We start from the raw sequence: 72089 nt of genomic DNA on the forward strand, positions 1-72089 counted from the left end.
AAATCTGTTGTGGCATTCTGGAAATGTAGACAAAAAAAATGTTATGCTAATGAGGTGCTCCAGTGCACTGGGGGAGGTCCAGAGACCCTAAATGCCCCATTTATTACATAGGGCAGGTCAGGAAATAATGGCCCCTTTACAATATCCTTAATCTCCCACCTAGAAAGTCTGACTTGCTTTTCTGGCTCCCGGCACTCTAACGTCCCACTCAGCCAATCAGTGGGTATGGCAGGAAAGTGCACTGATCGGCTGAGCGGGACACCAGGAAACCGGGAGCCAGAGAAGCAAGATGTGGTGTCCCACCATGGGTGTTCTTTCTCTGATACACCTGTCGCAAAAGCTTCTTACTTCAGGTTAAGTGGTGATGAAAGTATTTTAGAGTTTCACCACAAGATGTCAGTGTTTTACATGTATGCTCTTATGTATTTCACAGCTGAAGCCAATAAAGGGTTACTGTTTTATGTGTGCCATGTGCTTTTCTTTCTAGTCTATCACTCTTCTTCTTTTCTTTGCACACATTCCTGTCCACCACTCAAAGAATCCCTTACATAGCCTGTGTAGGAAGTTACTTGGTGGGAAGAGGTGTAGCATCAGTCTTAAAAAGATTCTCATGGGAGAAGGACACACAGAGCAGACATCCCTGCTGTGGCCAAGCCAGGGCCTGGCTCTGCCAGGACCCTTTTTTCCAGGACAAGTGTAGTTCAGTTCAGACAGTGTGTTGTGTGAGTTGGTTAAGACACGTGTATGCAGAAACAACCAGAGACACTCTATTCTTTCAATATTCCTACTATATCTATTATGCAGTGGGAGAAAAGGAGAAGAGTCGGTGATCATCTTAGCCCACAGCGAGAACCAGTCTAAAAGGTGCTGGGCAGTATCCTGAATACAAGAGGAACTAGCCTGGATAGGACAAAACTACCAGAGCTTAGCTTCACCCAGATAACCACTGCTCAGACTTGTATCACCCTATTAGGATGGGAAGCTCGACACTGTAGGGCAGAAGGTGGTCAGACTATAGTCTATACACGGGTACAAGTATCTCTCACTCTTAAGTATTCTGTCAAGTTCTGGCAGAGCACAGTACTACATTGGGTTGGGACTCCTTTAACAAACTCCTCTCCTCTACGCTGCTCTACTCTACTCTAAGCTTTACCAAAGGCTGGAAATAATGTTCATGAATAGTAACGCTATATAATCTTCACTATGATAGCAACTCTATACAGTCTCCAGTATAATAGTAACTCTATACAGTCTCCACTATAATAGCAACTCTATACAATCGCCACTATAATACCAACTCCATACAATCGCCACTATAATAGCAACTCTATACACTCTCCACTATAAGGCCATGTTTACATGGCGTATTGGACCGGCCGGGTCACGGAGCAGCCGGTCCCTACAAAGATCATCTCGGCCGGTACTGCAGTATTGGCCGAATGATCTTTCGGGCCGCAGTGTTCTGATGCGGGCCCATCAGCGTGCGCCCGCATCAGAACCCTCATAGCACACAATGAAGCAAGCGGCCGGAGCTTTCTGCGGCCTCAATTCACTGAATTGCGGCCCCAGAAAACTGACATATCAGTTTTTTGCGGCGCCGTATAGGATCCCAGCCGGAGATTAAATGATGGGATCCCACAAAGAACCTGCAGCGTGCCTAGGCGTACAAAGTACAGAAGTACTTTTACATAGTGTGAACATAACCTAATAGTAACTCTACACACCCTCCACTATAATAGTAACTCTCTACACTCTCCACTATAATAATATATTTTTTTAATTATTTTATTGTCATACAGTCGTTTCCACTATAATAATAATTATATATAATCTCCACTATAATAGTAACTCTCAAAACACTCTCTACCATAAGAATAGCTCTCTACACTCTCCACGATAATAGTAACTTTATATAATCTTCACTATAAGGCTATGTTCACACAACGTATGTTTTGATTGTTATATGTTTGTAACACTATGCACTTTATTTACGTATATATAGAGAGAGAGATGCGTTATAGCTAGACCTTTTTATATATACCATTTGTACTTTTATGATTTCTCATTGTAGATCGTAAATTCCATTATATACCCCTTGCGCAGTGCGCTTCTATGTGATACGCACTGTGGAACGCACGATTACGCAATCTCTTTGAGTCTACGTTGCGTTCCAGGGTGACACGCACCGTGGAGCGCACAATGAGGTATCCCTTTGAGTCTGGCGACACTTCCGGTTTAGTTCCGGAATGGAAGCGCCACATGATGGATCCCGTGGACTGTAACACAGGTGTAAGTAAGAACTTATTTCACATTCCTATATATATAGTGTTGTTGTTACCTGTACTGTTAGGCTTGATAAAGGTGTTTACATCACTGAAACGCGTTGCCTGGAATAAAAACCATAACTGGATACCCCGCTTGTCTTGACTGTGGAATACCACTATCCTGGAGGGGGTTTGGTATTGGCATCTAACGACCCCCAAGTGGAGTAAGTGGATTGATATTCTTCACTTTTTTGTTATTCATTGCTATCTACACTACCGTTCAAAAGTTTGGGGTCACCCAAACTATTTAGTGTTTTCCATGAAAAGTCGCACTTATTCACCACCATATGTTATGAAGTGAATAGAAAATAGAGTCAAGACATTGACAAGGTTAGAAATAATGATTTGTATGTGAAATAACATTGTTCTTACATCACACTTTGCTTTCGTCATAGAATCCTCCTTTTGCAGCAATTCCAGCATTGCACACCTTTGGCATTCTAGCTATTAATCTGTTGGGGTAAGCTGGAGAAATTGCCCCCCACGCTTCTAGAAGCAGCTCCCACAAGTTGGATTGGTTGGATGGGCACTTCTGGCGTACCATACGGTCAAGCTGCTCCCACAACAGCTCAATGGGGTGGTGATCTGGTGACTGCGCTGGCCACTCCATTACCTATGATAGAATACCAGCTGCTGCTTCTGCTGTAAATAGTTCTTGCACAATTTGGAGGTGTTTAGGGTCATTGTCCTGTTGTAGGATGAAATTGGCTCCAACCAAGCGCTGTCCACTGGGTATGGCATGGCGGTGCAGAGTGATGGCCTTCCTTATTCACAATCCCTTTTACCCTGTACAAATCTCCCACCTTACCAGCACCAAAGCAACCCCAGACCATCACATTACCTCCACCATGCTTAACAGATGGCGTCAGGCATTCTTCCAGCATCTTTTCATTTCTTCTGCGTCTCACAAACGTTCTTCTTTGTGATCCAAACACCTCAAACTTGGATTTATCCGTCCACAACACTTTTTTATGGTGGGGTGGTTGATATACTGTTAGCCACGGTCAAAGGGTGAGTTACATTTAGTTGCTTTCCACTGAATGAGCGCTACTCTATACTCTGTTGTTTAACAATGTATGTTTTCGTAGAAGTACGGCCGTTGTTGCTATCCGCAACAACGGCCGTACTTTGTATGAAAACATATGTTGACTTGCCTTCTATGGGATCCCGGCCGGAGCGTATGCACATAGCATACACTCTGTCCGGGATCCCTTGCGGCGCCACAAAGAACTGACATGTCAGTGTTCTGTGGCCGCTATTCATTGCACATTGAAGCGAGCGGCTCCAGCCACTTGCTTCATAGTTTGTTGTGGAGGGTTCTGATGCCAGCGCACTCGGATGCGCCGGCATCAGAGCCCTGCAGACGAAGATATCATGGGATGATCTTTTCAGAGACCGGCTGCTCTGTGACCGAGCCGGGTCATGAAGCGGCCGGTCTCTTATGCCATGTGAACATGGCCTAATAGTAACTCTATACACTCTTCACTATAATAGTAACTCTATGCAATCTCCTCTATAATAGTAACTCTCTACACTCTCCGCTATAATAGTAACTCTATACAATCTCCACTATAATAGTAACTCTCTACACTCTCCAGTATAATAGTAACTCTCTCCAGTATAATAGTAACTCTCTCCAGTATAATAGTAACTCTATACACTCTCCAGTATAATAGTAACTCTCTATACTCTCCAGTATAATAGTAACTCTCTCCAGTATAATAGTAACTCTATACAATCTCCACTATAATAGTAACTCTATACAATCTCCACTATAATAGTAACTCTCTACACTCTCTGCTATAATAGTAACTCTCTACACTCTCCACTATAATAGTAACTCTATACACTCTCCACTATAATAGTAACTCTCTACACTCTCTGCTATAATAGTAACTCTATACACTCTCCGCTATAATAGTAACTGTATACAATCTCCACTATAATAGTAACTCTCTACACTCTCCACTATAATAGTAACTCTCTATACTCTCCAGTATAATAGTAACTCTATACACTCTCCGCTATAATAGTAACTCTATACACTCTCCGCTATAATAGTAACTCTCTACACTCTCCGCTATAATAGTAACTCTCTACACTCTCCGCTATAATAGTAACTCTCTACACTCTCCGTTATAATAGTAACTCTCTACACTCTCCACTATAATAGTAACTCTCTCCACTCTCCAGTATAATACTAACTCTATACACTATCCACTATAATAGTAACTCTATACACTCTCCACTCTAATAGTAACTCTCTCCACTCTCCACTATAATAGTAACTCTCTCCACTCTCCACTATAATAGTAACTCTCTACACTCTCCACTATAATAGTAACTCTCTACACTCTCCAGTATAATAGTAACTCTCTATACTCTCCAGTAAAATAGTAACTCTATACAATCTCCACTATAATAGTAACTCTCTACAATCTCCACTATAATAGTAACTCTCTACACTCTCCACTATAATAGTAACTCTCTACACTCTCCAGTATAATAGTAACTCTCTATACTCTCCAGTATAATAGTAACTCTCTACACTCTCCAGTATAATAGTAACTCTCTATACTCTCCACTATAATAGTAACTCTCTACACTCTCCAGTATAATAGTAACTCTCTATACTCTCCAGTATAATAGTAACTCTATACAGTCTCCGCTAATACCTCTTGCCTGAAGCCCACGTATGTTTTCCTATCGCAAACCTGGACAGGAGCCAGAAGCCTAACCTGATCCAGCCAGCGTAATAAAGGTGATATGACATGACTGGGGACCTCGGCGATGCTTCCAGGACCCATCACATCAGACACATCAAGACTTTATTATAGGAATGTATAGGAGCAGAAGAACCGCTGCAAGGACCTAACAGATAGACTTTATATTCCAGCATCTAGAACATTCCAATCACTTGTATTTATTATTATAACCTACCATAATCCCCTTGAGAGTATCAAGCATGGTTCACACTGAGGTTATTGGTTCATGAATAGAATCCTAGTATTACAGTGAGGACTGACACACTGTGGTGTAGCAATGTTATAGACTGTGAATAGCCGGGTCACTGAATAGAGCTGTAATATGGTATACACTGATATATAGGATTCATTATATGGTTACTCTCTAGCTGCTGTAGAACTACAAATCCCAGCATAGTGTCTTGTCACGTGGTATAGAGAGAAGCTGTGACTGCTGAGCGTGGGAGCCTGATGTGTCAGTAATCGGGCAGCCGGCAGTCAGGCGGAGTGACAGTAACCTCCTGTGATGGGACAGCGCTCAGGTGATCGCTGCGAGAGGCGCTCAGTGTGACTGCAGGCACCGACGGACATGACTGACGGCTTCCTCTGACCTACTTAGTGTCCTGGTACTTTGTCATTCTGTACAACAAATAATCCTGTCAGTCAAGGTGCTCGGCAGTAATACATGTACATGGGTCGGAGATACACATCCACTGTGTGCAGTGTGAGAGTATGGAAGGTGTATAGAGAGATAGATAGATAGATAGATAGATAGATAGATAGATAGATAGACAGACAGACAGACAGACAGACAGACAGACAGATAGATAGATAGATAGATAGATAGAAGATAGATATATAGATAGATAGGAGATAGATAGATAGATAGATAGATAGATAGATAGATAGAAGATAGATAGATAGATAGATAGATAGATAGATAGATAGGATATAGATAGGAGATAGATAGATAGATAGATAGATAGATAGATAGATAGATAGATAGATAGATAGGAGATAGATAGATAGAAGATAGATAGATAGGAGATAGATAGATAGGAGATAGATAGATAGATAGATAGATAGATGATAGATATATAGTAGATAGATAGATAGGAGAAAGATAGATAGATAGATAGATAGATAGATAGATAGATAGATAGATAGATAGAAGATACATAGATAGATAGATAGATAGATAGATAGATAGATATTGAACAGACAGTAGTATATGATATATTATATATGCGTCTTCTCCCTATAATAAGGCAGTCACATGCTTCCACATACATACCAGATTAGCGTTATGGGGTAAATGTCTGTTTTGGATAATGGGAATGTAGGTCAGGAGATTTGCTTCCCCCAGTAAGCACAGGAGCCGTCTCCTCAGGAGGGCCGCTGCCAGCTAGAAGGTAAGCTAGGTGATGCAGGGCATTAACTTCTTAAGATGCATTTAACATTCCTCGCAGTTCTCGGAGCTCTTGAGGTGTTTGTGGTGCTTGTTTTCGGCTTTTATATCCATTATTAGATTCCTGTGACCGCTGTTATTTTACCTATATTAGCCCCTTACCAATTCTTTACCTTACCATAATAACCTTTCAAGGTGCCATGAATACTTCAAGCCATAGTCATTCCATCACCACTACCACTGTGTTATACCACTGTACCAACCCTATCGCCGGAGCCGCATGCTCCATTGTGTGCACTGACATGTCTCCTGCGCCTGCTATTCAATGAATAGCGGCTGCAGAAAACTGACATGTCAGCTCTTTGCGGAGCCACTAGGGATACTGGCCGGAGTATACTATGTGTATACACTTCAGCCAGGATTCAATAGACGGCTGCACTACCTAAGTTCCATAGTTCCATTATGAAACTTTCGTAGTGTGAACATAGCCTTAGGGTGCCTTCACACCTACCGGATCCGCAGTGGATCTCACTTCTGCGGATTCGCAGCAAGATCAGCTGCGGATCCAGTACCATGATGCCTATGTTAGCACATTCCCGCAGCGGGATTGACATCCCGCTGTGAGTATGTGCTTTAACCCCCTGGCACCCACAGCCTCGCCGCTCGCATCAGCCCAGCATCCTGCAGGCCGCCGCTGAGAGCATACATTACCTGCTCGGCAGCGCGGCTTCAGTGAGGCTCCCGGCTCCGGTCCCGCTCAGCAGATCACAGCACGGCAACAATGATTAGCTGAGCGGGACTGGGAGCCTCACTGCAGCCGCGGCGAGGAGCAGGTAATGTATGCTCTTGGCTGCGGGATGCAGGATGCGGGCGGCGGTGCTTATGGGGGGCCGGGACAGAAGATGCTGCTGGCGGGGCTGATGCGAGCGGCGGGGCTATGGGCGCCAGGGGTTAAAGCACATACTCACAGCTGGATGTCAATCCCGCTGCGAGTATGTGCTAACATAGGCATCAATGGTACTGGATCCGCAGCTGATCTCGCTGCGAATCCGCAGAATTGAGATCCGCTGCGGATTCGGTAGGTGTGAAGGCACCCTTAGAAAGATTTCTCAGCCACATGACTCAGCCATCCCTGACTTTAAAGCAGATTTTCAGGGGTTCGCCTTATACGCCGGTAAATGTTAACCCCTGCCTGACTTTCCCGGCCTTAGCGTGCCTCCCGTACTGTTCCCGGCTCTGGCAGTGTGAGAATGAGCGAGGCTTTGGGAACTTCCGACACCTCTCTCATTCTTCTGAAGCTCTTCCAGCAGCCGAGCATCTCCGAGCTTCTCTGATGAGATGCTCGGCTGCCCGGGAGAGGTTTGGCGATCTCCGTCCCCAGCGCAGGTTGTGTACTTCACACTGCCTGTGCCGGGAACGGTACGAGAGGCGCACAGAGGCCGGGAACGGACCCTAGGTGAGTTAAAGGTTTGGTTTTTTTATAGTGGTCGCCCCATACGATGGGGATGGGGCCATTTTTGAGCCCCCCCACCGTATGGGGCGACCATACCCGGCGTATAAGATAACCCCCGATTTTAACCCCCGACTTTTCAGGGTTTAAATGTCGTCTTATACGCCGGAAAATACGGTAATGAATGTTGGGTCAGAGTATTTCATCTTATGCAAAAATTAAATTCACATCCTTTATCTGCCTTTTAAAATGGAACAATTTTTACTTTTCATGTTATTTTTGTTTTTCTTTTTTTATATGAACACATTCCAAAAGTAGGGATGGTCCGAACCTGCCAAGGTTCAGGTTCGTACGAACCCAGACTCTCGGCAATGATTCCCACTGTCTTAAACCTCCGTGGAGAGGGTGGATAAAGCGGGAGGACCGCCTGGAAAACTGGGATACAGCCTATGGCTGTGGCTGTATCCCGGTTTTCCAGGCGGTCCACCGGCTGTATCCACCCTCTCCACAGAGGTTTAAGACAGAGGCAATCATTGCCGAGAGTCCGGGTTCGTTCGAACCAGAACCTCAGCAGGTTCGGACTATCCCTATCCAAAAGCTTTACCATTTTTTTCATTCACATATGAGGGAGACCTATTTTTGAGTAATTATAAATCAATGATTAAATTGTATTCACAATTTTGGAGTGGAGGCGGCAGCATTGTTGTTCAATTTTTTTACATTGTTCATTGTAGGCATAAATAACATTTAATTATGTACTATGCCCTTTAAAGCGACTCTGTATCCACTAACCTACCCCACCAAACCGCTAGTACCTCCGTTTGATGAGAGTAAATCCTTACCGGTCGTGTCTTTTAAGATGTGCCCAATGCCTTGGTTAGCTACTATACAAAAGTGGGTGGGAGCTGGGAAATCAAATGGGATGCTGCTCATGTTCCAGCAACAGAACAATCACTTAAGAAACAGAGAAAAAACAAATAGCGCACCCACAAAGCATGAATTAGCAAAAATCAATCTGAATTTTATTGAAGTACATGTATCAAACAGCAAAGGACATACATTTAGAAACACTTAAAAACCCAATACGGGTAAACCAACATGGGAGGACATAAGGAAATATATATATATATATATATATATATATATATATATATGTATGCCCCCCCCCACTGTTGTCCCAATAGTGGATAAATAGACAGAGCCCTGTAAATTACATGATCACATGGCATATACCATCCAACCTGAGATCAGTGACCAAGAAAGTGCAAGTGCTTACATCAATAAATAAGTAATTAAATATCAAATTCATTAACAAACATTAAACACCCTATACGGACACCTCTCAGAATAACAATGTGCCAAACAATACCTAAGTACAAAAAAAGATATTGGGCACTGAATCATTACAATGGTAGATGAAAGATAACCTAACACATGTATAAATCACCCAGGGCTCTGACATGGGACTCCGGACTGCACACCCTACGTGTATCGTCACATCACGTGACTTCTTCAGTGCCTTGGTTAGAGCAAACAATGATCTTTTAATCTGCAGCGCTGTAACATACTGGCGTGGCTGTGAGTGTCTGTGCCCCAGGTCTGCAATGCCTCTACTTTCTTCCTCCTCCCAGCGTACACACGGCAAACACCTGCTCTGTAGATATTAAAAATGAAAACATAAAAAAAAAAATTATTAGAAAAGTGAGGATCTTAGCAAACGATTTCAGTGTACCAGAGTGTACCATGTCGCCACGTTAAGGCGTCCTCAGAGACACGGTCCCTACTGTAGCATTTTCACACTAGCAATGGCCTCCCCTGGACTGAATAAGCCTACAACTGGGCAGATAGGAGTCAAATGATCTCTTTTTATAGGAACCTTGGGACATGGGTGGAGTGCAGGCCAACAGGAGGTAGCCACCCCCCACACATTCAACAGAAAAAAAAGGAAATTTTAGCAGCACATCTATAACACATCTATGTTCACACTGCAGGTTGCACGCTGCTTGTGGCTTAAGTACAGAAGAAAAACAAAAGGTGCAACAGCAACCCACAGGTGCAAGGGCCTACCGTATATACTCCTCCCAGCGTACACACGGCAAACACCTGCTCTGTAGATATTAAAAATTAAAATATAAAAAATGTTTTTTAGAAAAGTGAGGATCTTAGCAATCAATTTGATCAAACAGAGTGTACCATGTCGCCACGTTAAGGCATTCTCAGAGACACGGTCCCTACTCTAGCAGGAGGCTTATGCAGCCCAGGAGAGGCCATTGCTAGTGTGAAAATGCTAGAGTAGGGACTGTGTCTCTGAGGATGCCTTAACATGGCGACATGGTACACTCTGTTTGATCAAATAGTTTGCTAAGATCCTCACTTTTCTAAAAAAAATAAAAATAAATTATATTTACATTTTTAATATCTACAGAGCAGGTGTTTGCCATGTGTACGCTGGGAGGAGTTTATCTTTATCTTTTATCTTTATTCTATAGGTCAGTCTGAATACAGCGATATGCAGTTTATATAGCTTTTTTAATGTTTTACTATTTTTATTAACAGTAAAACTTTTTTTGCAAATAGATGTGATTACAATGGCCCCTTTTTAACTTATATAGCACTTTTATTTTTTCACAAACGCGGCTGTATGGGGTGTCATTTTTTGCGCCATGATCTCTAATTTTAATTAGTACCATATTTGTCTAGATCGGATGTATTGATCCAGTTTTGTTAGTTTTATTTTAAATAAAATGTAGTAAAAATAATCACTCCTGGTGTTTTTTCTTTACCGTTTTTGTTTATGCCGTTCACCGTGCGGGAACATTATTGTTTTACTTTAATAGATTGGATGATTATGCACGCTATGGTATTAAGGCTATATTCACACAACGTTGAACAGCCAGCCACCGGCGGCACTGAGGCGTTCCTGCAGGCGATACCTCCGTATCGGCTGCAGGCATGTTATTTTTTGCAATTGATTTGCGGACACCGGCGCCTGTACCCGCAAATCAATTAGCCATTCACTCCAATGCAATGTGCGGCCGCTCTGCACATTGCGTTGTGTGAACAGCTGATGTTTGCGGACGCTTATCAGTGAACAGCGTCCGGAAATAATGGACAGACACATTAATCTAACGCCCGTTCTAAAGATCGGGCATTAGAATAACTATGTGAGAACACAGCGGGCGACTTCAATGGGTGACTTCAATGCAATGCCGCCCCTGCAGTAAAGAACGGACGCTGAGGCAATTGCAATCAGCGTCCGTTCTTTACTAAAAAAAAATGGTGTGTGAACATAGCCATAATATGTTTATTTATTTTTATATGTTTTATTTATAAAATGGAAAAGGGGAGGATTTAATTTTTTATTGGGTGAGGGGCTAAGGGGTGTTTTTTAAAACTTCTTTTTATTTATTTATTTTTTTATGCTTTTTATATCCCCTTAGGGGACTTTAACATTTTACATTGCTTTTCTAGTACTGATCATTGCTATGCCATAGCATAGCATTGATCAGTGTTATCTGCAATCATTGCGTAGAGCCTTCCTGTGCACACTTTATACATGGATCGCTAATCTGACTGCCAGAGGACCCTTATCTTTCTCCCAGCAGTCAGATCGGTGATAGAATGATCTGAACCCGATCCGTCAGTGACAGGAGCATAGCTCCTGTCATTGATGTAAGTGCTGCGATGGCAGCACTGCAGGAATTAATGGCGGGCGGGCGGCCACGCTATCGGGGTGGCCCATCATTAACAGTGAGGACCTGGCTGCATATAGCAAACGGTCCCCACATGCTTTAAAGTGAGCTCAGCTCTTGAGCTCGCTTCATAGGGTCGCCAGACTTCATGTATGTTGGATTCTATCGCATACGTGTACGTCATGGGTCCTTAAGAGGGTAACTGAAAGCTGGGCTGTGATTGGTTGCTTTGGACATTTATAAATCTGGGCCTATGCTGTATAAAGCAAAAATAAAGAAAAAATTTTTGAATTTAAAAATTCAAATATTTGACATTATGGGTGGCCAATTTGCGTATGCTATAGAGCGGGGATGGGGAGCCTTCGGCCCTCCAGCTGTTGCAAAACTACAATTCCCATCTTTGCTTTGGCTGTCCAGGCATGATGGGAATTGTAGTTTTGCAACAGCTGGAGGCCCGAAGGCTCAACATCCCTGCTATAGAGTCTACATAAAATAACAGCATAGCATGGGCCCAGCATTATTACAGGAGGTTTCATTACTCCTCAAACATTAGGGTCAATGACGTCAATTATAGGATTGTCCATCTCCCTACCCCCGGAGACCCCCAGCAACATCTACGTTGCGGCAGATCTCCGAAGTAATCAAACTCCGCAACGGCTCCTCTCCAGAGATTAGCGTCTAAGTTATTTACGCTCGGATCTCGAGACTTTATATCTTTACACGTTTCAAGAGTGGAGCGCTCGCCTTCTTGTAATATTTCAGCTTTTAAGCTGTTTTCTTGCCTCAGTGAGTTCATATAAGCTACATCTGAAAGCTTTAGTACAAATTTACCTCGAATAAAGTCTTCAATTCATTTTCATGGCACCAAAAAGACAGCTTTAATAACTGCAATGACAAATAAACTGGAAATCATTTCAGGCCTTTTCACTTAACTGACAAGTAGAACACTTTTATAATGAGTTGCAGGTTTTACGTTTTCTCTTTGACCATAATAGCTTCATTTAAGAGCGTCAGCCCCTGACATTTCATCATTTATCTACATTAGTTCTCATCTTCTTTCAAATAAATTATGGAATACTAGACTGAACACATAAAAACAAAGTGACTTGTTATCTGTAAACAGCAAGATAAATTGTCTCGAAGTTTCTCGTCTGTTTTAATTTTTTCCCCTTATTTTTTGCTTTTTTTTATATTACGTTATATTAATTTTAAAAAATTTATTTTTTTATTTTATTTATTTTGTATTTTATTTTGCCTTTTTTTTCTACTGCCAATTTTTTGCATTTTTTTTTTTTTACAGCTGTCTTATTCTGTTGCCAGTGGCTGCTGAGTATTGATGCATAAACTGATAAAAGAGAGAGAGAGAGGGGGGGAAAGGATAAGCTAATTCTATTATCGTAAGGTTTGGCAAACAAAAAAAAAAGAGGACAATAAAGGCAAATCAAGAAAATAAGTTATCCAGATATTTGCTTTTTTCCATCCGCTGTATTAGTGCGCTACAATCTGTCATTTCAGAACACGGACGGTGACACATTGAAAGTAATGAATGCTGGATCGGAGGATTCCATCTTCTGCGGGGGGGGGGGGGGGGGGGAATTCTGAGAGAAGTCAGGCATCCGGATAGTTTGTAATCACAATGATTTTGTTTGGGTTTGTTGATGATGCCATAAAATCATTTGTGAAATGTTTGTAGAGTTTCTGATCTCTGCATTAACTAAGTTGTCAAAAGAGATTATTTCTGGCTCTCGCATATCAAGTGTAATGAGTCACTGACTACCACCCCAAAATAAAAATAAAAAACTTATTCTTTTGCCTAACTTAAGGAATGAGGATGGACTCAGCCTTTGGATATTAGGATATTAAGGATCCTATGACTCCTCCATCAAGAACAGCACTCACTACACTTTATATGCAGGTTGGCTGTTAAAGGGGAAGTATCAGCAGATTAGACAAATAATTTGCTGATTGTCCCCTAATGTGCACGGGATGTCAATGAGGAAGATATGTCTCCCACCTTCCTCCTCAGTTCTATCCTTGGTCTGGAGCATCACTTGGAGCAATGACACCCCCCCCCCAAAGAGTGAGCCAACTCCTTCTAATAATAATCAATGAAGGGTCGGCTCCCTCGATGGGGGTGGGGCAGTGCTCCTAGCAGTGCTCCAGACTGAGGATTGAACTCCTAACATCACAGAAACCACACCAAGGAGGAAGGTAAGAGACATACCTTCCTCCTTGGCATCTCCTGCGCAATAGGGGGGCTATCAGCTATCAGATTCATCTAACCTGCTGATAGTTCCTCTTTATAATGTCAATGTCCTTTGCGTTCCGGATGTCCATACCACTCTCAGTCGAGAGGAATATGTTGTAAGGATTTTTTGATGCACACCTCAGACTTATGCCTCTGTATGGGTATACAGTGGTATATGTCACCTTTAGGTTCCTGTGCAGAGATATAACAATTATGTTCACAGGGATTATACTCCTGACCAGGCCTGACAGAGTGGCCTGGCAGGACGTAGACGCTGTTTGTACAAGTAAAGAAGAACAGCTGACACAGGTGACACAATGATATCACTGCATCAGGCCATATACGACTGAGAGAAAAGCTGTAGTGTCCCACAATCCTTCTTGTTACTGTTGCTGAACATATACACGTGCAGGGCGGCACAGTATAAACCTTTATTCAGGCCTCTCTCCACCAATGGCATCTCTGTCCCTGTAGTATAAAAAGGTGGTTGGAGCAGACCTGGGGAGCTTAGTTCTTGCCAGTCTCCTAGTCCAATTGTTCCTGGTTATGCTGTACCAGCTGTAGTTAGAGCCAGAGCATAGTCTTCCAGGGGCCTGGCCGCTGGCCAGTGCCTATGCCTGTGCTGCTGTACTGTCTGTTCCAGTTCCTGTGTTCCTGCCTGCTTAGCATGGATGGCTAAGTCACCATAGGTGCGACTACTGCCAGAGCGATCAAGCCTGTCCACACTGAGAGGGTAATTTGTCAAGTTTTCAGTCAAGTCTTGCATTCCGCAGTGTTCCTAGTCAAGTCAGAGGTTTAAAAAGTTGCATATTGCCGAAGTGCCCCTTTGCAAATTGCCGAGTCCTCTTGGCTAACGTCGATGGTTGGTTCCTACCAGTGTTCCTTTTGGTACCATGTACTCCCAGATGTGCCGCTATGGGTACTCATCACAGCATAGACGGATTCTCAACCATGAGTACTGGTTTTCCTCTCAGTCTTAAAGTCATCTCAAACAAGGCAAAATTGTCAGGACCCTCTCCAGCAGAGAACCACAAGATTTTGACAGTGCCCCTCTAGGAAGTCTGCCCTGTCCCCACTTTCTAAACTTCCTTTAAGTGATCAAAGTCAGATCTCACCTCTCTGTCTATTGCAAAGACAAAGCAAGCCTCAGTCAATCTGCTAGAGCAGAAATTTAGTCTCTTAAAGGCGGACTATTTACAGACCTATTCCCATGCTAACCTGCCTGGCAAGCAAGGACTGGTGTCCTTCACCAACACACCGTAGAAAGGAGAAATAGGAACACTTCTCATAGTGTGTCTCATTACCTAGGGAGAGCTAGCTACCACTCAGGCCTGTGACAAGTGCCACAGCGGTACCGCAACACCCCAAGCTCCTGTTTACACCATGTTGAAGATCCTGGGTTACCAAATAGATGTTTGGCATCAGTAAGTGTGGAGAGGCAAGTGGGGAAAGGTGTTTTTTTTTGTTGGTGCAATGGGGGGCACTATTAATAGGAGGTTTATTATAATGTGAGGCAGAAAGGGCACAATTATAGTGTGGGGGTGTAAGGGTGCTTCCCAGGGGCACAGGGTGGAGGTAGAGTACAATACTTTTCAGGAACATCAGTCGGAAAGTCCAACATATTCAAATATACAATAAGTACATAGGAGGGGGAAAGTCCATAATGTGCACTGGGCACATAGGACACTAGTTACACCCATGTTAAAAGAATTTATACCGGTGGAGAAATCTGGCAATAAGTGTTCAGCTTCCCTGTACACCACACAGTATCAAGTTTCTTTGTGGGATGCCTCTGTGACACAAATATAGTCAACTACACCATTTTATACAGCAAAACTGAAGCGCATCCTGGCCAACAGATACCAGAGGACGTTCTTATAGCGCCTATTGGGAGATTGAGCCCCCATGTATATGTATAGTATGTATACTGGGGCTGCTCCGGACACATACGTCAAACGTAGATGGGAGCTGAGCCTTGGAAACTTATTGCTGATTTTTGTTCTTTTTCCTGAAAATGTTTAACAGATTAAAGGGAACCTTTTAACCCAGTAATATCTTACCTTCAGCATTAGTGACAACTATTTTGTCCAACAAAAACACAACTTAAGTGCTTTCAGTATAAGAGGGCTGCAAAGAGCTCGCCTCATCCAAACTCATTGATTTCAGCAGAGTCGGCCAGCTATGTCCCAGAAGATAAGCCGCTTCCAGACGTTGCTGGCAGAGACGGATGCTAATCTCCCCAATGAAAACACCTGCATGCTCTGGCAAGCAGTGCACACATGTGTATGAAGGAATCAGGAGGAAACGCTGGTAGAACAAGCACCAATAGCTATCTACATTGTATCGTCACCCTTAGCCACTCAGCAGCACCAAGGTTGGTCACATGACTCTTTGTAAGGTATCAAGAGACAGAATAACATCTATGATCGCTGGTCATTTAGAAGGTAGACATCATTGAATCCACGTGTTAACCACTCCTGCAATGTTTTTCCCTATAATGCACACTCACCACCACTATTCCTGCAGTGTCATCTATTTCATCCCAGCTCTGCTGTAACCACGCATTTCCTTTCTGAATCTGGGTCATGTGACCTTCAATCAGCCCCATTCTGACATTCTGTCATATCGCAAACTGTGTCCTCTTCCTTTAAAATCTGCTATCCCATGGTGCATCATAAACTAGAAATATATAAGTATACAGTGGGGACGGCCAAACTGTCTTCACATCTATAATAACAGTTTGACAGGAGCTGTATAATCATAAGTAACGCTGATGGGAGTGCCCCCTCCTCCCCCAAGGACAGTTTGTATGGAACAGTCCATGCAGCTTGATCATATAGGAAGTTTTGTCCAAGCCGTTGGCCCCTTTAAGAGCACAGAAACACATGTAATTTTCAAAGGGGGTCTCAATGAGATCACATGACCCGACTCAAGGAAGCAATTCCAGACAATAATCACACATTATCTAAACTGGGTTACCCTTAAAAAAAAAAACTTCTCTAACTTTAAAGGATAAAAGTAATTTTTACTGCTTTTCATGGAACCTTGCCTCAGATCTTTCCCTTTTGGTATTCGACATGTCGTAATAGAGCACAGTAGGAAAAGTCTGAAGATAATCATTAAAATGTTCCAATACAATGAACAATATTTTTGTATGTATGGACGACCAACTTTCAGGAGTAAAGGGGTTAACAGCAGTATTTTTGATGGTCTATGATAATAAAGTCAAAGTTATTTTTCCTGGTGGGTTAATGGAAATTTCCCAGATAATCTAATACAGTAAAAGGATTAACTCTTTCACTTTTCTAAACCACCAGGTTTATTAAAGGTGTATTCCACCCATGACAGTAACAAAAAAACAATACAAAGCCACAATGGTCGCATTGGTTGTTACTAGAGATGAGTGAGCACTAAAGTACTCAAAACCTTGTTATTCATGTCAAGTATTTTTCAATACTGGAATGCTCGATTGAGTAACAAATCCCATTAAAGTCAATGGGAAATTACAGCATTTCTTCAGGAGCTACATACTTGACAAAGGGGAGGGTGTATGCGCCACCTGAAAACCTCAGAAAGTGATGGAAACGCCACAGACAGAAACAGCAGAAAAGGCATGTATGGATGCATCTAAGGGTACTATTACACGGGTCGATGGGGGCCCGATAATAACAGTAAATGAGCGCCGATCTGCTAGATCAGCGCTCGTTTACTAGGCCTATTACACAGCCCGATAATCATTTAACAAGGGCTGCATGGACATCGTTACCAATGTCCTTGTAGCCCTTGCTAAACTGGCATACTTTACCTATCCCAGGTCCAGGGCTCCTCTTGCTCCTCTTCTCCCTGGGTCCTGCATGCTGCAGCTTCATAGCGGCCTGTCTTAACGGACAGGCCGCTCAGCAAATCACCGGCCTCAGCGGTCCCGGCCTAAGATTGGCTGAGCAGCCTGTCAGCTAAGACAGGCCACTCTAAAGCTGCAGCGCGCGGGACCCGGGGAGAAGAGGAGGATAGGTAATGTATTTATTTTGCAAATCGTCAACCACTGGCCGCTATTACACGTAGCGATGCGCAGTCGGTGGCCGACAACTATAGGTCAGAACCTATATCAACGATCAACCGATGACAACAATCGTCGGCTGATCATTGTGTTTATTACACGGAATGATAATCGGCCGGATAGGGCCAATTCGGGTGATTATCGTTCCGTGTAATAGTACCCTAAGACTCCCAGGCCGCTGTATTGGCTGCATACTGGACCACTAACAGAGTAGACCATCTACTACTGGTATACTATACTGTATGTCAGATGCGTTTCTGTGTCACACAGGAATATTACTAGCCCTAAAAAGTACATTTGGGTAGTTGTGGATTAATGGTAATACTCCTACTGCGTACTCCAATAACACAAACTGTAGCACAGTATACAATTGCGTATACTAGCTACATACCAGTATGAGTATACTGTACCACTATCGGTATTAGTGTACTGTATAATACTGGTATATTGTATGCAATATCAGGGTTTTTTCCTGTGACTTTACACTACCTCTGTCCCAGCAACTTTCCCCCTTAGCTTACACAATGCAAGTGGATCGAGCATCAGATGACCTAGCTCTATATACACCCAGGTCACCTGATGCGGCTGGCCAATCATGACATCCAGCATAGCAGGATGTGCCAGCCCCTTCCCCTTATGTTTATTGGCTGATTTAAGTTGCCAAACATGAGGGCAGAACATTTGCTGTTGTACACAAGTACCACGCAGTATTGAGCACCACAAAAAGTCTACGTGAATGAGTATACTCGTTCATCTCTAGTTGTCATACAACTTTTTGTGTGTGTATACTTTTAATAAACAAAACTTTTCCCGGCAGTTAGCACTTACCCTGTCCATTTACTTATTCCAAACGGACAGTTCTACAAACACATACATACTGTTTTCAGCCTAAGCTTCATAAACAACAAATCATTAAGAAAACAGAAACAAAAAAAAAAAAACAACAAAAAAAAAACTACAAGATATTTGTGTACGTGCGCTGAGCTGCAGCAAGACATAAAAGAAGTTCTGGGGACCTGCTACATGAGCCGGGGAGGGGGGGAGTCTGCGGTGCCTGATACCACATGAACTTATAAATAACAAACAGTGGTGCAATAAGCAGACTTTCCCTCCGAACCTTTGAATCCCGCACAATTGTTATTTGCACACTAGCGGAGTCTCTGAACTCGGGCCCGCGGCTGCCTCATTTGAATATTTCCCACAACCTGAAGTCGTAACTGTTAATTTAATGCACTACTTCTAGAGACTCCATTTATTATGTTATTGTGTTCTATTGTAATTCTAAATGAATTTGTTTTTTTTCCAATCTAATTGTAATTTTTTTTTTTTTTTTTTTTTTTTTTTGCATTAAAGCTTTCAGGCTGCGGACTAATTTTCCAGCTTGTAGAGGGGAATTAGCATATTTTCTTTATTAGATTTTTGTTCCCTTTCCGTTTACAATCCAGACATCTTTTTCCCCAAGTTAAGATTCTTTATGCATGAATTTAGTTTGCTTTAGGTAAACTGTATTAGTGCCTTGCCGGTCCTTTGGGTGTGACATTAAGATATCTTGGCAAAAAGCTTAGCCGGCTTCTTAAGGACGCAGCATGTTCGGTAGTAGTTCTAAGGTCCATTGCCTAGTGATTAAGGCTATGTTCACACACAGTATTTTGGTCAGTCCTTTTTTTAACCAAAACCAGGCCACCACCACACAATGGCGGAGATTTATCCAACTGGTGTAAAGTTGAATTGTCTTAGTTTCCCCTAGCAACCAGATTCCACCTTTCATTTTTCACAGATTCTTTAAAAAATGAAAGGTGGAATCTGATTGGTTGCTAGGGGCAACTAAGACAATTCAACTTTAGACCAGTTTGATAAACCTCCCCCTATGTCTTTTTATTTTATTTTTATTTTTGATGGACTTTTTTGGATGGCCGTCATGTTGAGCCCAAATAATGGCCGTTATTTGGGCTCAACAAGCAGATTCCACTTTCCATTCCTCACAGACTTTATGGAAAATGAAAGGTGGAATCTGATTGGTTGCTAGGGGCAACTGAGCCAGTTTCACTTTACACCATGTTTGATGAATCTCCCCCTATATGTTTAGGCAGTGAACATATATCACATTCAACTTTTATCTTCCCCTACATCATCTGTTGGTGGCGAGTCAGAAGACGCCCTACGCATTATATTTTCAGCCAGCAGTGGGTTCAGCCAACATTAGTATAAAGTGTAAGAGCGCCTTAAAAGGGTACTCCAATGATTTTTTTTCTTTCAAATCAATTGGTGCCAGAAAGTGCCAAAAATTTGTCATTTACTTCTATTAAAAATTTTCCACTCTTCCAGTATTTATTAGCTGCTGTTTGTCCTGCAGGAAGGGGTGTATGCTTTCCAGTCTGGAAAGCAGGAGAGGTTTTCTATGGGGATTTGCTACTGCCATAGACAGAGGTGGCATCAGAGAGCACTGTGTCAGACTGGAAAGTATACACCACTTTCTGCAGGGCGTACAGCAGCTGATTAGTACTGGAAGAGTGGAGATTTTTAAATAGAAGTAAATTACAAATCTTTGGTACTTTTTGACCTCAATGAATTTAAAAGAAAAAAAATTGCTAGTGTACCCCTTTAAGAGGAGTCTAGCTGATGTTCATGCAACCATGTTTTTTCAAGTTTTGATGACCCCGTTAAGTCAAGTCACCAAAAAGTCCTGAACACTACACTGGCTAATACCACATTGACACTAAAGCCAGTAGCTCAATAGCTACAACCCTGGAGGTGTAATATTAGGGTGCACATGCCCATTAAACTTTACTGACTGTATAAAAGCAGCTAAAAAATGGCTAAAAGAAAAATAACATTGTTGCCGGCTTATAACACTTGAATAATACTTTAATGAATATTTTTTCATTACAATATTCTTGTGAGATTTATCTTCGAGGTCAGGCGGAATAACCTGTGGCTGGAGATTCTGGCACAAAATATGTGATTTGATGGGAACAAGTTGAGTGGGGGGAAAAAAAGGGTAATAAATTATTATTTTATGAAGCCTATTTATCCTGGAGAGATTTGTCTGACACTGATAAATAGCGTCACAATATAAATAGGATTCAGAGATTTTTCATCGTCTTCATCATTGCTACATAAATCTCGTCCGCGATGGTCACTTTCCCCTGTACTGATAACAGATTATTAACATTAACTTCTCTTTATTAGAGTTATTAATATTTTCCACAGATTAAAAAAAAAAAAAAAAGTTTCTTTCATTTTCACGGATGATTTTTTATTTTTTTTATTTTTTTTACTGGTAATAAAAGATTAAATCCTTTCCGTAAAAATACTAATATTTAATTAACATTAAAGGGGTTGTTGTTCAGTTTAGGAAACATAGTGTCAGTTAATAGAGGGGGAGACCCCCATCTAAGGACCCTCATTTATTAGATTGCTGGTGCGGAGGACCTAATATACCCATATATTACATAGACAGCTCCCTGATTTTAATCAGAATTGGGTAATGCTTCTTTCTTCCTCGGGTGGCGCTGTAGGAATATTCAATACTAAAATAAAAAATATATTATTGTGTATTCTTTCCAGTCTGACACAGTGCTCTCTGCTGCCTCCACTGGTCAAGTCAGGAACTTTCCAGAGCAGGAAAAAGCTGTTAGGTAGAATTGCTCCTACTCTGGAAGTTCCTGACATGGACAGAGGTGGCAGCAGAGAGCGCTGTGTCAGACTGGAAAGCAAACACCACTTCCTGCAGAACATACAGCAGCTGATTAGTACTGGAAGACTTGAGATTTTTAAACAGAAGTAATTTACAAATCTGTATAACTTTCTGACATTAGTGGATTTGAAAAAAAATTATTTCTTCTTTAAGTGGCAGCACTAAGGAGCGACACAGCCTCTCTGCTGCCCCTGATGGCTCTGTCGGAAACTGCAGGGCTGCTCATGCATGATGATACTGAGCCTCCCCTGATGCCTATATAATGCATAAGAACAGCAGCCTGCCATGAGTGGCAGCCTGTAGCTGAGGGAGCGATGATTGACCGAATACAGTAGGTTCCCCTTTAATTGCTTTATTGTATATTGGTTATTAGCATAAAATCATAGACCCCCCTTTATAATCCTTATCATGGTGTTATGGACCATATGCCTAACATGCATAGAGATCTTTCCGGTACCCATACACATTAGATTAAGGTTAAAAAACATGAAAGATTTTAACCAAAATGATAATGCAAAATGGGTAAAACGTAACAAAAAACTGTTGTTCTGGCCAATCGGAGATGAACTCTTACAATCTGGAAAATTGATGGGGTTGAGAGTGTTTTTTGCCCGATAGACAAAAGACCAGAAAGATTGTTCTTCACCAGATGTCATTGATCATGTATGACCAGTCTGAATAACTAATATGGACTAACGTTTGTATGGCCACGTCCTTCATCAGATGACCATTTACTTACCAGTTCTTCAACCACCAAACAACTGGCTTAAGTGGATGGTCACCGTTAAAGGGGCTGTCTGGCCTAGGAAACCCATATACCCTACTTGGATGTTCTAGAGTCACTACAGGGACTCTAGAACATTAGTGTCTATATACTTTCAATAATTGTCGCGATAACCGACAGTTATCTTTCCTGTCCTCCACATACACAGGATCATCGAACACCCATGTGTTCCTTATAGGGAGGCGAGGGGTAAGCCAGACTTGACTTGGGAGACTCCTAAGGCCCTATTACATGAAGCGATTATCGTCCGTATTTGGCCGACATGGTCAATAATCGCTTTTTGTAATAGATGAGAACCATCAGCTGACATGCACAATGTTGGCTGATCTTTGTCTTTCAACAGACAAAAAGAGCAACGATCAGCCTAGCAACGATCTGCCGCCATTGGTTTGTGTAACAGGAGCAGCGGCAGAAGACCGCTATCGCCTATTGGCTCCCCGGACAATTTTTTGAGACGATCTTTAAAGCTCCCAACTCCCTGCACCCCACCCCCATCCCACCACCGCGCTCCTACCTGCTCGTCAGCGGCAAGGAGAGAACGAGGAGCAAGAGAGTCCTGACCCGACAGGTCACCGCTCCCTTGCTTCAGCTGATCGCCCCTTGTAATATGGGCGTAGAAGCTGATGCTGATCCGAGAAAAGTTCACGTGACTAAAGTTTCTCATGTCCTTTACCTGTAGGTGGCAGTACAGAGAGCAATTTAACCCTTGCATGTCCAAATACATATGGCCCTTGTACTGACAAAATGGTAGGTTATACATATTCCAATCACAATACCCAGAGATTCCTCTGCCATACTACAACGTTAGACCACAGAAGCTGGGACACAGGTACCAGGACACTGCGCAAGACTGGCGCCATTCCATTAAGAAGTGGTGTTGCTTCTGGTCAAATCCATGTAGAGTCTCTTTCTCCCCCAAAACATTGCCATCCTCTGGCTGTGTCTGGTATTACAGCTGAGCCTCTTTCACGCAATACCAGACACAGCCAATAAACCATAGTGTCGCATTTTATAGAGAACTCTGACCCTTTGTTTTAATTCTATACAACCCCAGGATTGTAATTCTATACATAAAGCTTATTCACATAAGGAAACACTATCTAAAAATATTCTTGTGGCCCCTCCAAGTAGTCCAATCTGCCCAAGTGGCCCTAGGACCAAAGTATAAGTTGAGAATCCTTGTGCGTTTTCAGAGAAAGTCTACAAAAGTCTGTCTCCTGAAGTGATGGCTGCAAAAGAACTTGTCAAATCACCCCAGCATTATTAATTCAAGCATGGTGAAATTGTTCATTTTAACTATAATCATGTAATTCATCAAAATCTTGCTAGAGCATATCATTCTGTGTTATGGCACTGATATAGCACCTTATTCCACCTAATACAAGCACAAGTAATGTATCGGGAGATGCTTATCTACAGCCCAGTCATTTGTTTGGGGAATATTGGACATGTTGTTCTATGTTCAAAATAAATAATGTACAATCATATATTTTTTCTTCCACTTCTATTTCCCGGCCAGGAAATGGATATTTCATTTTGGCTTCCTAATAAAATGGCAGATAGAGATTACGCTTAGGGCTGATAAATAGAGCACCTTAACATTTGGTTAATTTCAGGATGTGATATTTTTTGATAAGGATTAGCTATAAATCTTAGATTAAAAAAAAATTATATATAATATATATATATATATATATATATATATATATATATATATACTGTGTGTGTGTATCTCTCTCTCTCTCTCTCTCTATATATATATATATATATATATATATATACATTCAGTGTATATACATTTACTCTATACTGAAAGTGTAAAAGAAAAAAAATTTAAGGACCATTTGGTTTCTATTATTTCTTTTTATATTAATGTGGATTCTAACTGATAAAATATTACATTTTAATTCTGTTAAAAAATAAACTCTAAATAATAATAATAATAATTATTATTATTATTATTATTATTATTATTATTATTATTATTATTTTTATTGTTGTTGTTGTTGTTGTTATTATTATTAACTATATCTTCATATGTTGCAGAAATTGTAATGACATTCCTATTTATCGTATAGGACTGCAAAAATTCATGCACTTGCTGCCAGGGATACTTAAAGGGGTACTCCGGGCTGGGGGGCTTTTTTGCGTATGGCCGGGGAGGAGGTGGATGAGGGCAATGACGTTCCCTTACCTCCCCGGTTCCAGCGCTGTGTCCCGGATCACGCTGCTCCGGTCCCCGGTCCCTTCCTGGTCACTAAAGCAGGCTTGAGACGTGACATTTCAAGTCCGCTCAGCCAGTCAAGGACAGAGGCGGGATCTGCAGCAACTAGGTACATACACTTACAACAGCGACATCTTGTGGTGAAACTTCATCACTACTACATCACCACTTACTTACAATAAGTACAGGCTTTCGTGAGGGGTGTAACCAATAGCAACACCCGTGGTGGGACACCACATGTAGACCTGCCACTAAGGTTAGAGATAAAAAGGCAGAATTCTGAATGGAGTCATGGGGTACAACCTATAAGATCAGCGTAACATATATGAAAACAATAAACAAGTAAACTCACCCCTCCTCGTCCCTTGTAGTGCCGCTCTGGGGTTCTGTTCACAGCAGCTGAGGTCCTGCAGCTCTGCTGGCTGGAAAGTCACGTCCCTGGCTAAGTCACTGGACGGGACACCACTGAACTGGCTGAACGGGCAATCACTCAGCCGGGCCGTGACCCTGTTGCTGGAAGAGCCAGGTACATGACGTACTCAGTTTCCAGCAGATGATGACAGCCGCACTAAATATACAAAAACCACAAAACAAGAAATATATGAAGATGAGAAATAAACAGAATTTGCACTGAATTTCCAAAAATTCAGATTAATCAGAATGCAATTTTTGGGGGGAATTAGTTTCAGGTGAATTCCAAGTGACAAGGCCCCAATACTCAATTTACATTCACTCTGCAGGGTACAGGAGACCTGGCCCAATGAATATAATGGACTGCCCAGAGGTGAGTGCCAATCATCTATGCATCGCCACTTACACTTACTTCATTGGTTTGGACGTCCTGTAATCCGGCCTAGTAGATGTTCACTGAGTGATGAGGCTTGTACAGGAGCAGGGACTCACGTTTCTGACAGGCGTTCTTGCTCCTGTATGTAGTTTCCATGGCGTCACAGCGATGCCCTACACTTACACGCACTACATTTATTGGGCTGAGCACTTTGCACCAGGCCCCATGACTGATAACTGAGCAGCGAGGCTCTCTACTCAATGTACAGGAACAGGGACTCTTGTCTTTTTACAGGATTCCCTGCTCCTTTATAAATCTGAATGAATTTGAGCAAATCTCAAAATGATCTTCAAAAGATTTGCATGCTTCTAATAAAACTATTCTAAAATAACTGGGGTCAGAAAGTTATATAGATTTGTAAATTACTTCAGTGCAGTTATTGGCTGAGTGGGACCGGAGCCGGGAGCCTGACATGCAGCTGCGTCGCCGAGCAGGTAATGTATGCTCTCTGCGGCAGGCTGCGGGCGGGATGAATGGGACTGGATCTGCAGCGGATCTCACTGCGAATTCGCTGCGGATCCGGTAGGTGTGAGGGCACCCGAAGTGTAAAAAAGGGAAGGAGAAATGGAATGTAACTGCAGATTCCCTCAGAGGAGGAGGAGCTAAAGTGAGGAGAGATCTGATTGGCCTACACTACAGAGTACTATTACCATAAAAGGAAAATCCCGCCCAATCAGCCATGGAGAGAGGACATATGCAGAAGGATATGAAAAAGAGGTTATACATACAATAGGAAATTCTTAGTCATGTCCAAATTAGGACTAATAGAGTTCCCAGTACATTCTGAGGGCTCAAGGATCCTTCCAAGGTTGCACTATTATATTAAACCAGGTTCCTCCCCTCATTGGTCCTAACAATTAGCTGGTTCCCTGCCTCTTTATCCTCGGCTGTAGAAACTGTCACCTGTTACCTCTCTGCTGAACTCAGGCGTAAACCGTAATCAAACTCCATCATTAATCATTTCATCCGGAGCCACCTCATTCCAGCCTCCATGTTGGAGGTCATTTGTCATCATAAACGTACCGCAGCTTAATCATGTGATCAAGTGAGATTACCGGACGCAAAAAAAAAATAAAAATTGACATTTCAATCGCGGAGGAGACATCGCAGGACAAGTCTGATGAAGGCGATGTATCATTTTTGACAAACTAGTTTGCTAAAGTGATCAGTCGCAGATGCTGAGATCACACTGGCGAAAGCCGTCGGATGATCACCTTTTACCGAATCCCTTCAAGACGCCATCTTCCCCCCCCCCCCCCCCCCCACCCAGGCCGTGACATGCGGCTTGGAGTTAGTTACCAAAGTAATTGCCTGGATAAAAGAAACCTGTAGTCCTTTAAATCAAACTAAGTAGCGTTTTATTAAAGTGCCGAGCAAATCAATCTAAATCCGAGGATATTAAAGCCTTAATCAGGTAGGAGCTAAAATAATAGGTTGTCATGCATGAGGAAAAATAGGCAATCACCGAATGTTTTCTTTAATTAGGTCATAGAAGAAGGGAGAACGGAGCGCAAACTGCCAAGACATTCATCATCCGCAAGGTGGGGGAATTATATGGAAAGGGCTTCAAACTCTGCCATTACTTCTCCTCACCGGCGGCGGACGCGGGATGAAAGGCGGCTGTTATTTGCTGACAACTGTTTCTGTTGATTTGCTGACAAGTACCACGCCAAGATATACAAATGAGTTAATTTATTTCCATACACCCTGCAATCTAAGGTTCTGTACTTGTCACGTTATACGCCAAAGAATTGCACTGAGCGAAGATTGCCGTCTGCCGGGTTCTCTATGGAGATAACGCTACCTGGATGATAGCGGTGATTTACACCGAGGCTGGTAATAAATCTAAATGCTGCAAACAATTATGGGCAATGATGACTGGATGTGGGTAATGATCGCCGGGACGTGTAGGAGGTCGGCATGGGAAATATCGACTTGTTGTAAATAAGAGAGTGACAACTATATAAACATATATACAGGAATTAAAAATAAATGATGCAATGATAAATAATATATAATAAAATAAGTATAACTATACATACAAGAATTAAAAATAAATAATACAATGATAAATACAATAATATGTAATAAAATAAATATATATATATAAGAATTAAAAATAAATAATAATTATGATAAATATATATATATATATATATATACAGAATATATATATATATATTTATCCTATCTGACTCAATTGAACTGGGTAAAATAAATGAAATAACTGTACAATGTGTGAGATATTACTATGCCATTTAAAACAATGTTATGATTTTTATTTTTTTTTTTTAATTTTTTTTTTTTTTTTTTTCGTTTTTTATTTTTTTGCAAGGTTTATATCAGATTTTGAAAAGTTTTTAGTGTAAGGCTGGGTTCACATGCAGCAGATTTGTTGCAGGAATTTTACAGACTATCCTATTCATCTAAATGGGGGTTGCTAGAAGGGCTGACTTAATAATAAGGCATCTATGGGCCAGTGCCTAGGGCGACAAGATTTAGGAGGAATCCCTTTGCTGATCAAGTTTTAGTATTCTAGGGTCAGTCTGAGGACAGAGAGGTGAAGATGGGGGCAGGTTTCCTAATTCGCTTATTAATAATTACTGGGTTAAGACATCCCTTGCTAGCTTGCAGAGCACCTATCTAGCTATATTTTATGTCAGAAGACCATAAAAAGTTCCTCCTTGTGGCATAAACTGTATTCCTCATTGCTCAGTTAAAGGGTTACTCCAGCAAAAAAAAAAAAAAAAATTCATATCAACTGGTGTCAGAAAGTTATATAAATTTGTCATTTACTTCTATTTAAAAACTCCAGTCTTCCAGTACTTATGAGCTGCTGGATGTCCTGCAGGAAGTGGTGTATTCTTTCCAGTCTGACACAGTGCTCTCTGCTGCCACCCATGTCAGGAACTGTCCAGAGCAGTAGCAATTACCCACAGAAAAACTCCTCTTCTCTGGACAGTTCCTGGCATGGACAGAGGTGGCAACAGAGAGCACTGGAAAGAACACATTACTTCCTGCAGGACATACAGCAGCTGATAAGTACTGGAAGATTGGAGGTTTTTTTTTTTTAAGTGGTACCTTGGTTAAAGAGTAACTTGGATTAAGAGCATTTTGCAAAAAAATTTCAAAATTGTAACTTGGTGTAAGAGCATTGCTTTGGTTTAAGAGCTCCCTGTACTGGGTGGGAGCTGAAGTGGGGGAGGGACATGGCCTGCACAGGGTGGTCTAACATCCAAATAATGGTAGATCCACTTCAGGCTGGGGCTTACATCAGGGGACAGGACTGTGGAGGTAATCTCTCCATAGCTGTAACCCCTCTCTTCATGGAGAGTGTGCTGCTATACTGTGCTCAGCCTATACCCTGCTAATTCCTTCATACTCCCTGCAGTCTCTGTCAGCCCTTTTGTTTCCCATCCTCTCCATTCCTGCTATAATGTGCCTGCACTTACGCTCAGCTATACACACTGCTGCTATAATGTGCCTGTACTCACACTCAGCTATACACACTGCTGCTATAATGTGCCTGGACTTACATTCAGCTATTCACACTGCTGCTATAATGTGCCTGCACTTACACTCAGCTATACACACTGCTGCTATAATGTGCCTGCACTAACACTCAGCTATACACACTGCTGCTATAATGTGCCTGCACTCACACTCAGCTGTACACACTGCTGTATAGAGAAGTTTCTGTCACTGTTCTCCTGCACATCTCTGTGATTCTCACTTTCTGATTGGTCCATGCTGAACACCCCCCTTTCCCATTGCTGTCATGTGACCACACAGAACTCTGACAGCAGCCCTGCTTCTCTATTCTAGCCTGTTGTACTACGCTACTGCATTATGGGGACCTGCAGTTCCATCTTGTATCTACAACCTGCTGCTGTGTTATCAGGTTTATGCAGTTACTATACATTATACACCACATGCCGATACTATACTGTACAGTAACTTATAATATCACATATTCAGCTGTTTCTCATTGTTTGTTTCATCTGTTCTACAATGTTATTCAGAATTTTAAAAAAAAACATTATTTTGGGGGTGTGGAACCAATTGTCTGCATTTCAATGATTTCTTATGGGAAAATTTGCTTTAAGAGTGGATTTGGATTATAAGAACGGTCCCAGAACGAATTATGCTCGTAATCCAAGGCACCACTGTAGAAGTAATTGATAAATCTGTATAACTTTTTCACACCAGGCGACTTGAAGTTTTTGTAAGAAAAAAGTTACCAGAATACTCTCTCAACATTTGCATAGTCAGGAGCAGAGAAATGCAGAAAACTTTGCCACTTACCTCTTGGAGACCTACCAGCTCTGTACATTTTTATGGTGTGGGGAAAAAACCCACACAAAGAGAACATACAAACTCTTTGCAGATGTTGTCCTTGGTGGGATTTGAACCCAGGACCACAGTGTTGCAAGACTACAGTGCTAATTACTGAGCCCCCATGCTTTTGGGCACATGGGTGTTGTTGAAGTCAGTATCTATATGATCTGCAAGGATGAGGCGCCACCACATGGAAGAGGCCATTAGAACATCCTTCAGACCATAAGGCTGCATTCACACGTTTCATGTTCCATGCACGGAACACGGACATGGAATGCCTGTAACACACTCTCCCCCCGCCCGGGCAGTATCTGTAATTAGATGCTGGGAGCGGGGGAACTGTACAGTTCCCCCGCTCCCAGCATCTAATTACAGATACTGTACAGTTCTAATTCCAGCATCTAATTACAGACGCTGCCCAGGCGGGGGGAGAGTCCGTTAAAGGCATTCCATGTCCGTGTTCCGTACCGAATGTGTGAATGCAGCCTTAGGGCCCTATTCCACGGGACGATTATCGTTCGCATAATCGTTAACAATAAACGATCCATGCGACCGCTATTACAAAAGACCTAAAAAACGTTCACCCAATTACATGGAAAGATAATCGTTACTTACGATCATTCTTGCAGTCGTCTTGTCGTCGATATTGCGTTCGTCACTACTGCGAACGTCCGAACGACTTCTTATTCAATACGAACGATTTGCAAACGAGCAACGGTAAAAATAGGTCCAGGTCTTATTAAACGATCAATGATTTCTCGTTCGGTCGTTAATCGTTAACTGCTATTCAACCGAACGATTATCGTTTACATTCGAACGATTTAACGATAATCTGAATGATAATCGTCTGGTGGAATAGGGCCCTTACTCTGCCCCCACCAGCCTGTGTTCTCCCAGCAAAGGCTGCAGGGTGTTTGTTCTCTCGTTTCCCATCTCACACCACACACCAACGTCCATCCATACAATGAAGCAGAAAACGGGACTCATCGGAGAATACCTTACCGCACACCTTATATACCCACCCAGCCAGACATATCATTACTTCCATAAGCTTCTGTACCTGCTGCTAATGTGTAAAGTAACAAGGGTCATAACAATGTGACTGGGACATTGTTTCCATTAGTTATATACATGAACCTATACATTTTTTTTTGAATCCCCCATGGTCGTCCCCTATTGATTCCCACTTATTTAGAACACATGTAACCCAGGCTGAGCCTCTCCGGAGATTACACGTCCAGTATGCAGCCGCGTCCTAGTCGCTATATGACATTTGTTTGATTTATTGGCTAAGAAAGCCCCGAAGACGCAGGGAACGCTACCTCTTTCTCACCTCCAGTCATGAAGAACCAAGCTACAAATCAATTGTCACCAGCTTTCATCCACCTTGTTTCAGGTGGTTTCCTTCCTGTCTATTATATCTGCTAAGAGACCCGTGAAAATTAAATACAGACCTCATTGATGCTTGAGCGCCCCAGTTCTCCATCATATCCGTGCTATTGGGTTATAAATCATTTCAACTTTAATCTATTGTTATTGATGAATGTACAATTATTTGTCATCTAATATGCCTGAAAATGGTGACCAGAGAAATAGATCAAGTAGCTGCCCCCCCCCCCAATCCCCCCCCCCCCACACACACACACACACACACACCCCACCCCGCACCCGCCGCCACCTTCATATCCTCATCCCGGCACGGCAGTGATTGATTGTGTCCTGCCGTTGTTATTACATTCACAATGCGCTCGTCAACACTGACACGGCTTCTTTTTCTCTCCAAAATCATATCACACCAGTCAAGTCGAAGCAGCGGAGAAAGAACTCATAACTCATGTTCTTTTCATTTTTTGGCAGTGATGTTAAATGAATTTGTTTTTCAAGACTTTTCAGATATTCCTCACCTGACCAAGCTTAAGACTGCTTCCAAATCATTAATAAATAGCGGCTTAGTGGAGTGGAAATGAAGAGTGACACTTTAAAAATGTATCTTTATTTCTGCCCAGGACAATGTCGCTAATTTATAAGTAATGGAAATATATAAATAGATTGGCTGAGAGCACCGGGAGGGTCTGGTTACAGCCACGTATGGAGACATTAGAGAGGGAGATAAAGAAGCATTTCCTATTGTTACTTTATGAGAAGAGATGCTCTGAGTGGGCGTGTCCCAGAAGTGTTCTGTAAGCGGGGGTGGAACTAAGGTGGGGCTATGGGGCTTGGGTCAACAGGTCTCTGACCAAGGGACATACGAATACTTTCATAGCAGTCATAGCGGCTCCTATGGGGCCCACTGCATCAGGCCCTCTCCTGCAGTACACTGGGCCCCCTAAGCCATCATGATTTGCAAATACCGGTGGTCAAGTAGGTCTCCTTGATACTACAAGTGTCCTTTTAACTGCAAGTGCTCCTGATGAGCACTTGCAGCTAAGTGTTAAAGGCTAGGACTACACTTGACGAGTTTGTGGTCAGTCGTAGGGGGGGGGGGGTGTATTCAAAAGTTTGCTATGGGACCCAGCTATTTCTAGTTATGCCCCTGGCCCAGGCAGAAAAGTTAAAAGTGAACTATCAGCTGGTTAGACGAATGTAACCTGCTAATAGCCCCCATTGTGCACCGAGCGCTGAGGTTGAAGGTATGTCTTTTACCTTTATTCTTGGCGCTGTTCCTCTGCAGTTAGTAGTTTAATCCTAAATTCAGTAAGGCCTTTCATAGTACTGCCCCTTTCGTAGTAGTGCCGATCTGTCCCCCATCTGGGCTGCCCCTACTAATCATTATCAGTGGAGCATTCCGGCCGGGGATCAGCACTCTCTGGGATGGGCAGTGCTCCAAACACACAGAGGATTAAACTACTAACTGCACTAACCTCAAGAGACTTACCTTTATCCTCCTTATGTGCAATAGGGAGCCGATAGGTCCCCTTAAATGGGAAATCCCGGCCAAATCAAAACGTTTGGTGCAGTCAGGGCATGGGGGAATATAATAAAAAAAAATTATACTTACCTGTTCCTGTGCCCCCACAGTCACCAGCTCTCTGACAGTTGCCAGCCTCCTGCTTCTCTCAGCTTCCTGAATTGACAGCAGGAAGTATCTGCTCAGCCAGTCAATGACTGCAGCAATGTCCCACGCAAGTCACTGACTGTCTGAGCAGGGACGTGACATAGCAGGAGCAGGAGCTGCAGGAGGAATGCCAGAGTCCGTGAGCTGTGATACTGGTAAGTATGAGTTCTTTATTATGTCTACCTCCCCCCTGTCTGCACCAGATTTTTAGATTAAAGTTACCCTTTAAAAAGCATTATCACCAAAGTTGTCAAATAAGAGTTATACTCACAGATCGGTGCCGCAGCGACAATTCCAATGGTACCAGTCTTTTGTTAATCTGCTGCCCTGTTCCCAAGATATGGCCTTTTTTTGGTCTATGTAAATTAGAAGGTCTGGTGCATTGGAGGCGGGCCCAGCAGCCCCCAGTGCACCGATATATATCTCCTCCCATCCCTGTTGAGCCTCACATAAATAGTAATGAGGTGCGACAGCAATGGGAGAAGATAACACTGGAAGATGTATGTCTGCCCCAAATGGAGAGAAGAAATAAAGTGAACAACAACGATCAGAGAAGACGTCACCTGTAACTCACAGGATGTAAATGTTCGTGAGTGCCCCAGACCCCAAGGGATTCTGACATTAAAGAAGAACTCTAGGGCTGCATGCAACTTTTCCAGACTGCGGGAGTCAAATGCAGAGTGTTTGGGTTTAGACAAAACCCAACTTAGGCTTGGTTCATACTACATTTTTGCTAATCCCTTTCTTTCATCCGTTTTTGCAAAAAAAACGGGTGCAATTGTGTGCATCCATTTTTCCATTGACTTCCATTTAAAAAAAAAGGGATCAAAAGCATCCTTTTTTTTAACGTACACAAAATCGTACTTGACCTTACTTTTGTGTATGTGGGAAAAAAAAGGATGCGTGTTGATCTGTGTTTTTATAATGGAAGTCAATGGAAAAATGGATCAAAACAGATGCACACAAACGCATCTGTTTTTCCATCCATTTTTTTTTTTCAAAAACAGATTATAAAAAAACAGATTGCAAAAACATGGTGTGAACCCAGCCTTACTCGGGTAAGTTACTGTAAGTACAATAGAAACTTTTTAAAAATATTTCCAAATTGATCATTTCTTTTTTTTTCCAATTTGGCAAAATTGTCAAAATTAAAATAAATAACTAATAATAATAATTAATATTTCAACTTTTAGGCCTCATCGGTGTATAATTACATTATAATAAATAGCGAATTTGCGCATCATTAGTTTGTTCAGCTTTGCATGAAGGATTTGATGCCTGTGACTGTTATTGTTCAAAAAAATATGGCAATAATAATAATAATATACGGAATACATAAGAAATCAATATAATGACAAATTGTATATTTGGAGGGAATGCAGCATGGATGGGTAAACAGCTCAGATTGTACAATTTAATTAAATATCATTAACATCATATTTCAAACAAAATATGCTGGAAAACCGTATGTACTGTTAATTAAAAGCTTTGCACGTATGTCAAACCCTACTAGTTTAAAAAATGTGTTATCCCGCATGTCATGCCATCCTTCTTCTTCTCTACTGCCTGGAATAAACTATGTGTTTGCAGGAAAAAAGGGGGAGAAAAATCCCTGTGCAAATGTCATCCCATCGCCTCATTCCTACAGCCCCCTTAAAGGGCGTGTGTGACCTAAATTTTATTTTACTAATTAGAGCCAAAAAGTTGTTTTAATCTGTTTCTATTTTCTGACTGTAACTATTTTTATTTCCCTTTTTGTACATTGTTATGGGGGCTGCCATTTCACCTGAGCTGTTCTTAACAGCATTTAGTGACATGCTTTATGGCAAGACTCATGGACATAGATGACAATAGAGGTCCTTCCAAAGGGAGCTGCTATTGTCTCCTCTATCTACTGGTGTCACATGACGCTGTAATGCTGTATGGAACAATTTATTGCAGCCTTCTCTTATCACTACGGACACAACGGGAAGTCTCAGCTTAGTTTTAGCACCAGGGGTGATTTCAGGATTATTTCATAATATAGATAGACAAATGGAAATTTAAAAAAAAAAGTTGCCAAAAAGTCTTAAACATGTTTAACATAAAAACATTATTTAAAAAATAGGTAATTATCTGATAACACATTCCCTTTAACGTACCCTAAAAAATGTTCAAGAATCAAGAGTCTTGGTATGATGATTTGATGCAATGTAAATCAGGGATAGATTGGCTATTTGGCCCTTGGAATAACAGCCCCTTAAAGTGACACTGTCACCTCCTTTGTGCATTCTGACATCTCTACACAGGTGTAAAGGGTAAATTTAGCGGTTTTCATACCTTATTTTATATCATACGTCATAGTACTTGTTCAAGTAAAAAGTCATCTTTTATCAACTGCAGATTGTGTTAAATGGGCGGGGCCTCACGGCATTAGCCACTTCACCACTTAGCCCCGCCCACATCGCCACAGTTGGCCGAAAGGTCTAGACCCCACCCCCTTTACGTCAGCCAACCAATGGCGTCAAGGGGGCGGGGTCAATGGTATGAAAACTGCTAAATTTACCCTTTACACCTGTATAGAGATGTCAAAATGCACAAAGGGGTGACACTGTAACTTTAAAGCAAATCTGTACCACCCCAACTGCCATTACCGTTTTCATGTCCTCATCAAGGCATGTCTGGTCCCGGGGTCTACCTGCCTCTTGGGGCCAGTATTTGGGGTAAAATTAACTTCAGGCGGTGCGGCAAGGTGTCAATGAGTTGGGGCCTAGAACGTTCATGCCCTAGGCTTGCTGCGCCTCTGCTTATTTCAGCACACCCATGGGCTTTATAAAGGCGAGGCACGGATGCTGTAGGCCCCGCCTCAATGACACCCGACCATGCCACACCCCCGAAGTCAAAGTTGTTTTTACCCTGAACACATACCGGCCCCAAGAGTAATACTTGGTCAACAAGTGATGGCAGCAAGGAGCCACACAACCAATCCAGCAATCATTCTTGCGGTACCCCAATGCTCGAGCCTTGTAATAGGCTGTGTGAATAAACGCCAATCTACAAGATCCTTGTTCATGTACAACAAAAATTGAGACATCAAATGGGCCCTTAGTCACTTAGCAATGATCTTATTTACCTTAACCCCAAGTGGGTGGTGGCTGTAGCAGGTATTAAAGGGGTACACCTATATGAGTTACCATAGATAAGCAAATGTTGGGCATGGGGCATTTGGTTAGCGGTGGCTGCAGAAGTTAAATGCAGTCCTAGTTGGATACAGCCTATGGCCTATGGCTGTATCCATGTTTTCCAGGCAGCCTTAGGGCGGCATTCAACTTCTTCAGCCACCAGTAATAAATTGCCCCATGCCTGAGATTCATTCTTTTCTAGTAATTATGCCGTATTCAAAGTGTGCACAGGATAGGGCATAACTAAGATATTGCAGGGAATACGACATCTCAAGAAAGGGGACCCCATAATCCATGCAGAATAGAGCTATAGGTAGCAAGTGGGCATCACAGCTCCATTACTTCTCTATAGAAACACTGAAAGGAGATCCGAATGTGGTTGGACCCCCCGCCATCTCTTAGTTATACTCTATGCTGTGCATACTCTGGGTCAGGCATAACCGTAGATGGCAATACCGCCTTAATGGACCTTAGGTAAATATGCTCTGATCTTGTACATCGGCGCCCAATTACTAAGCCTGTTAAACAGCTCCGTACAGCCAGGAACAACAGATTTTTTTTAATCAGCCATGTTAGCTATTACAAGGGAAAATGTAGGACGGAAGGCCGATCAAACGACCCAATTATCCAATAAATTAACATTTGCTTGTTTTTTGGCCCTATTACACAGGATGATATCGGTCAATACTCTTCCCATGACCCTTAAAGGGGTTATTCAGCGTTAAACATGGCCACTTTCTTCCGGAGACAGCACCACTGTCTCCAGTTTGGGTGGGGTTTGCAATTAAAGTGAATGGACCACCAGGTACATCACTTTGGGTTTTTACATTAACAGACTGGCACCGGTCGGGGGATGCCAGTGGCGTGGTCCTTTTTTTTAAACCGCCACCCAGTTCCAGCACATAGTGTTGGTCTATTTCTGAGCACAAGCGCACCTTGGAACACTGGAGGCAGGCCTGCCGGCCCCCGGTGTAACAAAGCCTCCTCCCCTCTATGATGTGGCTCCATTAGAATCAATGGAGCCGCATCACAGAGGGGAGATGGTCACATTGGGGGAGGGGGGCCCGCCTCCAGTGCTAGGGGGCAGGATGGTGCTTGGGAATAGACAGGCCCCATGAGCGGCAATTGGGTGGGGGTTCAAAAAAAGGACCAAGACACCAACATCCCGAATCGGCGCCGGTCTGTTAATGTAAAAAAAGTGATGTACCTGGTGGTTCATTCGCTTTATGCTCCATTGACTTCAATGGAACTGAGTTGCCAAACCTGCACCCAAACTGGAGACAAGAGCGGTGCTGTCTGTGGATTAAAGCAGCCATGTTTATCTATGGATAACCCCTTTAAATGTCCAGAATCTCAAATCCCTCGTATAGGATTGGACGATAGTTACAAACAACTAAAATGTTTTTGAAATAGAAAGCAAAAAAAAAATCCAAAACCCAATGATAATATAATAGACTTTATAATGATCGCACGGAGCATTATAATCGACTCGTCTATCCGTAACACTATAAGGCAGTCCTATACCCTTCGCCTCGCTATATCATGACCCGCGTGTTACTTCCAAAAACAGCAACATTAATTTTAATTTGTCACATTGTGGCATGTAAATTGACTAAATGCTAATGGCGTTCTTCTCAAGTAATCAGTTCTACACGATGAGCTTAAAAACGGCAGAAATGTTGTTTACTGTTCATTTATAACCGGAGATAAAAGGCTTTGATGAGTCAGATAGAGATAGGTTAATTTTCTTTCTCATTTGTATTGAAGCCGAAGCCATTCGCAATCGTTTACACTTAATATTTGCCCTGACAAAACATCTTTTTGTCACAGCAGATTACGCAAAAATAATATTGTGCCAAAGTTGATCAAATTAATCATTGTCAGCACTTTTTTTTTTTTTTTTTTTTTGCGCTTTCGACTGAATATATTTTACAGGTTAATATGTATATTGGCTAAGATAATAACGGTGTGTAGTTCGTGCTGTAAAACAAACAGCAGCAATGATCAGTCGCTGCTGCCATCTAGTGTTTACAGCCATGTATTGCGACCGGCATTTTTATTTATTTTTTTAATTTTTGGATGTTTTCCAGTATAAATGGCACCTTACTAGTCTGTTCAGAGAAACCAGATAAGGATCCAAAAATATTTTCTGTATTTTAGGGTATTGTAGTTAACACCCCCATTAAATATTAATGTTTCGTAAGTGATACGCCGTGGGAATATGTATCTCTTTTTGCTCTGTATTTTAAAAACGCTTTGCAATTAGATTTTTTTTTTTCTTTCTAAGGGAAGGAACAAGATTTTGCATATTCTCACATTCTCTGCTACATCTGACATCTCCAAGCCTGAGTGAATGCCTTATTAGGTTCTGGCTTGGCCTCTGCCAAGAAGAGTTAGCAGATGTCCCCAAGCTTCTGCTGTAGTTGTCGGAGCTGGAAATTATGCAAAAATCTCCAGATCTCCTGATATATTTTAATCCCCTATGTTTAACCCCTCACCCTACAAATTATTTTTTTTTTTTCATTGATTTACCTTATTTTTCTATGTATTCTTAGCAACACCTACACTGTATATACTGCTTTGTTCTATCTATACTTAGGTAATACGGTACAATCATCATCCAGCCATCTCTCTCATTGATATCTAAATTTACTAATACACCCACAAGTGGAATTATCCAGAATATCACTCTTATCTGTAAAATATAAGGCATTCTATGATTTAGTTAAAGGGGAACTCCACACTGTAGAGCACCCTAACCCCTTCAGATACTTCTCTGACATTTATCTACAGCAGTGTCCCCCAACCTGTGGCTCCCAACTGTTGCAAAACTACAACTCCCATGATGACCTGTCAGCCTTTGGCTGTAGTTTTGCAACAGCTGGAAAGCAACAGGTTAGAGATCACTGCTTTACAGCATGTATATGAAGCACATGGTTCATGGGCGCTCAACTGGAAGTTTCATTTGAGTAAAAAAAGGTTAGGGACAACTTCTAGTCAGGTGGTCATGCCTACTTCGCGATTGACAGCTATCTCTGTATAAGTGTAAATATATAGCTGTCAATCACTGACTAAGCCCGCCCACTTGACTACTTAACCAGGATGATTCACATCAATGAATGATAAGTAAGGGCCCTTTTACATGGGAAGATTATCACTAGAAATTCAGCTAAAAGTTGGCCCAAGTAAAAGTCTCAGTGATCAGCTGAAAAGTGGGAAAACGCCCTATAAATCATCATTTATCGGCCACACATCTCCCTGTGTAAACAGGGAATGTATATCCAATAGCAATATATTTAAAGGGAATCTGATATTGGGTTTATGCTGCCTTAAATGAGGGCAGTATAAACTAGTGATATAAATGCTAAACAGATCGGTGTATTACTTCCATCATTTTGTTCAGCCGTTCTCCTAATATGCAGGAGAATGGGATTTGTGCCATATCACTCCCTCTGGCCACCAGCTGTTGATTTACAGGTTACTGCCTATACACAGCATGGATAGATAACTGACATTCAGCAGCTGGTAAGCTGAGTTTGCTAGAGTTCATGAATATCCAGTACTTCTGAGCTTATGCACATAATGGACAGGACTACTTATTGTCCATGTTATTCAGGAGGATATAGATCAATTAGCAGCACAAAACAATGTAAGTGATACATCATTCTGTTTAGCTTCTCTGTCACTAGTTTATGCTACCCTGAGATAGGACAACACAAAAATACTGACAGAGGCTCTTTAAATGGCCGCACTAACGATACAGGGATCATTTATGCGGACGCCTGATTCATTTTGCCATGTAAAACACTGTAAACTAGCAGCCATAGGCTGCTGGAGATTTGTGAATGTATAAGGACCCTTAGCTACTGTATCCATTCATATCCAGACTGGCACAATGTTGAGGGTTTTTCTATAGGGCCATGACTGAGACAGTTTAATTTACCTGTATAATACATGTCTTTGTTGTCTTTCTGGGCAAAATTGCTTTTTATCATTGATGGACAGTGTCATCTGGGCATGGCTTCACTGCCGTTGTGCCTCTTTCTTTCCACTTAAGACCCCACCCCTCTATGATGTCATCTGAATGAGCCGCTCCTAATGCAGTGGAGAGCGGGACTCATCTTCTGTGGCACAGACGCAGTATAAGTAGATAAGGATACGGTGAAGTGACTGTCCGACCACGCCTGTGCCACAGAGGATGAATCCCAGCCTCCACTGCAGTAGGAGCGGCCCATTCAGATAACGTCACGGAGGGCGGGGTCATAACCTAGAATACAGAGGCACAACGGTAGTGAAGCCCCGCCCAGATGACACTGTCCACCAATGATAAAAAGCATTTTTGGCAGGAAAGACAACAAAGACATGTGTTATACAGGTAAATATATTCTGTGCAGCATGTAATCTCCTAAATAGTGCTAAGACCTGCGCATATTGACAAAGTAGGTAATAATATAATAATAATAATAATAATAATAATAACAATTTTTATTTATATAGCGCCAACAGATTCCGCAGCACTTTATAATTCTGGGGGTACATACATAGACAAAAATAGACATTACAGAGACATACATATAATTATCAGCCATACATGAGGGGTGAGGGCCCTGCTCGCATGCATGAGCTTACAGACTATTAGGAGGGGGTGCGAGACAAAATGGCAGAGGGGCAAAGTCCTTATTACTTTAAGCAGTGTGTGGAGGCCTCACAACTAGTGTTTAGCGGACTTGCCGCACTGATCAGGCTCGGCAACGTTCTCCCGAACACTTGGCTTTTAACTCCAGGTAGCTGGAGAAGTTGGTTGCCAACCTACATACAGCCTATTGTTATCAGCCATAGTCAGGGCCTGGCTCTAGACTAGAAAGTCCCACATTAAAGGGGTTGTCCAGTGTAAATTGATCATCTACAGTGCTGCCAAGAGGCCGAATGAGGCCAGGAAATAAGCTGATCTATTCTTTATGCCAGGGGTAGGGAACCTTGGCTCTCCAGCTGTTGCAAAACTACAACTCCCATCATGCCTGGACAAAGATAAAGCTTTGGCTATCCAGGCATGATGAGAGATTTAGTTTTGCAACAGCTGCACAACCAAGGTTGCCTAATCCCGCTTTATGCCATCCATATCCCTATGGACAGGCCCTAGGGGGAGATTTATCAAACATGGTGTAAAGTGAAACGGGCTCAGTTGCCCCTAGCAACCAATCAGATCACACCTTTCATTCCTCACAGACTGTTTTGAAAATGAAAGGTGGAATCTGATTGGTTGCTAGGGGCAATTGAGCCAGTCAGCATTAGTTAGCCAGCTTGCTTATGGTTTCCAGGGAGCATTAGTGACTTCAACACTAGTTAAAGGGGTTATCCAGCGCTACAAAAACATGGCCACTTACTTCCAGAGACAGCCCCACTCTTGTCTCCAGCTTGGGCGGGGTTTTGCTGCTCAGTTCCATTGAAGTGAATGGAGTTTAATTGCAAACCGCATCTGAACTGGAGACAAGAGTTGTGTTGTCTCTGAAAGAAAGTGGCCATGTTTTTCTAGCACTGGATAATCCCTTTAAATATGGCAATAACACTGACGCAGATCAGATACTATGTATTATTTAGGCATCTGTTATTACAAGGGAAACGTGACAGTATCCAGAGAGAATCAAGATGTAAGGAAGTTTCCTATAGAGAGTCACTGTGGGAAGACATCTTGTCTTGGCTCCTTGGCCCTATCTTCTACGCGTCTTTATTTTCTCGCTTGGTGCCAGGGTGTAACTGCCATGAAATGCCCTAATTCATTTCAAACAAAATGGGATTTTATTTCTGTTCCCAATGACTTGCTTAGGAGATTATTTGCTTTTTACAGCTTGGTTAAACAAGTTAAATTGCACAGTATATTCCCTCTCTATAATCCGCTCCTACAGAATCTCAAAGTTTTACCGGCACAAAATGCGAAGAAGAACTCTCTGCAAAGCGACCGTTGTCATCAGTTACAGAGAGAACTGAGTCTTCTCTATGTGATGGGTCCAGTGTCTGATACTCATAGCTGATGGTCTCGTCCATAGTGACACTTAAAGGGATTCTACTGAGGAATAAAAAAAATTTTAATCATCTGGTTTCATAAAGTTATATAGATTTGTCATTTACTTCTATTTAACCCCTTAAGGACAGAGCCAATTTCGATTTTTGCATTTTAGTTTTTTCCTCCTTGTGCTTAAAAGGCCATAGCACTTGCATTTTTCCACCTAGAAACCCACATGACCCCTTATTTTTTGCGTCACTAATTGTACTTTGCAATGACAGGCTGAATTTTTGCACAAAGTACACTGCGAAACCAGAAAAAAATTCAAAGTGTGGTGAATTTGAAAAAAAAAAGCATTTTGTTTATTTGGGGGAAATGTGTTTTTACGCCATTCGCCCTGGAGTAAAACTGACTCGTTTTATATTGGTTCTCAAGTCGTTACGATTAAAACGATATGTAACATGTATAACTTATATTGTATCGGATGGCCTGTAAAAAATTTAAACCATTGTCAACAAATATACGTCACTTAAAATCGCTCCATTCCCAGGCTTATAGCGCTTTTATCCTTTGGTCTATGGGGCTGTGTGAGGTGTCATTTTTTGCGCCATGATGTGTACTTTCTATCGGTACCTTGAATGCGCATATACGACTTTTTGATCGCTTTTTATTACAATTTTTCTGGATTTGATGCGACCAAAAATGTGCAATTTTGCACTTTGGGATTTTTTTGCGCTGACGCCATTTACCGTGCGAGATCAGGAATGTGATTAATTAATAGTTCGGGCGATTACGCACACAGCGATACCAAACATGTTTATTTATTTATTTATTTGTTTACTTTTATTAATAACCTGGGAAAAGGGGGGTGATTCAGACTTTTATTAGGGGAGGGGGCTTTTTACTATTAACAACACTTTTTTTTTTACTTTAACACTTATACTAGAAGCCCCCCTGGGGTTAGGGTCATCCCCCCCTGGGGTTAGGGTTATTCCCCCTGGGGTTAGGGTCATCCCCCCCTGGGGTTAGGGTTATTCCCCCCAAGGGGACTTCTAGTATAAGTGCTTTGATCTCTCATAGAGATCTCTGCAGCATAGATATGCTGCAGAGATCCAGCCGGAAGTAAACGAGTGCCGAGCCGGGGATGGCGCCATCTTGGACGCGTCCCTGGCCGGCTTCAGAAACGGAGATCGCTCCTCCGGGATAACATCCCGGGGGAGCGATCTCCGCCACTAGACACCAGGGAGATGCTGGATCCGGTAATCGGATGCAGCTGTCATGTTTGACAGCTGCATCTGATTACTGTATTAGCGGGCACGGCGATCGGACCGTGCCCGCTAATACCTACGGTCCCGGGCTACAAGCGGCACCCAGGACCGCCGCGGTTCAGAGCGGGGTCGCCGCGCGGCCCCGCTCTGAACGTCCTTACCGGCATCAGGGCGTAAATATACGCCCGATGTCGTTAAGGGGTTAAAATAAAAACTTAATCCTTCCAGTACTTAGCAGCTACTGTGTGTCCTGCAGGAAGTGGTGTATTCTTTCCAGTCTGACACAGTGCTCTCTGCTGCCACCTCTGTCCATGTCAGGAACTTTTACTAAAAAATCTCAAGTCTTGCCGGTAATTATCAGCTGCTTTATGTCCTGCAGGAAGTGGTTTTGCTATGGAGATTTCTTTCTGCTCTGGACACTTCCTGACATGGACAGAGGTGGCAGCAGAGAGCACTGTGTCAGAATGGAAAGAATACATAATTTCCTGCAGCACATACAGCAGCTGATAAGTACTGGAAGACTGGAGATTGTTTTAATAGAGGTAAATTATAAATCTCTGGCATTTTCTGGCATCAGTTGGTTTGAAAGAAAAAAAATGGTGAACAAAAATATATGTATGATGTTGTTAGATTGACCCTTCAGATTGGTGACAAGGTGATTTTAGGGCTCTCTCCTGGTGTTATTGAGAGTGTCCTCCATGGTGCACAGCTTTTTATAATTCACTTTTCAGCACTGGATTTGTAAGGAACTAGATCATCAATCAGAAAATAAAGCAACAGCAGCAGAACACCAATGAAGTGGTTACACTAAGCACCGAACTGTGATATTAGAGAAAAGCCTTGATTTTCCTTTAAGGGACAGTGGAGATCCTCTGGAGACAGGCTCACATACTGAAATTACACAGTCTAGGCTCTACAGTTCTTCTTTTTGCACATAGGAATTGCTAAGCCTAACCCGACTTCCCATGTTCTGTCCTGGTCTCTCTGTTACTAGAGACAGAATTCTCCTAAAAACAGGCAATGGACAGCAGATAAGTGAGACACCAAGTGGCTAAATAGACCTATTTTAGAGCTTAGATCATTTATGATAAATGTATTGATTTACAAATATATTGCAGATCACATAGACTATCACATGGAGGGAAGGTGACAGAAACAAAAGTGACCATTTAAAACTCTCATTAGGTCGAGGATAAGAGAAACATAATAAAACACAAAAATAGCAACAAAATATATGCCATGGCCTGGGGAGCTGGATGCAGATTTTGTGGCAGCTGGTTAGCTCTGGTGTTTTGAGGCAACTTTGTCATGGTGGCGAGAAGTGGTACTACCCACCCCCGGACACACAGGGGTGGGTACTGTGAGGGTGCAGGTGTAGGTGACAGAGTCCAGCATTTAACCAGAGGTTGTAATTATACTGGTGGTAACTTCAGTGCAATACAAAAACATACAACAGGACCGCTCACCAGGTGCAGTGCAAAGTAAGGTAACACTTAGGGGGACATTTACTAAGTCCGGCGTTTTCTGCAGCGGGCTTATAAATGTCCTTGCATCTGCCAGGTTAGGAAGCACAAGTCCAAGGTCTCTGTCTCTGGGCTTAGCTGACTCGTCAAGAGTCCCCAAGGTAATAAAGCATTGTCAGTAGGATACTTCGGCTCTTAGCAACTTTGTCCTACTGGGGATCAGTCCCTCTTCCTTTCCTTTAGGGGGTGACTGTCCTGACATTAAGAAGGACCCTAGGTGTAGGCAAGGGTTTACCCAGATTATGGTTAACCCACTTCTAAGGGTCTAGCACTGCATAGCTGTAGTCTTAGTCTCTCATAAAGAAAATCAATCTCAGTCCCTACCAAGGGCTCTGGCCGAAGCCAGGCCTGCTTACTCACTGCAGCAGGAACCTCCTGCTTGTCTGTCTCCCACAACAGAATAGGGAACTAGCTGCAAGACCCTCCTATCAGGAACAACATCAGGAACTTATATATGGGCAACCGGGTCTCACTCCCATTGGTGGGTCTGTGTCAGAGGAAGGAGGATTAAGTGTGTCAGGGTAGAAGCTCTTAACCTGTGATTGCTCAACAGTTAGCTACACCTTTACATACACTGCAGCTGTGCACAGGGAAAAGAGTGAGACACCTACTGGCTGAAGTAGAAATCACAGCTCCTAGCTCTTGGTGTGGCACCTGACAGAGGTACTTTCAAAGGCGGTAAGTAACTTAGTGGATTCAGTCGAACCTTAAAGTGACCCTGTACCCACAATCTGACCCCCCCCCCCCCCCCCAAACAGCTTGTACCTTCAGATAGCTGCTTTTAATCCAAGATCCGTCCTGGGGTCCGTTTGGCAGATGATGCAGTTATTGTCCTAAAAAACAACTTTTAAACTTGCAGCCCCATGCCCAATGGCCAGGGCTTGTAGTATCTGTGCCCTAACTTTGCACCACCCCTCTGTCCCTCCTCCCCACCCTTTTCATCATTTGGAATGCCACTGGAACATTTTCTCCTGTCTAAACATTGCACATGTGCCTTAACGATCCAGCCCATGTTAAGTATTCACACAGCTGATGAATAGTAGGCAATCTGCCTGGAGCATTCCTAATGATGAGGAGGGCGGGGAGGAGGGACGGAGAGGTTGTGCCAGCCTAATGCATACACAATCTAAGTCCCAGCCGATGGGCACAGGGCTGCCAGTTTAAAAGTTGTTTTTTAGGACAATAACTGCATCACCTGCCGAACGGACCCCAGGACAGATCTTGGATTAAAAGCAGCTATCCGAAGGTACAAGCGGTTTGGGGGGGGGGGGGGGTCAGATTGTGGGTACAGAGTCGCTTTAAAGAGTCTAGATCAGGGGTGCCAAACTTGCAGCCCTCCAGCTATTGCAAAATTACAATTCCCATCATGCCTGGACAGCCAAAGCTTTAGTTGTCCAGGTGTGATCAACAGCTGGAGAGCCACAGTTTAATACCTGTGGTCTAGGTGTTGGAGCCATAACCCCCACACACGTGCATGATTGGCCAAGCAAATACAGGACATCTTTTATGTAATAATATTTTAATAACTTATTTGATTGGAATAAGAATAAGTACTCCTGTTTCCAGTACTTATCAGCTGCTGTTTGTCCTGCAGGAAGTGGTTTTCTTTCCAGTCTGTAGAGCAGGTGTTTTTTTATGTGGATTTGCTACTGCTTGGGACAGTTCCTGTCACAGACAGAGGTGGCAGCAGAGAGCACTGTGTCAGACTGGAAAGAATACATCTCTTACTGGAGGACATATAGCAGCTGATAAGTACTGGAAGCAGGAGATTTTTTAATAGAAGTAAATTACAAATCTCTGGCACTTGCTGGGAACAGTTGATTTGAAAAGTTTTTGGTGAACTACTCCTTTAACTTTGAAAGCCTAAGGGTATGTTCACACTGAGGAATAAATGCGGAATTTCGAATGCATGCAGAATCTGCCTAAAAATCTGCCTGTAAAAAAAATCTTTTTTTTTATTGCTTTCAATGGGCTTTCCCCTCATTCCCTTATACAGCGGAATTTCCGTCAGGAAAATTCCATTGCGGATCCATGTTCCGCCCAAAGAACTGACATGGCAATTCTTTTTGGCGGATTCCACTAGAAGAATCCTATAGAAGTCAATGGGGCTTAAATACCACTCAAATTCTTCTCCTATTTTGCCAAAGATGAATAGGCAAAGAATTTTAAGCATAAAACTTTCCACTTCAATTCCTCGCTGAATACTCACCTATTCCTCAGTGTGAACATACGCTTAAAGGGGATATACAACATAACTACACAACCACCAAAAGCAGCAGAGATCAAAAATATGAAAATCAGTCATCTCCTTTATTTACCAAAATATTGCACAGAATAACTTCAAGGTACTGTACCAAAAAAAAAAATATATATATATATATATATATATATATATATATATATATAAAAGTGTAAAGACTTTTCATATACAACAGCAGCTGCACATCTATAAAATTAATATAGGGCCATGTGTATATTCTGTAATACATTAGAAAACCATGTGGCGTGCATTAAAGTTATTTCCAAAGCATAACAAATCAAAGTTTAAACAATAAAACCCATACATCACCTCAAGTAAATAAACTGTACAATATTAAAGAAACAATAGTCCCCTGAAATACTACCGCCTTCTGACTTGTAGAAGAAACGTAGAAAAAAACACATTGCCCCAGAACCCCAGTGCGTGTTTTGCACAGACTTGTGTAGTAGTTATTGTATCTGACACTTTACATATTCGGCATTGATTTATACATTTTGTATTTTATACAAGGACTAACAAAATGTTGCAGCTATTCCATCAGATACTGTGGAATGTTTTATGTGTGATCTGAATCTTTTAATTTTGAGAGTCAATGCCCACCCCTGGGTATACTAGAACTAGACTTTGTAAAGGTAGCACTGGGTGTGTGGTGCGGAATAAGGACAGAGTCCAGGATAACACTTTACTAAGGGCCCTATTCCACCGGACGATTATTGTTTGCATAATCGTTAACGATTAACAATCTCAAACGACCGCTTTTGCGAAAGACCTGAAAACGTTCACTCATTTCCATGGAACGATAATCGTTATTTATGATTGTAATTGCAATCGTTTTTCTTTGCTATTTATTCGCTATTGTGTTCGTATCTATTGCAGACGACCGAACGATGTCTTATTCAATTGGAACAATTTGCGAACGTTTTGCAAACGAGCAACAATAAAAATAGGTCCAGGTCTTATAAAGCGATCAACGATTTCTCGTTTGGTCGTTAATCGTTAACTGCATTTCAACTGAACGATTATCGTTTAGATTCGAATGATTTATCTATAATCTGAACGATAATCGTCCGGTGGAATAGGGCCCTTAGGGCCCTATTGCACCGGACGATTATCGTTTGCATAATCGTTAACGATTAATGATCTCAAACGACCGCTATTGCGAAAGACCTGAAAACGTTCACTCATTTCCATGGAACGATAATCGTTACTTATGATCGTAATTGCGATTGTTTTTTCAATACAAGTTAACACTTGGAAAAGGTGAAGGTGCACAAAAGATAATAAAAGAAAACCCAATGTCCTTTCTCCTGCTGGACAACACAGAGGACTTGACTTGGGTGCTTTAATTGTAGATAAAGACGTGTAGCTTGAGTTGAGTAGGTTATGGGACTGTCTTGGGGCCTTACCTAATAATTGCAGAACTCTGCCGGGATAACTTGTGAAGTGATTTGTGCTGAAGAAGAAGAAACCCGTACTCATGGTTAAGATTGAGAAAGAAGAAGAAGGGCCAGAAGGGCCCATAGAGTCATTTAGTATAAATCCCTGGTTTGAACAACTGGGTATAACCTTTCAAGGTTTCCCGAGTAGGTTGAGCAGGTTCCAGTGGAGTACTTCAGCTTATGCTCTTTGCTCCACTGCAGACTAATCCCTGTTTCTGGATAGTGCTTACTAGATCTGAGTTGGTTATGTCTGGCGTAGGCAAAGTATATCCCAGATTACAGCTACCCTGCCTCTGGGTCTAGCACTGCAAACTTGCTACTGGTAGTCTCTCATAAAATCTGATATATTTGTTCTGAACAAAGGCTCTGGCCTTCAGGTCAGGCCTGGGTATAGACTTCCACAGGAACTCTAAGGGGGGCATTTATTAAGTCCGGCGTTTTTTACGCCGGACTTAAAAATGCCCCCGCAGCTTCCGGCTGCTACGGAGATTTATGTAGAGGCGGACTGCCTCTACATAAATCCCGTGCGTGCCGGTGCGCACCGCCGAAAACCTACGCCAGCTGAGGACTGGAGTAGGTTTTTCGGCGTACATTTGGGCGGAACGGATGGTAAATCGCACGGACTCTGAGTCCGCGCCCTCCGTTCCGCCCACTACATGCCCCCTTTCCGCCCCCCTGCCGTACTCGGCGGAAAGTGCCGATTTGCGAATATTTTATTCGCAAATCGGCCATTTGCGTATATAAAAATACGCAAATCGGCACTTTCCGCCGAAAATCATCCGTTCGCAGGATGATACATGTGGCCCTAAGTCTTATTCTGTCTCTTTCCACTATCCACTAGAGACTGAATTGAACCAAGACCTTCTCACCAGGAACTAACTATCATATAATGGGGTGACCAGGACTTAGCTCCTATTGGTGGAGAAAGTGTTGGAAGGAAAGTGGTGTGAGCAAGTGATAGAGTGAAAGAGTGTGAGGCACCTAAAGCAGTGATTGGACCACAATATAAGAGTAAACAACCAAGTTAGCCCTTTACATTCCTTCAGCTGTGCACTAAGAATGGGAAGAGTGAGACACCAAGGAGGTACGTACAGTATTTAAAATCCCCAGCTGAAGGAGCTCTCACAAGGCCCTTATTCTCACAGTCAGGTCAGACTGACTCTAAACGTGAGCACTAGAATCACTTACAGTATCTACTTCTATATATACAGTATATATATACACACTACAGTTCTGGCAGAGTACAGGTTCTACCTTGGGCAGGGCTCCTCTGGCAACTCCTCTCCTCTTCTCTCTACCTCTACAAAGCACTTCTACCAAGCGCCTATTCCTAAAAAGCACTACTATATTGTACTATACTATATTGTACTATACTATATTGTTAGCAACCAAGTTGTGGCAACATTTGCACTGAGTGCATTCAGTGTACTGTGCTCTGGCAATTACGTTCAGTAAACTGTTATAATTTTGTACAAAACGTACAGGACTCTGTCTTCCTCTGTATGCACCCATACACACACCACTGTCTACCTTGGGTAATTTTTCCCCTCTCTGTGGGTGGCGGTACCGACATCCCGGGTCGGTCAACTACCACTCCAGGTTGCCGTGAAAAGAGCCCAAGGGACCCACGACAAGCCCAGAGGTTAACGACCATTTGGCGTTATAAACCGGAAGTACAAAACAGGAACCATCAACATCACTGGCTGAGTACCACACCAGTATTATGGCTAGAAACAACTTTTATTCCAGTAGCAAGGCGGGGCCTAGAGCATCTATGTCCTAGGCTTGTCGCTCCTATGCTCGGACGCACAAATGCTCTAGGCCCCGCCTAAATGACTCCCCACTTCGCTGCGCCACTTGAATAAAACTTTTTAACCATAATACCAGTCCCAGGAGGGAGGCTTATGCCTGAACCGGACATGGCATGAACCGGCAATTCGGGGTGGGGGGCAGGCAGTACATATGCACTCTAACACAAAAGGCCAAAGAGAAAACAGATCTTGAGTGCATCACTCTGAGTGGAAGAGATACTGATGTCTCTATCTGGTTTGGTGAAAGATAAAAGTAAGCCATAAAGCATAGCATAACTCCAGGCCCCGCATCAAAAGAAGAAAAACATTCCAACAAAATTAGCACATAGATGGAGCAAGACAAAGAGAAGAGAATCCAGGCAAAGGCAAGCAATTGTTCACTTGGCCCATGCTAAGAGAGGCATGAGCCAGGAAAGGAGGCACTTAGACTATGGAGAGGTGGTAGCTGGCTATCAACCAAACCATACTTCAGATGAGGCTTAGACACCGAGTGCCAAGCAAGCAAGCTCCCAAAATAAAGTTTCAACAAACTATGGTGGAACCAATCTAGCAAACAATTGAGGACCGCTGCCTCATGGTGCAGCCTAACATCTGGTAGCTCTACCCCTCTGTGGGATTTTAGTTTTAACAAAGGCCATACACTCAAACAGAACTGGCCCGTGTGCCATGTAATGGGGAAAAGTCCATGGTCCACATGAGTCCAATCCATATACAGGATTGGACCCAAAGGGCTAGTCCTTAATCCTCACACACATGAAGGAGCATTTGTGTTGATGACCAAGTTTTGGGGTCACCAAAAGTCCTTCTATGGTGGATACTAACCAGTACATACTGGGATCAACCTCCAAGACCAGCTGTTTTGGAGACACATTGACCCACGCACATCGATGGTCTGTTACCGAGCACCGGCCCGGGCTGAAGGCCAGAAGGTGGGATGGCCTGCCCTCAGTGGGAGGAAATCCCCTCCCCTCTGTGATGCAGCTCCATTAAAATCAGAGGTGCAGGGTTTCCTCCCACTGAGTGCGGCCATCCCACCGCCAGTGCTTCAGCCCAGGCCGGTGCTCAGTAATAGACCGGGTTCAAAAAAAGGACTGCGGCACCGGCTTCCCTGCGTTGGCGCCGTTCTGGTGATGTGCAACACTTCAAGCAAATGTACCTATGGTACATTTGGTTTAACCATCACTATTTGGCCCTCCTTGCAAGAACTGACTGGTCACTTGAAGCCCAATATACTCCGGCTCTTGGTGATTTTAATATAAAGGTTGATTGGTTTATATTTCACACTTCAAATATAGAGAGAAGAGGTGAAATTGTTTATTTACAGTATATTATACAATTCCAAATGAAACCATGGCTAGTTTCCTATTCTAAAAAAATTGTTAATATGTAGAACCAGTATAAAAAAAAAACTAGTAGTAGTAATACGCACACTCAAACAGTTAAATAAAATTGTAATATAAAAGTTTAATTTTCATACAAGACTGAAGAGTGGCTTTCAGTGTCACCCATGGGCTCAGCTAGAATACTGTAAATCATGTGCATATATCAAGGTTTGGATAAGCAAAAGGTAAAACACAGCCGGGCTCAGCTTAGAAGACCACCCAGCCATACACAGATTTCTCCTGGAGGGACTTTGGTCGTGCACCTAATTAGGCAGTACGTAAGGGTAAAAGTTACGTTCTTTATGACTCATTGACTTGGTTGAATGACTGAAAATTTCCACCGGGTAAAGTTCAATTTACTTCTGTGCCCCAATTAACAATGCTAATTGGGGCACAAAATTTGTGTGATAGAAATTGCAATTTTTTTTTCGCCATCGCTGAAGAAATGGCAGCGAGCCAATACAGCACTCAGGAAAAACACATTTGACCCTCCCGCTATCCATCTATAGCTTGAACAGCTGATAAACATGACAGTGTGACTTTGAAAAGTAAACTAAGTAAATGAAGGTTCTGGTCAAAGTTATACTTTAATTTTCTCATTGAGTTGTTGAAAACCGGATCCATATTATTATTATTATTATTATTATTATTATTATTATTATTATTATTATTATTGTTGTTGTTGTTTATATAATTTGTATACACCGTTTATATTAGTTTATTTACCATATTAAGATTTTAGTATTTTAAGGGGGTTGTTTGGTCCCATCTGGAACCAGTGTAAAAGAAAGATATACAGTAGTGGAGCTGGAGAGGGTTTAAAGGAGAAGTCCGGACTAGGGTGATTTTTGGCCGGGGAGTAGTAACATGATCTCACCTCCCCCACTCCAGCACTTATGTCAGTATCCTGTACCTCAGTCCCCGCCACTTCTGGGTCTGAGAGGGAACCTGGGACATGACGTGTCAGGCCCGCTCAGCCAGTCAGCTACTAAGACGGGAAGCCGCTACTGGTTGAGCAGGCCTGGCACGTCACGTCCCAGGTCCCGTCTCTCCTCGGTGGACTGGAGCTGCGGGATACCGGCATCAGTGCTGGAGCTGGGGAGGCGAGAGCATGTTCCCATTTTCATCTTGGCACTCTGCCAAAAATCACCCCAGCCCGGAATTCTCCTCTAACCAAAGTAATACATGGAATGGGAGGACTACAGTACCCATAAAGTCTATGTCAATTAAGGTTATTTAGTTTAGAAAACAAAAGGCTTATATCAGGGGTCAGTACAGAGATCTCTTCCATGGCTTATTTATACCTAAGACTGGATCTGTAACAAGGAGATTTCCTTAAAGGAAAGAAGGGGAAGGGATTCTTTACCCTAAGAGCAGTGAAACTATAGAGCTCTTTGCCAGAGGAAGTGGTACTTGGTCTTACGAGACAGGAGATAAAAAGAGGCAGCGGGAAGCCTTTCTCATAAGGTATAGTTGGATGAGGCAGAGAGTGGGGGAAATGGGCGCTCGGAAGCCTACTCAGTCACCAAATTCAAAATACATAGGCATTAGAAAAATGGCCCAGTTATTTTTCACAAGTCATCCGCACCACTGGAGGAACACCTGTGCCTGTGCTCCTGTCATAAGGCAGCAGTGTGGTCTGTGCCCATTGGCCAGGAAAGGCCAAGAATATGCAGTATGGCCAGGAATATGAGGGAACCAAAGAGTTGGTGAGGAGCTATAAGGGGAAAGGCAGTTATCCAGGATATTTAAAGCAAGAAGAGACAACCCTACAAGAGCGCCAGAGGATATGCTCTTGGGCCCTAGCTGTGACAAAGTCTATATGGCTCCAAAAAGTCTAAAAAAAAAAAAAAAAAGAGAGAGAGAGAGAGAAACTTCATTGAAGTTGACTTTAAGACCCTGGGTGAGCAACGATAAAAAGTAAGCTGGGCCCTAAAAATAATTTCCTCTGGTAAGTCAAAAGAACCTATAGTGGACCTGTCAGCAGCTGATTTTGTTTATTAGTGAACAATAGGGCTTCTTACACTGCATCAGAAGATATAACTCTTGTTGTAATCCATTACTCCAGCACTGAGATATAAGCTCTAGGAGGACATTTATCAAGATTGGAGTATGTGTACACCAGTCTTAAATAAAGCCCCACCTCCAGTTTCCCAGACTGATATACTAAGAGGCGCACAACTCTTAGTAAATCTGTCCGCCCCTGTGACTTCTGCAGGCATTGTGAAACAAATCTACCCCTGCTCCATGCCTTGCCGTGCCCCTTTCCCACCCATCAGGCAGGCGGGGTATAGCATATGCCAGGGAAAAGGTGTCAATATACCCCTCTTCCATGGCGTACACTAGGAGCGCATTTTGATAAATGTCTCCTTTTCTCGCAAATCCGAGCTTGCATCCCAGCGATGGAGTGATAGATTGGAATAAGAGTTATATCACCTAATTTTATACTATATTTCTACTTCAGTCAGCAAAAAGCTGATGACAGGTCCTGCCTGATGGGCTGTAACTCAATCTGACAACAAAGATTTGGAGTTTGTAAATAGTTTAACCTTCAAACTTGAGAGCATTGAACAACCATCTTTGTATTCCTCCTGTGCTATTCCTCTTCTTGGTTGATGACCAATAGACCCCCTCTTCCCTCCAAGGGCGTGCCGCCTGGGATTCTGTTAGGCATGGATAAAAACTACTTTATTTGTTTGCTATTATTGTGTTTTTAATGAAAAAAAAAATTGGTCCTAAATGCTCCAATCATAGCAATTTTTCAAGTATTATTTATGTGAGAATATGTGCGATATTATTTTGTTATATCATTTTGTGCAATTAAAGAAGCTTAACCAGCTGAGGATAATGTGTAGGTAAAGCTGTAAACCTATATATAGACTGGTGTTCACAGCTTCAGCAGGCTTCACTGATTATTTGGAAACAGAGTGGAAGACGGTAAATCATGCAGCATAGACATGACATTCACTAGATGTCGCCGTATGGGGCACCAGACTCGATAGTTGAAGAGATACAAGATGATTCAGTAGACGCTATGACATGCCATGTCTACAGGTTTTTATGAACATATAAATGATGGAGATTTGTATGTTGGTATGGCTTACACATGTCATAGGAATAATACTGCCAGTATTAATATGCGCTGTCTATTCGTTGTTTTTTCTTGCAATTCTCTGCTTGTCATATTATTCAGTTCTTCTGTAAGTCCTGGGGGTATCTAAGTGCTAGAAGCCAAAATTAGGAGCAAAGAATGTCAACTGCTATAGATGAGTACTGTCATCTAGACTAGCTGCCTAGCCGCAGCAGAGCTTTCCCATAAAATATTCTGCTAATCCAAACCTATGTGTTAATCAGGTAAATCAGAGACCATACTTACCTGCCAAACAGTCATCTGATCTGGTATATGGTCAGCATTTATATATCATTTTCCAGAAACACTGGCAGGTGAGATATTGTTGGGGCCCCAGCTTTAGTGTGCCTTGGTCTTAGGACCTCAACAACAAGTAATTGCACAGTGACTTTGAAGATCCTAAAACAAAGGTGAGGACAAGGGCTAGACTGCCCGAAATGCCAGATGGGTAGGTACCTTCTGTGGGCTGGTCCCATCTTCCTCCTGGCTCTGTGATTTCTTTCCTCTACCGTAAGAGGAAGATGGGATTGGCCCTCGGAAGGCCAATGTTGGACTCTCCAGCGTTCCAGGGCCATCCCAGGAATCCAGGACACCTGTCCCGGATTTCTGGGCAGGTGCCCCACAGCAAGTTAGCCTGTGTGCTCTGGAATGAGCTGAATTTTAGTCCAGGTCCAGCATGGGTTTATTTAACAGTGCACTTCTATAGATGACATGTGGAGGGAGAAGGGGTTGCTGATGCACTGGCTTTGCATGCTCTTTAAGTATAAATGAAAGACACTCCAGCAACAAGGAAGGTTTTACACTAAACATTGATCTGATGGAGATGGTAAGCATAATGAAAACCTAAAGAGAGATGGAGATTACGCTGCAGTACTGTGTATATATAACGGTAGGTACACTGGTACTAACATAAGGGTCAGCTGCCTTGATTTGACTTTCAGGAACAGTATGGATCATCTTAAGCAAGCAGACTGGCTCAGTTGGCAGATACACAGACCAGGCTCACTTTCTCTCTCAAGCACAGAGCACATGCCAGGCTCCACTCCTACGTCCTGTGTTTTGTCTTTATGTGTCTGTTACTAGAGACAGAATACCTCTAACAACAGACAGTCAACAGCAGATTGAGGATTTGAAAAATACCTAATGGCCAAGAATTTAGTTTTTTTTTTCTAGGCTCATTTTTGGTACCTGGATTGATTTACAAATATTAGGACTCACGTAGGCTATCATATGGAGGGAAGTTGTTAATACAAGAGTGACTATTTAAATGTACTACAAATAATATGCAGCCTTACCAAAAGAAAACATGGATGCACACTAAGGATAAGGTGCACCATAGCAAGATTAAAGTTAGGGCCTCTTAGGTCCTACTTAAACACCCATTATTAACACCATACCCCATCTTGACTGGATTCTCAACCTCCCATACATCAATTTACAAATAATAACAATACCAAAGTGAAACCGTTTATAGAAGTACCGTATTTTCCGGCGTATAAGACGACTGGGCGTATAAAACAACAACTTACTTTCAAAAGGGATTCTCAGGGGTTCCCCTTATACGCTAGAAAATGTTAACCCCTGCCTGGCCGCAGCAGGGTTTAGTAGCTGGAGCCCTGCTGTGGTCAGCCAGGGGTTAACTGCAGTTAAAGAAAGAAGAAAAAAAACAATTAACTCCCCTATGACCCGTTCCCAGCAGCCGCGCGTCTCCCGTCCCATTCCCAGAGCAAGCAGTGTGATGCACACTGTCTGCGCCGGAGGTGCCCGAAGCCGAGCGTCTCATCAGAGAAGCTCAGAGACACTCGGCTCCTGGGAGAGCTTCGGGAGAATGACAGCGGCTTCGGGGACTTTCGGAGCCTCCGTCATTCTCCCAAAGCTCTCCCGGCAGCCGAGCGTTTTCGAGCTTCTCTGACGAGATGCTCAGCTGCCCGGGAGAGCTTCAGGGACCTCCAGCACAGGCAGTGTCTCTGCATCACACTGCTTGCACCGGCAACGGGACGAGAGATGCGTGCCTTCTGGGCATGGGTCACAGGTGCGTTTTTTTTTTATAGTGGTCGCCGCATACGGTGGGGGTGCAGCCATTTTCGAGCTCCCCCACTATATGCGGCCACCATACCCAGTGTATAAAACAACTCCGGACTTCTGAGAAGATTTTTCAAGGTTAAAAAGTTGTCTTATACGCCGGAAAATACAGTATATAAAAAAAAGTTTATTTTAATTTTTTTTTATCTTTCAGAAATAGCAAAGTCTTGAATCGTAACCCAGACCCATTCACTAGGAGCTAACCTGCAATACCACACCTAACCATAAACGTGAGTGGCGCTATTTCTCTCCTCTAATTCACTTCAAACTCTACAGCCCCATTCCAACTTCAATCACAATGAAGTCCCCCAGGACTCCACATGGCACGCCGAGCTCATGCCTCCAGCTCTAAACCTCTCGCCTCTAACACAATAACAACTCTGCCATTGATCTGATATTTCAAGCTTGCAAAGTTCGAGAAAAAGATTGTCATGTTCCATTCAGCCGGACTGAAAAAAGGGGGGAAAAAAATAAAAAAAACCTGAAAGGCTTAATGAACGGGTTCGCTGTAATCATAGGACGCACACCACAGGCCCGTATAACAATCATTTTCCCTCCGAAATGAAATAATACGCTCCGCCAAATGACAGTGATGACATGTTGATAATCCGTTTCAGCAAATGACATTAAGAAAACACTAATACTGACCCGGGAGCGTCAGACTTGGCCGCCATTATCCAAAGTAGCTTGTATTTAAATTCACTAGAACCTAATCTGGAAGTAAAATGACTACTGGACTGGGAATAGCGGTACATAAGATATAATCAATGTGACGGCAGGAGACCCGGTAATCTCTCTCCTCGATGCCAGCCCGTTAATCAAGCTCCTTTCCAGTGCGGTTTAGATGTCAGCAGTTTAATGGTGATAATCTGCACCTACCTCCATCCAACAATAGCTTAGAAAATAATTTTACCAGCTCAATCAGATCTGCTCGAGTCCTGTAGGTTTTTCTACTTGTAACTCCCCTTGAAGAAAATCTAACTCTAGTAATCTTCATATTAATGAGAGAATTCACGCGGTTTCGCCTCTCGGGAGAATTTTCCAATGCAGAAGTATTTATGTGTGTCACTCCGACAACAATGTATCGAAAGTGTTGGCGCTAATCAATGTCAATATGTTATATTCAATGGCCTTCAAAATGATTAAAGGTTTAACAAACTGCCAGCTTCGGAGACACACAAAAAAAATAAATAAAATAAAAATAGCGCCTACTAATATCATGATATTATGTCTCAAAACACTTCAGTCATTTAAACCATTGCTAGGCTGCATAATTCAAGTGGATTAATGGCGTCCTTATAAAATAGACACTCGTCGCGTGCAGGCTGTAATTAAAAAGGAGAAAAGGCATCGGCTGTGCCGCGGACGGGGATGGAGCTAAAATAAATATATTTTTCCTGTTTTTGAATGTTTTTTTGGGGACTTTTATAAAAATTAAAAAAAAAATACAAAACTTTTTTTTTTGTATCATGATATTGTTTGTATAAAATGTACCAGTGTTGGGTGAGCATATTTAGGCTCAATTAAATTTATTGATTTGTAAATTTTAGGTTATGTGCACACGCAGTAAAGGGAAAAAAATGCTGAAAAATACAGGTTTTTTTGTTTGTTAAAAAAAGCTTTAAAAAATCCAAATAAAAAGAATTTGGGAAAAAAAATTGTCGTTTTTCAATGTAGTAATCTGTTCCGTAAGGTAGCTGTACAATAAAAAGGCCAAAACTGAGTATGGGCATAAAAATAATGAATATGTTCATGATCTATGACCTGTTTTAGAGATAAATTTAAAAAAAAAAAAAAAACTACAGTTTTTTAACCTCTTTTGGTTTTATTTTGGCGACCATAATTTATTTATTTTTTATGTCTGTATTTTTTATCAAATACTGTAATTCTAACAATTTAAAAAAAAATTCAAAAATCACTGTATGAAAAATACTGGGCTATGTTCACACACTGCAAAATAAAGACGTAATTTTGAGATAAAAATACGGCTGTATTTTCAATTTTAAAATGCACTCCATTGAAATCAATGGGACGGCAGTGCACACACTTAATAGAATAACGTCCATAATTTATTACCGTGAATCACCATATAGATTTATGCCCATAATTTATTACGACGTCTAAACAATGAACATGCTCATTATTTACCATCTACTTTTGCAAAATACAGCTGTTTTTTTTTTTCTACCTGTTCACACAGTTTTATTTACACTGAAAATCAAAACTGTATTTTGACTTCTTTTCGGCATATAGTGGAATATGCCGGCCCATAGAATGGTGCCTATGGAGACGGCGGAAAGGCGTGCGGCCGTGCGCACGGACAGACAGCGGAATTCCGCGGACATTATCCGCGAGAATTCCTTAGTATGAAACCACCCTAAGGGTCACTTCTTTCGGCGGAATGCGGAATACACCCGTGCATAGAATAGTGTCTATGGCACGGGTGGTGATGCGCGCCGCCGCGTGCGGGTATGAGCGACAGAATCCACCGGGGGTCATACGCGGGAATTCCGTAGTGTACACGCACCCTAAGGCTCATGTTTCCCTGTTTTTTCATGTATACATTGATAACATATATTTTATTTTCTTTATAACTTGTAATTAATTTTTGTTAGGCTGGGCTCACACTACGTTTTTGCAATCCGTTTTTTGCAAAAAAAAAAAAGGATTAAAAAAAACTGGTGCATTTTTTTTTTTTTACACGTAGTGTGAACCCATCCTTACTGAACAGTTTGTAGGAATTTATCAATTTCATATTTATAGTTATTCACTGTGAACCCCCATATATACCGAAAATAGGAAAGGGTTTTATTTTTTTTCCTCTAAAAAATGTAATGTCATTTATTCCATACGGTGAACACTGTATACTATATATATATAATGCCAGAACTGCTGTTTTTTATCACCTCCCATCCCAAAAAAACATAAAATAACATGTAACAAGTGGTGGAAGCCCTCCCTAGGTCTAAACATGTGCCTATTATCCCCTGTAGTGTGGTGGTGAAGAACCGAACATCCGCTATTCTCCCCTGTACATTCCCTATTATCCCCTGTAGTGTGGTGGTGAAGTACCGAAAGGCCCAGAGTCCATGATAAACTTAACCAGGTTAAAACTTTTACTTTTCTTAAAGGTGCAGTACAGTAAAAAGAGTCTTTTGAGGCAAGGTGCAATATAGCATAGTTGTTAACAGTCCCAGTTTTACCAGGACAGTTGTTATTTTCAAGGGATAGTCCTGGCAAATTAATGTCCCAGGTATGTCCCAAAAATCAGCTCCATCCCTTGCACTGGTGAGATATTACCTCTATCACTGTGCTTTCCCAGCCTACTATCATATGCCTACTCAGTATGATGGAGGTCTTTCAGCTTTCCAGCATCTTATACTCAGTATGATGGGGTCACCCAGCTTTCCTAGTATCTTGTAGTAAGGATGATGGGGTCATTCAGCTTTCCCAGCATATTGTTGCCAGTATGATGAAGGTCACTCAGCTTTCCCAGCATCTTGTAGTCAGTGTGATGGAGGTAGCACAGCTTTCCCAGCATCTTTTAGTCAGTATGATGGGGGTCACTCAGCTTTCCAGCTTCTTATACTCAGTATGATGGAGGTCACCCAGCTTTCCCAGCATCTTGTAGTCAGTATAATGGTCACCTCGCTTTTCTGGCATCTTGTAGTCAGTATAAGGGGGGTCACTGAGCTTTTTAGCATCTTGTAGTCAGTATGATAGAGGTCACCCAGATTTCCCAGCATCTTGTAGTCAGTATGATGGAGGTCACCCAGCTTTTCCATTATGTTGTATTCAGTATGCTAGAGGTCACCCAGCTTTCCAGCACCTTGTAGTCAGTATGATGGAGGTGACCCAGCTTTCCCAGCATCTTGTAGTCAGTATGATAGAGGTCACCCAGCTTTCCAGCATTTTATACTCAGTATGATGGGGATCACTCAGCTTTCCCAGCATCTTGTAGTCAGTATGATGGAGGTCACCCAGCTTTTCCAGTATGTTGTATTCAGTATGCTAGAGGTCAACCAGCTTTCCAGCACCTTGTAGTCATTATGATGGAGGTCACCCAGCTTTCCCACCATCTTATACTGACGTGTGTGGTATTAATTATAAGGCCTATACAATAAGGACAATATAAGGGGAAAGTCTGGGAAAAAATTAACACAGATGACAAGCCACACCTTGCCAAAACTCACCCACAATAGACCACATCCCCACAATAAGCCACAACCCTTGTCAAATCCCAAGGGTGCTGACCCTATTTTTGTGTACGTTAAAAAAAAACAGATGCGTTTTGATAATTTTTTTCTTTATTATAGAAGTCAATGGAAAAACAGATCAAAACAGATGCACACAATTGCATCCGTTTTCCCATCTATTTTTGCAAAAAAAAAAAACGGATTTCAGAAACTTAATGTGAACCCAGCCTAAATTTATCCAACATAAGCCCTCCAGCTGTTTTACAATTTCCATAATACCTGGACAGGATATGATGAGAATTGTTAGTTTGCAACAGTTGGGGTAAGCCAATGTTATTTGGAAGACTCCGGTCCTGGGAGACATCGGCCAAACCGGGTTATGGGAGAGATCCTGTATGATCCCAAGTGCGCTGGTCACATGACCCAATCAGCCACCGTTGCTCCATACATAAGGGGGCTGATAGAGTCTGGGGGCATCAGGGCAGATTGGTCATTGTGTCTGGTACTGGGTGAGGAGCAGACATATCACATAACACTATGGCTCTATCCAATGATGAGGTGACGGCTTTGCTCGCTATATTTGCAGGGATTGAACCAGACTTTTGTTCCATTGGGTTTACAGCACTGCAGGAGTAAGTATCTGATATGGTGGGGGTCTATAGAAAGATTGGGGGGGTGGGTTGTCTGTTCCTTTCTTGTTATTAAAGTCCATAATGTGAAGGTTTTAATCAGTCAGGTGTCTGTATTGTAAAACTTGATAAATATGGAAGCTGAGAGGGTTTTTATTTCTTGAGCCCACTCTAGATACATGGGGAGAGTCAAAAACTTGCACATCACTTTTTGCAAAAAGTAAGGCTGGGTTCACACTGTGGGTGCACAAGTTTTTACAAAAAGAGATGATAAATGGATGGGTGTGTGTGTGTATGTATATATATATATATATATATATATATATGCAAAAATGTAGTGTGAACCCAGCCTAACTTGTTTTTCCTCCTCCTCCGTAGTGTATGTGGGGCTGTGCAGGAGAGGCCTGGGCTGGTGGGCTTACCCAAGAAACCTGTGTGACCTATAGCTGAAACCTACCCTAGCTTACAGTGTCTGAAGTAGATATTGGTGCACTGCTGTTAATCAATGCAGTAAAACACCTGTCCTAATCCCCTCCTGAATCTCTTAGTAACGTCTCCCTGAACTCTTCCCTTTCCTCAGTCTCTTCAAAGACCATCCAGAACTCCAGGAATACTTCAAAGATATGGATCTGAATAAACATGGAGGGACAGTGATGTGTTCCGCTTATGATTATCTGAAGTGCTATGGAACTCTTCCTGAGGACTGGGCCAGACTCCAGGAGCTGCACACAAACAAGCTGAAGCTCACCGTAGAAGTCATCAAGGTGAGGAGCAGGGGATCTGCTATGGGGATCCACTGGGTTTCTTCTACAGCAGTGGTTGAGATTCCTGCTATTGAGAAGTCATCTTTAAAGAGGATGTACTTTAACCTGACCCAGGGATCGAACGACACCGTCACGGGAAGCCCGTGCCACAGTCCGTTTTTTTTAACAGTGGCCCAGTTTCTGTGTACGGTGCCGTTCTATGCAATGGAACTGGATGGTGCTCAAGCACTGGAGGTCAGCCTGCACCCAGTGGGAGGGAATTCCCCTCCCCTCTGACGTGGCTCCATTCATTCAAGGGAGCTGCGTCATAGAGGGGAGGGGATTCCCTCCCACCAGGGGGCAGGCTGACCTCCAGTGCTTGAGCACCATCCAGTTCCGGTGCATAGAATGGCGCCGTACATGGAAACCAGGCCGCGGTTTTTAAAACTGACTGCGGCACTGGCTTCCCCGTGACTGCGTCGTTCGATCCCTTGGTCAGGTTAAAGAGGATGTACCTGGTGGTACATCCTCTTTAAGGGGTTATCAAGGCTTGCAAAAAATGGCTTTCTACCTGAAACAGCACCTCCTTGGTTTGCCTGTGGTATTGCAGCTCTGTTTCATGTAAATGAATAGAGGAGAGTTGTGATACCACACATGCTGGGGACAGGGGGTGGTTCTGTGTTTGCAAGAAATTGACCATGCTCTCCTAAACCTGGATAACCCCTTAAAGAAGATGGGAGCCATTCAGTTGGTTAGATTGACATAAATAGTACTAATATAGCAAAGTAGTAAGAGTGCACCGACACTACAGGTCGCAAATCACGCCACTAAAATCAGGTGCAGGATACTCATCTTTGTGGAACATCAGAGAGGACCTCACTCCTTGCCCACGCACGTTTCTCGCTTGCTAGCGCTTTCTCAAGGCATTCTCTGAATGCCATGCGAAAGCGCTAGCAAGCGAGAAACGTGCTTGGGCAAGGAATGAGGTCCTCTCTGATTCGACTTTTGTGCTGTCTAATGGAATAATAAAAGTGGATTCGTTTTAAGGTGATGTACCATTCGCCTATTAATGTAATAAATAGGACTAAGCTGCAATACCAGGCCCAACCTGTAGATGGGGGTTGTGCTGCATTTGGGTAGGTGCAGCCATGTTGGCAAAAAGATTCTATTTTAATGACTCATGGACGGTGCCGACTTCTAGTATCTCAGATTAGTGGACACTGCAGCATTGTAAGCAATATAAGGAGTAGCTGAGGGTTCTAGGTATCTCCTATAGGGGTTAGATCGTCTGGTGCAGTAGTCCAGCACACAAAGCTTACAGCCCTATTACACAAAGCGATTATTGGCCTTATTCGGCCAATACTGACAATTATGGCCAATAATCGGTTTGTGTAATAGACTCAGTTGCTCTCCACATTGCCCTGTGTAATAGGGGCTTTACACTACTCTATAGCTGCCTGTCTCCTGATTGGTAATACATCTGTCTTCTCCCCGCAGCTGCTGGCTATGTGTATAGTGGTGGTCATAGTCAGCCAGTGCGCTGCAGTGGACAGGTCGGCCTTGGAGAAGTTCCTCAATGAAGTTGCTGAAAGCCTGATATCTCCTAAATGAAGACCTGGGATCTATGTATGTTCTGTCACTGTATTTTGTATAGAAGAATAAATATCTGCTCTGAATCAGTAAACCTGTTCTCCTGGTCTTATTGGGCTCTTGGGGTTCTAACTAGCCGGATGGCAGCTTGGTGGTTGGGAATCAGAAGTGATGGGATTATTTATATTATTATCACTGTCTCTTTATTCCACCAGATACAACATTTCAACTATATTGTTTGACCTATTAACATGTATGACGTAGAGAGAATACATAGACGCGTCATCCAATGTGTAAGAGCTGACAATCCATTAGTGATCAGTCTATAACAGAACAAGGTGGGGCCTAAATTCCTGTTTCTATGTCACTCAGTGCCTATAGACAGAGGTGGAAGTTCATACCTATGGGTGTACGTACTTTTTCTCAAAGCCCTCACAGCTGAGTATCTTAGGGTCGATGTAGCACTCACTCCACTCCTCTCTTCCTGAAGGCCAGTCGAAGTTAGAGTACCCAAGTAAGTAGACCTACTATTAGCAAGATGCTGGGGTTTAAAGGGGTACTCCCGCGGGGGGGGGCTTTTTTCCGGTCTGGCCGGGGAGGAGGTGGCTGAGGGCAACTACTTCCACTAACCTCCCCGGTTCCAGCGGCTGGGTCCTATATCATTGTACTCCGGTCCCTGCTGCCCGGCCGCTTCCTGGTCTCTGATGCAGGCTCGAGACGTGACATTTCAAGTCCGCTCAGCCAGTCAGTGACGGAGGTGGGATTTTAGTTTGTTTTTTTTCCCCTCGTGCTTAAAAGGCCATAGCACTTGCATTTTTTCTTTCACCTTTTGCATAAACTACACTGCAAAAGCAGGAAAAAATTATATATATGTGTGGTGAAATTGAAGAAAAGTGCTTTTTTTTATGGGGGGGGGGGGTTTACACCGCTTGTCCTGGGGTTAAACTGACTTGTTATATATGTTCTTGTCGTTAAAATTACAACGATATGTAATGTATAACTTAATTTATATTATCTGATGGGCTGTAAAAAAAAAAAAAATTAAACCATTCACAAATATACGTTCCTTAAAATCGCTCTATTCCCAGGCTTATAACACTTTTATCCTTTGGTCTATGGGGCTGTGTGAGGGTGTGTCTGCATTTGATTCGACCAAAAAATGCAAAATTTTGCGCTTATCTCTTTTACCGTGTGAGATCAGGAATGTGATTTTAATATTTTGGGCGATTACGCATGCGGCGATACCAAGCATGTTTTATAACATGGGGGGGGGGAAAGGGGGGTGATTCAAACTTTAATAGGGAAGGGGGCGTTTTGTATTTTATACTTAAAACTAGAAGCCCCCCATGGGGTTAGGGTTATTCTCCCCCCCCCCCCCCCCCCCCCCCCCCCCCCCCCACATGGGGGACTTCTAGTGTAAGCACACTGATCTCTCATTGAGGTCTATGCTGTATACTTATACAGCATAGATCAATGAGAGAGGCACTCAATTGCTTTCGGCAACAGCCGAAATAATCTGCCACATGCGGCACCCGGGACTGCTGCGGTTCAGAGCGAGGTTGCCGTGCAGCCCTGTTCTGGACGCATTACTGGGGTTTTGTTTGTTTTTTTGCAAAAATTGATAGCCCAGGCCATTTTTAAGAAACTCTGTAATTGGATTTATTAGGCAGGCAAATATGCCATTATCTGCATTCGAAAAGCATTTCCCCAGGCCCCCCTCATCTCATTCACTGCTCATCAGGAAATCTTGACTGTATTACAGTCGGGCCCTGTGTAATCTATGGAGAGGGGAGGAGGGAGATTAGTCGGTGGCAGAGCAAAAGGATTACACTGCAGGGGCTGCATGAAAGGTATTCAGAGGTCAGTGCTGACTGTCAAAGGAGATTGCCTGGTGATGTAGCTGTAATAACTTTGTCCTCTTTTGGTGCCTTATCTTCCTCCCCTCTCCATAGATGACAATGAAGAAAGGGGGGAATGCATCAAACAGCTTTTTCATGATAAAAAAAAAAAAATGTATGTTTTGGCTAATAAACCAAATTACAAAGCTTCTTAATCGCCTGTACTACTCATTTCTGCAAAATTTAAATGGAGACACTTTAAGGCTCTACAATTTGGGTTCAGTTCAACCAAGACTCGTTTGTTTGTTTTTTTTGGGGGGGGGAGTTTTCACACTACACCTATACTAGTGTGTTGGTATGCCCAGGGGTGGGTACATACCACTGTGACAAGTGCCTCAGAGGTACACCACCATCTTGCCCAGCTGTATAACGCCACCTAGCAACCCCTGGTCATCACATAGTGGACTGTCATGACTGGGTGTATTGTTGACCCCGGGCTAGCCAAGACCACCACCCCAACCCCCTTTCACTACCCAATAAAGACACAACACCATAGCTCGGATGAAATGGCCACAGCAGCCTTTTATTAACCTTTAACATACTAGTGTAAATAGAACACAACTTTAACATCCCTGTGTGGAAAGGTCCTCGAAGCCTGAAATGTTTTACTACTGGCGATCCCTGTTAACCCGCACACACCTGTTTTACCCCCAGCCGACTATCGCCTGGCTCGCGGGCACCAAACCTTAAATAGGTGCGTGCAACCTCCCCTCGCTATTTCACCAATACTCCGTCCCTTTTCCTTCCACGAGGGTATATGTTGCTGTAACGCCAGTCCACTAAACATTAATCCACCCTTAATCCACCATTAACTACCAAGGGGGTCCAGAACCTTCTATTTGGTTCCCCCCCCTTTCTCTGTTAAACTGTAACTGCCACCCGACTCCGAGGACCCTCCACTGCCAAGCTGCCATGACGAGACCGCAAACCCCCAGCCCACCAGATCCTGAACTGAAAACAGCACTAGGGTGGGAGGGCGGGAGATTCTCCTGCTGTCTGACAAGCAAAAGGTACCAGCCCCCCCTTTCTCCTTTAGTTTATATACCCCAGCCCCCCCGGCTTATCACACCCCCCACCCCCACCAATCAATTAACTCCTGTCTGATCTCCCCACTTTACTCCCCACCCCGTCTACCATTAACCCCTTACCTCCCTGAATTATCTCCCCAGAGCCCTAGCAACTAACCCCAGTCATGGAGGCCTCCCCTTATTGGGTGCTTTGCACCCTAGTTTGTCCGGCCTTACTTGACTGGGTGTATTGTTGACCCCGGGCTAGCCAAGACCACCACCCCAACCCCCTTTCACTACCCAATAAAGACACAACACCATAGCTCGGATGAAATGGCCACAGCAGCCTTTTATTAACCTTTAACATACTAGTGTAAATAGAACACAACTTTAACATCCCTGTGTGGAAAGGTCCTCGAAGCCTGAAATGTTTTACTACTGGCGATCCCTGTTAACCCGCACACACCTGTTTTACCCCCAGCCGACTATCGCCTGGCTCGCGGGCACCAAACCTTAAATAGGTGCGTGCAACCTCCCCTCGCTATTTCACCAATACTCCGTCCCTTTTCCTTCCACGAGGGTATATGTTGCTGTAACGCCAGTCCACTAAACATTAATCCACCCTTAATCCACCATTAACTACCAAGGGGGTCCAGAACCTTCTATTTGGTTCCCCCCCTTTCTCTGTTAAACTGTAACTGCCACCCGACTCCGAGGACCCTCCACTGCCACAAACGCCAACCCCTGACACCTTAGGTGTTGGCGTCCCTCCACACCCCGAGAGCTACAGTAATCCCTTCCTCCAACGCCAAACACCAGAGATCAGTTCCCACAGCGTTCAGATGAACACCATCCTTTCTCCAATAAGCACCATCCCCGGCCTCCAAGTAAGGATGGCGCACTGCCACTGCCCCGTTTCTAGCCATGAAGCGACCCACCGCCCGGTTCACTTTAATTCTCGCTTTATTTAGCCGCGCAACTGACCGGGCGTCCTTCCAATGCTGTCGCGGGACAATGTCGGACCATACTGTGATCATACGGGGAAACAAGGACCATAGTCTCAGGAAATCAAATTTAATATCCCGTATGAGCTCACGGAACGGGCGGGCTCCTAAATCATTTCCGCCTACGTGTAGGACCAACACGTCAGGCTCCCGATCCCACCTGGCGAATTTGTGCACTTCGGGAAGAACCCTACCCCACGTCATGCCCCGCAGTCCCAACCATCTCACCACCGCCTCCTCACGCGGGAATCCTAGCTGTCTGCCCTCAGGACGAACTGCAGCCCTCAAGGCCCCCCAAAACACGTACGAGTGGCCTAGGATCCATACCAGACAAGGACGGCCTCCTGAAACACAAAAGGGGGGGGGGGGGGGTCATAAACAAACATGAAACGTAAACACAAACCCCCGCCCCCACCCAAACCAAGACCATACTCTCACAGCAGCTGTGGGCGTACATAGGACCGGAACCGGACAGATTCCCATCGCCCAATTCTCCTGACTGCTTCATCACCCAATCCAGCCCGGGCAGCCTCAGTGGCAGCCCCTATGCTGAAGGAGTGCCCGCCGTAACTCCGCACATCCGCCCCACATGCCCTCAAAGAAGCCCTAAACACCGCCAAAAATTGGTACCGGGAGAGGAAAGATCCATCCCGATGCCTCAACAATGGGCCGGTCCCCCAGTGAACCCACCCCATGTACTTAGCTAGACAACTAACAGGGCAGACAGCAGACCCCGGGACCGCAAACAACACCACCTTGCTTCCTGCCCCGACTTGATCCGTTTTAGAGAATCGAAGAAGGAACTCTACCCTATCTTCCCCCAGCAAAACATCACCCCACTGCAACCCCCCTGCCGTAGAGACCGACGGACTGATCAACTCACCCACCCTTAGTGCCCCAAAGAATGCCAATGAAAACGCCACGCGGAAGAGACATACCTCGTATGCGGACGAACACACCACCGGTAACTGACGACCTAAGGCTGTCAGCAAGTGAAACGAAACAGGCCGTCTGGTGTCACAGGTACGCCAACCCCTCCTGAACCCCACCAGAGCCTTCCTGACTAAAAACGCCTTCGTCACATCTACCAAGCCCCTCGCCTTACACCCGAAGGCCACCCCCGCTACCAGTCTATTTACCATAGGAACCGACCACCCCTCTTCCCAGCAGTGACCCAGCAAAAGCAAAAAACCCATCTCATCTCCCGGCACATTACCCATCCGGGTGCACCATTCCTCCCACTGTAACCAAGCCCTCTCATACGCCACTCTTGTCCCCTGGGCCAGTGACGCCCCCAGGAGGGAGTTCACCGCCCGAACGGCAGCCGCCAGAGTTCCTCCGGAAACTTCTCCGCTTCCACCTGCGCCCCAGGAGCCAACTGCCGGAAACGGTCCCACTGCGAACGAGAAAGGGAGTCAGCGATCTCATTGCACACACCCGGCACATGCTCAGCAGACACAGTGATGTTCAAGGACAAGCAGCGCAATACCAGATGCTGCAACAGTAACACCACTGGCGGCGAGGATGCCGTCAAGTGAGAGATCGCCTGTACTACCCCTAGGTTGTCGCAGTGGAACCGCAACCTGCAGTTTTTGAACCTGTTTCCCCAAATGGACAATGCTACCACTATAGGAAACAGTTCGAGCAATGCCAAGTTCCGCACCAACCCCTTGTCCCTCCATTCTTCCGGCCAACGCCCCACGCACCAGTCCCCCTGGCAGTATATGCCAAAACCGTCCGCCCCAGCCGCATCAGTATACAACTCGTAGTCATGCGCCGCAACCACCGCCGCCTGCCACAGCGCCCGCCCATTGAACTCAGCCAAAAAGGACGCCCAAATCTCCAGGTCATCCCGCAATTCACCCCTCAGCCGAATAAAGTGATGGGGACGCGCCACCCCCGCCGTAGCCTGCGCCAACCTGCGGCTAAAGATACGACCCATTGGCATTATCCTGCAGGCAAAGTTCAATTTGCCCAACAAGGATTGTAGGTCCCTCAGTCTGATCTTTTTGAGCCGCCGCACTCGCCCCACTTCGTCTCTCAACGCTAGCACTTTATCCGCCGGTAACCGACACTCCATAGCTATCGTGTCTATTTCAATCCCCAAAAAACTGAGACATGTCGTCGGACCCTCGGTTTTATCCGCTGCGAGCGGGACCCCAAAACGCCGCGCTACCACTTCTACCGTGTGTAACAAAACCGAACAAACCGTGGACCCGGCCGGGCCCACGCACAAGAAGTCATCTAGATAGTGGATGACTGACGACAATCCGGAGACTTCACGAACCACCCATTCTAGAAAGGCCGCGAACGTTTCAAAATATGCACAGGACACAGAACAACCCATAGGTAGACACCGGTCAACATAAAACTCCCCCTCCCACTCACATCCCAGTAAATGCAAACTATCAGCATGTACTGGGAGCAACCGAAAGGCCGATTCCACATCGGTCTTAGCCAACAACGCCCCCCGTCCCGCGTCCCGAACCAAACGAACCGCTGCGTCAAACGACGTATACACAACTGAACACAATTCCGGGTCAATGCCATCATTCACCGACCCCCCTTTCGGGAATGATAAGTGATGGATGAGCCGGAACTTTCCTGGCTCCTTCTTAGGAACCACCCCCAGAGGTGACACCAACAGGTTGGCCACGGGGGGAAAGGGGAACGGCCCCGACATCCTCCCCAAGGCCACCTCCTTGTCCAGTTTTTCGGATACCACCCTCGGGTGTTGTAATGCTGATTTCAGGTTCCCCGCTCCACCCGGCAAGTCCGATGTGGATGAAGGAATCCGAAAACCCTCCCTGAAACCCGATTCCAGGAGGGTAGCCGCCTCCCGAACCGGATATCTACTTAGGAACGGCTGCATCTCTCCCAGCCGAACCGGTGTCACCCCCCTTACCAACTGCATCGCTCCCACCCCTGCCCCTAAGGGTCTTAAAGCACCGGGAAGCCCCGTGCGAGCCGCCACAAGCGGAGCACTCATGTTTAAATTTACACTTGGCCCCGAACTTACACGTTCCTTCATTAAACAAAAAGCACAGTCCTTTTTGTATTGCCGCCGAGTACCCTGACTGTCCATGGCCCCCGGCGGTCCCTGGAAAGGACTGCCCACTGGGGCCCGCCCTGACCGGGGCCGTCACCCGCAGCCACAAACCTATGTCCTTGTGGTCCCACCGAACATTGGGTCGGACCGCCTTACGCTGCCTGAACTGCTCATCATAGCGCAGCCAGGCCTGCCCCCCGTAGGTCCGGTACGCGTCATGTATGGCGTCCAAGTAGCAGAAAAGCCCCACGCAGTCACCCGGCGACTTTTCTCCAATGACCCCAGCCAGTATCGTGAACGCCTGGAGCCAATTGGCGAAAGTCCTAGGTATCAAGCGATAGCGCCGGCTTTCCTCCTTCTCCTTCTTGTCATCGCCTGGTTTAACCCGATCCAGGTTAAACTTTTCCAAGGGCAATAAGGAGAAAATTTCCACATATTCCCCTTTATGAATCTTATCCCTAACCTCCTGCTTCAGATGGGACCCCAAGGGCCCCTCAAAGCACACATAGATTTCACCCTTCGCCGCGTCATCCAACCTGGTCACATCTTCCCTTCTCCCAGAGTCCGGTTCAGTCTGAGTTTGGACCTCTGCTACAACCGCGGCGCCAACACTCCGCTCAGCACTCCCCCCAGCGCCCAGCGTCAGCCCCACGGACCCCGCTGCCCGCCCCAACAGAGCACCCTCTCCCCCGCCGGCCCCCCGACCTGGAGAAGACCATGCTACCACCGGCGAACCCGCCCCAGGAACCGCCCCAGTACCCCATAATAGCTGGCGCAGACCTAACAACACATCTAACACTCCCCTCTGAACATCCCCTACCCCGGCATCACCCCCAAACCCCGACATGGTATGACAGCGCAACGCAGACTCACCGAGCTGCCTGGGTGCTGTGGGCCCAGCAGCGGAAGGTCCTGGATCCCCCCGGGGAGCGGGAGCAGCGCTCAGCTCATCAGATCCTGTCGCAGCAGCCACGGACAGCAAGGACGGCCCGGATACACTCCCGGACGGAAGCACCGCTGGTGACGTCATAGCAGGGGCGCCGTGCCC

This window comes from Dendropsophus ebraccatus, chromosome 9 (assembly GCF_027789765.1).
Source record: "Dendropsophus ebraccatus isolate aDenEbr1 chromosome 9, aDenEbr1.pat, whole genome shotgun sequence".
In the NCBI taxonomy this organism is placed as follows: domain Eukaryota; kingdom Metazoa; phylum Chordata; class Amphibia; order Anura; family Hylidae; genus Dendropsophus; species Dendropsophus ebraccatus.